Source organism: Esox lucius, chromosome 4, assembly GCF_011004845.1.
Source record: "Esox lucius isolate fEsoLuc1 chromosome 4, fEsoLuc1.pri, whole genome shotgun sequence".
Classification (NCBI taxonomy): Eukaryota; Metazoa; Chordata; class Actinopteri; order Esociformes; family Esocidae; genus Esox; species Esox lucius.
In genome coordinates, this window is record NC_047572.1 from 27,424,804 (window position 1) to 27,483,829 (window position 59,026).

Below are 59,026 nucleotides of genomic sequence, written 5' to 3' on the forward strand. Positions count from 1 at the left end.
GTCGGGCGTTGCAGAATTTTAATCTGACAATGCTAACAGTTAGTACAACTAAAGCCAGGAGGTTTATTCAAACAGAATTACAGGCTCTCACAAAGAGTCACATATTGTTGTGGACTAGACCTACAGTACAAACATACCACCACTGTATTTGGGCTACATTCTTCACCGCCATGTTTGTTTAAATAACGAATAATGCATTTATAGAATTCTTCTCCTACCCCTTTTAAAGCCTGCAGATACTGCCAAATATTCTTTCTGGTGAAATTTTGTACATTGGTACTATAGTAGAAGAATTAAACATTTATACAGGATCATTAATTACAATTATACCACAGTAATGCTATACATTTTCTTGCAGATTGGCTAAAAGTGAATTATAGAATGTTTATTTATGCGTACATTTTATGTATTGTTAAGTTCCTAGGCTAAAATGTTTCTCCGTTGAGTTTAACCCTGCCTCTCTCCCTCCCAGTCCCAGTTTCAGCTCTCAGTTTCTGCCCCGGAGCATGAAAGCAAGCGCATGTGTTGCAGACACATTATGGAAGTGGAACAGTGGAAGAACAGCTTTAGTTACTTCACCAGATTCATCATCTCATACCAGGACCACATTGCCTGGGGTCCATTATGTCCTGGTCTGGGGTCGAGGACAGGAGTGAGACGTCAGACCCAACGCCAGCATAGCAAGCGTAGCAATTTTTCGCAAGAGAAATTAATCAGGGCTCTCCTGCTGAGAAGTAGCAGTGTTGCCAAGGTCTATTGTCATGTCCTGGGTGTGTAACCTTCAGGCAACCATTGGGTAGGGCAATATGTGGCTATATGTACAACCTACAGTATATACTGTGTATGTAAACGAACAGCATTACAGTGTGGGTCAGATATACGTTGCCAAAGCATTAAGTATACATCACATTACACCAGGCGGCAGTAAACCTGGTGGTTAGAGTAGAGCGTAGCCCAGAGGTTGCTGGTTCAAATCCCTTACCTGACAAGGCGTCAAAGTCTTGAGTGAGGCACTTAACTCTAATTGCCGCGTAAGTCGCTCTGGATGGGAGCGATTTGATACGAGGAAGCCTCACACGAGAGACAAGGTCAAGAGAAGGTCCACCTGCGGGTTCCGTCCCGTTGAATGAAACAACCCCCTGTTTGTGTAAGCATGATCAGCTGTGAAGTGTCTGCTCCCCTGAATCCGCGCCGAGTCCACCTGGCACGGACCCGCCCGACGACAGAACACTCCATAAGCATATTAATGTCCTGACAGTGTAAAGAGTGTGTCATTAAGCCTCATCAAGGCTCCATTATCACCACATATACTCCCCTTGTCGGGGCATTGCTGGGGGGCTTTGATCGCCCCTCCCTCCCACCGTTAGACTGGGCCAGGCAGTGGAAGTCGGTGCCAATTTGGCTGTGTGCAAATCTCCAGCCCCGGTGCGTTCTGGGAGTAGATGGGCTGGGTGACAGGTCGTGTCAGCTGTGTCTTTTACCTGTCGTCGAGGCGGTTTTGTGAAGTTTACGCACAACCCACCCCATGTACACACACATGTACATACCTAGACCTTCTCTCACACACACACACACACACACTCTGTCTCACATAGACACTAGACAAACATACACATACTTTCTCCTGGGGTAAATACCCCCACAGTCTCTTGAGTACCGTCCCTCCCCTAGGACTCGGAACTCTGGGAAATGCCAAGGAGGTCCGGAGTCCCAGAACTATTCATCTCTATCTCCACACCTTGAGGTCTGGCAACAAGAGCTCATTACACTCGCTATCCTTCAATCATCAACAGGGGCCTGAATCTGGCTATTCCAGGACTGCGACCGTGCCACGGCCCTGAGTCCAGCACAGGCCTGCTGTATGTCTTTACAAGCTGTATATCTTTACATGGCCAACGACATGCAATACTGAGCACCCAGTGATTGCAGTGTGACTGAGTGGGTGACTGTCGAGCTGTCTGACGGTGCCGTGAGCTCGCTGTGCTGACAAGAGCGCGGATAACCAAATAACTGACATGGTTGGATAAGCCAAGTGAGAAGGCTGCATTTCTTTATGTCAGCCTGAAACCAAAGCTTCTTTTCATTTCCGTTACCGTAGCTTGAAAACCGCATTCAACCTGAAAAATCAATTTGCCACTGAATCTGTATGTTTGATTTTTCTGTCTAATTACTTGAATGCAGGAGCGTCTTGCTCTCCAATCATTAGGGCATGTTTTTATCTATCATCTAATATCACAGCTTATCACAACAATGTGGGTTGTGGAATAATATGATTACACCAGTACTGCAGATTATTATTATTATTATTACTAGTTGTTGCACCCATTTGTTGCACCAAATATGGATAAAGCTTTCAGGTAGTGGTGTTTCCTTTTCTATGCTCACACACCTCCGATGCTTCCAATGAGCTAATCAGCATTCAGGGTTCAAACCACCCTGTATACAACTATACAATAAGGACTCTCTGGGTTCAGGTTTTAATGCCACAGCTAAGTCTTGTGTCCACATGCTCTGCATTTCATCATATCTAAGAATAGCCACTAGTCCTAGCCATGGAAGATCAGGATATGTCTGAGAACAGCACTGAGCCAAGCTATATTGGCCATCAAACCTTTGAACATTTACCCTGTGTTACATTTACCACCAGCGTTAACAGAAAAGGAATGACAACACTTAGACATGTTTCACTCCAGATTTCCTCCCTCCTAGCAGTTCTTTGTGGCCTCCACACGGCTCCTCTGGCTGGCTTGATTGGGCTGAGGTTGGCCAGTGTGAAAAACTCTCTTGCAGCTCTTCAGAATAGGGAGGTGTCAAATAAACCCATGTGTTTTGTTTTCCATCAGCGCCACCGTTTCAGCTGTTCCAATAGGAAACACCAATCTGCAGTCTGTATGCATGTGTCTAGGGTCACTTTGGCCGCTTACATCTCATCGTACGAGTAAATAACAGAAACAAACGGAGCCGATCCTAGATCAGCACTCCTACTCTGGGAACCTTTGTGAATACACTCCTAGGGAGGGAATAGGTGTTCTGGACCCCACCTCTCTATCTCCTGCTAAGGGATCCTTACACCACGAGATCAGACAGCTTTATTGAGAACATCTCTGCCTGACAATAGAGTCATGTGGTCAAGGAATGGGCCTGTATAGGTGAAGGAGATGCCAGATTTACGATGCTTTCATTGCACCCACGTCTTGATGTCATAAAATGTTATATGTTTTCCAGGGTGAATATTTTTTAAGCACATCTTTACCAGACCACGGAGATATAACTCACTCCAGGTCGTAACTTACTGGGGCAGCATTTCAAAGCATTAATCTGAACCTGTGAAATTCAATGGCAACTCCATTATGGCATGTTTTCAGTATTTGGTTTTGGTTTGGGGGTCTTAGGGGGTTGCCGACATACACTTAGGTCCATATATTACGAGTCACAGATGTATTCTTCCACCACATTACACAATTTCATTTATATGTTCACAACAACAATTGAATAATTTTACCATACGTTTTGATGAATTTGTACAGAAGTACTTAAAGAGAAAGGAATAGAAGGAATCTCAAGTTCTATGTCATGACTGAAAGACAGTGGTAAATAGCAAGGCTAAATATTGTGTCTATACTTGAAATTTGGTTGTAATTCCAAGGTTTTTCTGGGTTTTGAAGACAAATTGTGAAATACACTAAAGTTTGAATGATTTTTAAAGGCCAGACCAACGGTTGCTTATCGATGACGCACGGTGCTTCTGGAAAATTGATGCAGATTGAGGATATTGTTAGTGATAAAAAATTATGATCTGTCTGTTCTCGTCTGTTTTTTGTGACATCACTAAAAGAGACATTATTCTCAGAAAAGGTAAGTTGCTATATTTAAATGGCCATTTCTTTATTCATCAAATAACAATTAATTGGATTCTTTACAGTGAGTATTAGCATTGTTTGTAATGTTTTGTTGAGTTAGTTGCAGCGTGCCAACTGGTGTGAAAGGCCAAAAAGTGTTGAGGGCCAAAAAGTGGCCAACATATTCAGTCAGTTTCAGGACACTGAAGCAACATGAACGATGCTAATTATTAAACAAGCATGCAATTTAAACGAACAAAACTGACTCTTTCATTTGTCACGTGTCATGTCTTAAAATCAGATTTTGCCATCGTTGTGTATGACATTACATACTTGCAAGGTTGCGAACAAGCTTAGTGCCTTATAAAATTCAACTTCACAAATGAACTGTTAATATTTAACAATTCATCTTTTGCAGGCTTGCTGGAGGTGGCCACCAGAGTGTCTAATTAACCCCTACACCCTTGATCATATTCATTCCCTTAGCTTTGGGACACTTGTGCAAATGGCACAAGGGAGGTGGACTTGTGTGATTTGGTGCGCCACGGCTCCCTCTAGTGGTGTTAGATTAGCAAGGAAGCACTGACACTGAGGGCCTATTCTGGGTCTACTGAGGTCTTCAGACCATGTCTTGCGTGATGTGCGTTGGAGTGGAATCAATGGAGGGGTCCTACTTCATGTATAAACAGAATAGAAAAAAACTAAAATGCCACATTGGCACTGCAAATATTCTACCATCACCAGCAACAACACTTGTTCGAAAAGAGCGTTGTCGGTGAGTTTAAACACTTTACGAGTTAACGTTATTTAAATTCTGTTAAAATGTAGTGTAATGTTGCTATGGGCCTAAATTCAACCCGTTTGTTTAGCAGACTTGCCTGTCCTGGCTCTGTATAATGTTATAAATATTAACCTCATAATTTAACCAATATTCTATAACAGCCATCCATTATGAGGAAAAGGGGCCGTTTAGATGTGTCATACAGTTTAAATACAACATTTCAGTGGTATTATGTTTTCACCTTATTTAGTTTTTTTTTTTTTTTTTGTCTCCCTAAGCATAGCTTTCCCACCTTCCTTCAAAGATTGCGCAACACAAAAACCTGTCATTAGCCAACATTTTTTCGGTTTCTTCCTCTTTCAAATAGCTCAATTAGTGGTGGGAGCTCTGATCCCTCAGCCCTTGGTTCTTAGCCGCTAAAGCTCCTTCCTTAATGAGCCGAGGGATGACTATATAGCAGCCTCCTTGCATGGCGGGATAGCACAGGGTGAGACAGGTATCAAAGCTGCAGGATCCCTCAGTGGAATGGATGGATCTTTACCGCAGGGCAAGTCCAGAGCTGGCCACCTTGCCACCCACAGAGTCGCCTGGCTCCACAGGTCGAAGGCCCACCACACCTATCCCGCAACAGAATGACTGAATTCCGCGGGGGGGGGATGTTCGGAGGAGAGGTTAACCTTTCAGATGGATGTGGGTGTCCCCCCCCCCCTCCTTTGGCTGGAGGGTGTGTAGCCTGTTAGGGCAGGACAGAAGAGCTGCGGGGTGGGGATGCCTGCGATGAAGGCCCTGGGTATGGGGATTAGGACAGGCACTTTGACAGGATGGGACTGTCTGTCAGTCTGTCTGTGTGGCTGGTTGATTTCAGGGGAGACAAAGAGGAGATGGAGCAGGGCTGGTTAACAGGGTGTTGTGGCACCTGAATTAGGGGATTTGACTTGAAAGATCAGTATGGGTGATCTTGCTGCATTGGGTTTTTTTCTTTCTCCCTTAGCTGTTTGTTTTAGTGGAGTAACGTTACTTATTGTGTGTGTGTGTGTGTGTGTGTGTTTGTGTGTGTGTAGGGGGTGGGTAGCTTTGTTATGTTAGAATTATTCTTGAAAAATATATTTGATTTGTTGCCGACAATAAAGATTCTGAAATGTGTGTGTTAAGTGAACTTACTTGCCTTTCAATAAAATGCATTAAGAATGGATCATTGGTTTGACAGTAAAATAACCCATTAAAAATACCCAGTACAGGATACCTAAATGAAGGTTTCAATCTATTCCAAGCATTTGCGTTCTTCCTATGAACACAAACACATCTTTTTTTCTAAAGTCCTAATCACTTGAAGGAGAACACCTTTTTATCCGTGACACTAACCCTGTGAACACAGAAAATACCAGCCCTTTCCCACCCTGGCTTAGAGTATCCATAGGACAGTCAACTAGAGAGCTGACAGATTTTCTTGGACTTTACATTGGATTATGTAGCGTCTCCTCACACACCAAACAGTCTTTTTACATTTTAGTTATTTAGCGGACGCTTTTATCCAAAGCGACTTACTGTAAGTGTACACATACATTTTTCATAAAGGCAACTGGCAACCGATTTGTTGAAATAATTCAGTCAGATATATGGTTCTGGATTTAATGTGGCCCTCTAGTGGGTGCTTCGGGAGTCAAATATTTAAATTCATTAAAAGATTTCTTTTACACAGATGTGACAGAAAGGTCAAACATTTTAGAAAAAAAGCGTAATGTATAAAGTGCTTTGATTACGACGAGAACCTGTTTGTAAGTTATTTCCATAAAACAGTAAAATATTCATACCCTCCCAATTATCAATGACAGAGGCTAATATTCTTAGCAGGGCCAGATTTTCTCCTTACTCCTTACTGCCCAGATGTGTGCCGGGGAATGACATAATCAACAATAAGGACAGTGGGTCGAGTGTGACGTGAACAAACACGCGCTGCACAACTGTCAGACGAGGACACGCTACGCCCATCCACAAACACATACGCATATAGACTGTACAGTTCCTAGATAGCGGTGCTTCACGACTGGATCGTTTGAAATCATTTGGGAGACTCTGCTTTGGGGAAGAATGGATCTGTGCTTTCGCACGATTGGACGGAGGCAGAATCACCCTTCGTGCCAGGGGGAACTAATGCAATTAGTGGTGTTTACTCACACCATGTGTCCTCCCCGTCTGTGCGATGGTACTGGCTGCATCCAACGGCATCCTCCCTTTTAAGGTAGTGTTTGTTTTCAGAATCTGCAGCCCCCCTTCCCTCTCCTCCAATACCACTAATTAAAGAAAACCAATAGGGGAGGGAGGGGGCACTGAAAAAGAGATGTTTGGAGACCAGATTGAACTCTGCCAGCAAATCAAAAGTCAAAAGACATTTGAGGGGCCTGGCAAAATATACATTATTTATCACGGGAGAGAGGACAGGCCAACATAGTGAGTTTGTTTAAAAGATTAGTGGTCGGTCTGCTTATTAGCTTTAGCACCCATCTGGGGGTTTCGTCCTATTCAGGGGTCTCATTAGCTATGCTCTCCGCGCAGCCGCGCTAATTTAGTTTAACCTCAAATATGATCAATTTAACAATGGAAGTTTCTTTAATATGAGAGGCTTTCACTCTAACTAATCTAACCAGGATATATAGAGTTGTGTTTGGGGAAGCACGGTTGTTCTAACAAACAGATATATATATATTTTTTCATTTCTGGGGTCGGGGAGGGGGTGTCTGTGCCTCAAGACCAGGACGACATTTCATATCTTTGTGTCTTGGGCCCTGGATGATATTAACCAAATCTACCAATGCTAACGTTTGCTCTCTTTGGGATTCTAAAGGTATAAGCAAACATGACCAGAAGATGTTTCAGCTCATTCAAGAAGACCCGCTTTCTCTGGAAAGATGTAGCTCAGCTGGATGTTTGGCGAGTTTTTGGTTTCACTGTGTGTGGTAAGAATACTCTCCATGTCCTGCCAGAATTTCACATTCATGTATAAATCCTTGTTTTAGGGTTAAATGTGTGTGTATGTTTAAACATTGTTCCAGTTGATCATCCCTTTCTGGCTTTGCCTGAAACAAACTGTCTTCATAGCCATTTTATATTAATGCTCTGTTGTCTTCTTAAAAACAAATCAAAGCTAAGTGGGTGGCAATAATACAGGCAGAGTGAGGAAGTGGCATGATGAAAACCTAACCACAGAGGCAGACGGCGCACAGGCCCACCTTAAGCTCAATTGAACAACATATCGATGGTGTAACAGTTCTGTTTTGTCTTGTTTGTGTTACTGGAAAATGTGGGAGGCAGTAAGGCCACAAACCCTTGTTGTGTGTCATTTCTTAAATTTATAGAGACCACTGTAATATTTATTTTTTTACCATGTCTACAAACCAAATGTATTGCAACTTTATTTTGGGACGGGCACAAATCCGTTGTGCGCATTAGCAAAAGGCCAAAGAACCTCACATTTGAATCACATTGAATGACAAGGACACAACCGCAACCGAGTATTTCATCAGTGAAGGGAACCAGGAATCCACGACTCATAATCTGCTTAATGTTATGCAACAGAATTCAAATAATAAATGCAACCTTTAAATGTGCTCAAGTTAACCATAATGATCTTTACAGTCCCAGTAAACAACCCAATTCACAGTAAAGATCCTATATAATCTTAGGAAATTACTAAATTCCTGCTCTGCATTTAAATGGGCATGCATGCTACTGAAAAAAAGTTAGCAGTTGGGTAAGAAATCGTTTTTCACAATATATGGTATAGTTTGGGCGATACTTTAATATTATTTCATGCTTCATATGTCACAGCTCTCTATTCTACCTCCACCTTAGACATGGAGAGCCGCCACTGGAACATACACTCACTATAAAAGGCACAGCATTGAACTGGAATACATATAGGATATGTGAGAATTGTGAAACAGTTTAGCATACTATTGTCATAATAATGTATAGGGGGGGCAGGGGGGGGTTCCAGCAGCTAATGCATCCACGGTTTGGGGATCTGAAGGAAGACAGTATTCCCCTGGCTTGAGATGTTCTTCCCCAGGATTACAGGGTAAACACTGAAGGCTGTGAAAGCTATCTCAACCCACCCAATCTACCAACCACATGAAATGATGCTGTTGAGTGAACAGTTGAGAAGAGGGGTTTATCGGCCTTCAGGCCATCATCATAGACTCCCTATCTCATCTTACAGCCTTTCAAGTCAATATTACACAAATAAGAAGATAGAATTGTTGGCTCGGATAATGTTTAAGATTGGGTTTTGGGATAATGCTCTTTTTTCTAGTTTTCAGTGGTCTGAGAACAATAGGCCTGGTCTTAGAAATGTTCAAAGAGCTCTAAGCAACTTTATCTCCATGCAGATTTACATGTGTTTGTTTATAAGGCCCAAGGAAAGTTTAAAAAATATATATATATATATATAATGAAATATTAATAAAAACACATTTTTGGCTTTGGTGGCTAGCTAACTAGCAACAATTCTGCATATCCATCTAGCAAAAAAAAATATTGTGTCACCACCTAAGCAAGTAGAAAATGTCAAGTAATGTATTAACTTACTTCAAGCAGCAAGCGACAACATTTTCCCTTGGTTGTGTGATCAAGAATAACATTACAGATATTTTGGACAGATTTTGTATGACAATAGCATTGAATGTATTTGGCCATCAGAACATTGTGTGAAACATTCACTTACTTTTTGTTTTTGTTTAAACATGACATGTTTCCTGTGTGAAATATTTTCATGTTTGCATCATGCCTCAAACTTGGGGAAAATGAATGAATGTCCTTTCAACTAGTTTATACGACCGGGAAATCCTGGTAAGATTTTTCTTTCCCCCATGCTTACCTTTGACACCTGAGAATGGTGAATGTATTCTTTCCAAGCTCAGAGAACATGAACAGTCATAGTCATTTGTCCAAGCATGGACAAGGCGTTACCCTGATCACTCCAACATGACATGAATGTGACATAAGTCACCTCAGTGAAGTTGTTTGTTGATGTGCTTTAGGACATGACCACGCCTCCAAGAGACAAAGATGTATGAGAAGGAGGGTGCAACTCGATTTTACAATAATATATACAGTGGATGTAAAATGTCTACACGCCCCTGTTAAATCTTTTTATTTTTTCCCCCTCGAAGATTTCAGTTTGTTTTTCAATTGAATTGTTCACATTATAGGTCACATTAAAAGTTCTGACATGATTTATCTTTGTCTCATTCTTTTACATCACAAAAACCTGGCATTTTAACATGGGTGTGTAGACTTTTTATAGCCACTGTACATAGACTTTTGCACTAAGGACATTTGATAACCGGTGCAGCTTTTGTAGGTATAGGGAATATGAAAGTATGTAGCACAATACATTTAGTATTGACAGGATACTTTTGAAAGTTCCAGCAGAGTAAAATGTTTGTCAGAAAAGCACAACAATAATTTGAAATAGGTATTTTCAATGTATTTTCAACCAGAAAGAGACATATTTTCAACATCCTTTGCTCAGTGGAAGCTAATAAAATAAAATTGGAACTTCCCATTCAAATAGGCCATCCCATTCAAATCGGCCATTCTACAGCATAGCCTGTAGATTTCCCAAATTAAGTGTTCTTCAATGGTAATTTTGCCCTACAATTTATTTTTGGACTTTAGGTTCAATGCAGAGTTTGGTGTATAACTAGCTACAAGCAACATGCACATGCAGTTACAAGCTAGCCTGAGTCAGCTGCAGGCTGACAAACAATATCCACCATTTTAGTAAAGAGGAAACCGGAGCAGAAATGTGAAGCCTACTGAAGGATTTTTATGAGAGCCTGAGAAGATCTAGCTTGTTTCATCGAATAACTCTGGAATGTGAAGCTAATTGAAGCTAGCTAGGTTAATACTGCTCTGTGGACTGTTTCATCAAAAGAATATTCCAGCTTTATTAAGGTATGTTTAGGGTAAAGGTAAGGGTAAGGGTTAAGGTTAGGATTTAGGGCATAACAATATAAATTGATAGAACTGTGTTTCCATTCAAGTGAATGGTGCCCAAATGGGTGAACGGGCAGAAGGGTCAGGATGTCCCAATCCCACTTAGCATCTACTGAACATTATCTCAAAATGACCATTCAAAATGAGGTCCATTGTATTTTATTAAATAATCCATAGTTTTGTCATAACTAACCTTCTAATTTATTAAAATGCCCCAAAATAACTTGTAAAACCACTTTTTTTTCCCGCTACACATATTCAGTGCGTAAAAAAAAACCTTTCCAGGTGACATTAGCCAAAAGCCGCCCCGTGTTGAGGTGTGTCGTCATTGACTACATCCCACGCTGGTGTGTCAGTAAGGCCTCAGAGACCAGACAGGAGTGGCAAGGACACACACTAGTAATCTCACAATTACTACTTCACTGTTGTTGACAGACACAACAACAGCTTAGTCTGTCACACTGAAAAGTGACGTGTGTGTGGAGAAAGACTGTCTCTTTGTGAACCATTTGTGAACCAAGTGTGGGTTGCTGTAATCCTGTTTAAGGCCTTAGTTGTCTATCCCTTTGAGGACTCATAATAAAAAAGATGACAGTCTGAAATAGGTGTTTTAGGATATGAGATACTGTACGTGCATAACAGGCTAAAGCTATATTCAGATATTTAAAAAACATGCATTCAGGTGGAAAGCAGAAATAAGAGACGACAGGAAATAAACCCATTCAATGTTCATGGCTTCAAAATCATCCAACTGCTTGACCTCTCGTTACACGAAAGGGCTTGGGTCCATAACATTAGGCACGGGCTATGGGGTTCCTCCACTGACACAGTCCGCCACTGAAGCTAAAGCCGTATAATGGTGTCAGAGCAAGGCTGGGGATGTCACAGGCTGTGCCTGGCATTACCCATAATGGCCAGGATTTGCTGATAAAACAGGGGCCTGCACTGCTTGTCTTTAGTGATTTAAGCAGCGCATTCTTCCGTAACGGACGTGGCTTTGTATCTATCCCACTATCTCCCTCTTTGCTTTCTCTTTCTTTGAGAGACTCACGTTTCCTCCTGTATGACAATTACGTTTTAGAGCTCAGTAAGTATGCTCAGCACTGTGTTCATGAAAACATGGCACATTTGAGGATTTTTTGCTATGTGGATTTAAGCGTAAAGGTAAGCAAGCAAGTTTAACATCGATAAAATGGGATCTTTGTTGGATTTGATGAACAATATATTTCTTTATGTACCCATGACAGACTTTTTGTTGATTACATAGAGTGGCTTTCGAAAGTGTTTGCCACATTTTATTGTGTTACAAAGTAAAATATTACTGGATTTCTACGCAAGATTTTTGCCACTGATTCACAAAAAAACAATTACTTAATGGGATAAAGAAAATCTAAAATAAATAAATAAATAATTACATTAAAAAAAAATACAAAACAGAAAATTATTGATTGCATAAGTATTCACCCCTTTATTTGGTAGAGGCACCTTTGGCAGCAATTACAGCTATGTGTCTATCTGGATATGTCTCTACAAGTTTTGCACATTTGATTTTGCAAATTTCTCAAGCACCAACAGGTTGAATGGGGACTTTTAGTGAACAGTGATTTTCAACTCTTTCTGCATATTTCTCAATCTGATTGAGGTTTGGGCGTTTTACTGGGCCACTCCATTAAATTGACCTTTTATCTTAAAGCCACTCCAGTGTGGCTTTGGCTGTATGTTTGGGTCACTGTCCTGCTGGAAGATTAATCTTCTCCTAAATCCTGGGTCTCTTGCAGTCTGCAGCAGGTTTTCTTCCAGAAAGTCTAGGTACATTGCAGAATCCATTTTGCCCTCTATCTTCACAAATGTTTCAGACCCTTACGCAAAGAAGCATCCCCATAGCATGATGCTGCCACCACTATGTTAGGTATATTGTGTGGTTAGGCTTGCGCCAAACGTAGCATTTAGCATTAAGGCTACAGCTCTATTTTGGTCTCATCAGACAATAGAATATTCTTCAACTTGGTCTCAGAATCTCCCAAAAGCATTTTGGCAAACTCTAGTTGAGATATGATGTGAGTTTTTTTCCCCATCTTCCAAATGGCCACTTTTGTGAAACACCTGGGCTATTGTTGCAGTACTTGCAGTGTGTCATAGCAAACGGCGTGAATAGTTACATAATCAATTATATTTTTATATTTACAGATGCTTTATATTTGTAATAAAATGACTGTTGATCAGTGGCAAAGGGCCTGCTTAAATCCATTTTAGTTTCATGTTGTAACACAATAAAATGCGGATAAGTCCTAGTGGGACGAATACTTTTGAGAGCCATGTGAATGACGGTGGCTTCACCCCTGTACAGTGCTCTTGGAATGTATTGAAACCCCTTTACTTCCTCCATATTCTGTTGTTATGCACTTCATTTATATAAAAAAAAAATTATATTGAAAGTCTTACACAACTGTAATCTGGTACTTTGCAGAAGTGCCTTTGGCAGCAATCATTGCTTCTAATGGTCTTTGGAATGCCCCTATCAACCTTTTATTTAGGTAGGTTCTCCCATTCTTCTGAGCAGACCCTCTCAACTTCTGAAAGATTGGATGGGGAGCGTCTGTGAACCACCATCTTCATCTTCTGTGTCTTCCCACGGATGTTCAACTGGGCTTAGGCTGGACCACTCAAGGACATTTACTGACTTGTCCCGAAGCCTCTCCAGTGTTATGTGCTTCAGGTATTGCTGAAAGATCGGAATGGTTGTGCACTCTGGATCAGGTTTTCTTAAAGAACCTCTTGGCTCCGTACATCTTAGTCCTGAGTCTCCCATTTCCTAACACTGAGAAGACTCCCTATAGCATGATGCCCACATCACCAAGCTTCACTGGAGGGATGGAATTAGCCAGATGATGAGTGTCACAATTTTTTGCCAGGCGTATCGCATGGCATTCAGGACTAATATTTTGATTTTGGTCTAATCAGCCCAGATCCTCTATTTCCTCATGCTTTCAGAATCCAACAGGCGATAGATCATATGCTTTTTTTCAGGAGTAGCTTCCATCCAGCCACTCTTGCATTAAGGCCTGATTGATGTAAGGCTGCAGAGATGGTGGTTCTTCTAGCAGGTTCTCCCATCTCTGCAGGGAAATTCTGAAGCTCTGTTAGAATGGCCATTGGGTTTTTGGTCACCTTCTTGCGTGGTTACTTCGTTCAGCTCAAGGAAGAATTAAAAGCTTTGTTAAGGACATTAGTTATTTATAGGCACAAAACAGTCATGCCTCCAAGGTTAACATAGGAAGACTCTTGGTTGTTCCAAACTTCCTCTCATTTCAATGCCTTAGCATCTTTTCCAAGATCGATGCCTCTATTCTATCTCTGAGGTTTACAGAGAGGTCCTTGGGCTTCATGGCTTGGATTTTCCTCCGACATGCACTGTGAACTGTGGGACCTTAAGTAGACCAGCATATGCCTTTCTAAATCATTTTCAATCAACTGAACTTGCCACAGGTGGACTCCTATCCAGTTCTTGAGAAGGTTGATCAAAGGACACAATTTTTTTAGTGTGATTGCAAAGGAACATGAGATATTTAAGTTGAAAAGAAATTTAATTTTTTTTTTTTTACTTTGTCATTATGGGTGTTATGTGTGTGGAGATTGTCTGCATTTTTTTTCTTCTCAATGGTAAAGTCCATATCACCACAAAATGTGGAGAAATTAAAGGGCTATATATACTTTCTAAAGACACTGTATGAACAACCGTGGGAAATAGGACAACACATTAATCACCAGAAAGGTCTCCAATGTGTTAACCACAACTAGCTTCCATCTCTTCCACATGGTAATACACTATGGGGTGTTCTTGAATTCAAGGCTACCGTGCCAGATTTACAATAACCAGGGTCTTAACACTCATCATTTACCCATTCATTAAAAAGACACAGTGTCTATGGAATGCGGCATCAAATTGCCCATGTCTCGTCTTTAAAACAGCAGGAAGTCTTAGGGGCAGAATGGCACACTGAGCGAATCCAGTGAGTTTTCACACACAAAATTGTTCAAATAGTCTGTTGACTAAATTCACATGCACAGACTAAACCAAGAAGGCAATAAAAATGGAGCTTCGTTTTCTATTCACATTTCTACCTTAAATCAGAGTGTATTTTTCTCACTCCAGCAAGGTTTTGAATTCTAGAACATGGTTTGTTTGTGGACCATCTGTCTGTGTCATATATACAAGAATATAATAATTAAGGAGGAAATCTCTTGATCCCAATCTAAATATTGTGGAAGACAAGGCAGCCCTTTGACATTTTTTCCAACGAGCCTCTGTTTGTTCCTGAGTATTTACCCACGGTGGCATTTCTGTTTGTCAATTTTCTTTATGAGTCTCTCATGTCTGTCGGAATGATGCATTAACGACAACTTGGCCACAGGGTAGAGGGGTGATATTTGTTGGGAAAACAGAAAGCATCATTCCATTCATTTAAATCTTATAGTATTTTTTTTTTTTTTACTGCGGTTCAAATGTTGCTTCCGTATTATCAGCTCTCTCTATTCTAATGACATTTAAGGACATGAAGACAGTGTAGATTGGTTCACTCTACATTTTACTACAATTCAATATTTTGATGAAGTAATGAAGAAAGTCGATTTTTGGCCTGATCTGTTTTGAAATAAAGTACCAAGCTGCATTCTCACACTGAAGCGAAACAGGCTAATTTCATAAGTCACAGTAAGATAAAAACCGAGAACAGATTTAAGGGCATCACCGGCTGAGAGACGTGATGCAGAGAGGTGATCAAATATGGAAAACAAGAAATGAGCCCAGTCTCCTACACATGTTCTGAGGTGGTGACGTATGTAATTCAAACACCAGTTCCTAACACTGTGACAATCCAAAGTTCAAACACCTCTTTCAAAAAAAAGAAATCATACTTCTAGACATTTTTTCCCCCCGCAGATGAGACAGGCATAGACACTTGTCCCTGAAGCAAGCCTTATAAATCTGGAAGGGTGGATTTGTCCAACATTTATAGATGAGAGTGCCAAGTCACATAACCACCTGTTAAAACTGGTCTCCTCCTTTCTTCTCACGCCTTTTGATGTCCCCCCCCCCCTCTGTCTTTCTTCTTCCCTCTCTCTTCCTCCCTCTGTCTCTCACTCCCACTCCCTCGTCCTCTGTCCTCTCCCCCTCTCTCTCTACCATTCCCCCTCTTCTTCCCTCTCTTGGTTCTCTCTATGTTGGAGGGGCAGAGGAAAAAAAAAAAAATCAAAGCTTTGGATCTCTGATTGATTACACAAAGAACACAGAGCCAAACGCGGAGAGGGAAGGCACTGGTTCATTTTCCATTTTAAATAAAGATGGAAAAGCGGGGAAACTGCCAAGGGTATTCATTTGATCTGAATGGAACTTCAATAAAGCAAATTCTGAGACAGCTATTTCAGTTCATCATTGGGAGGCATTCCCTAGTCGACCTTTTGTCTTAGACCCTGACAGGCTGCAACTGTTATTTCAGCCAGCCAGAGCACTCTATATTAAATCAATATATAAAATTACCAAACTTGAAACTATACCCTGGCCACATGAAGCGTGTTTTCCTCAGCCCCGTGTTACACGGACCCATTTGTCTCCCAATGGCAAAACATTCTCCCTGGTTCTTCGGACTACTCTTTGATGCATTTGCATGTACTATAGTTTGTTTTACATAGAATCCCCTCTGGGATGTGACTTTTGTATCCAAACAAAAGAACATAACATTACACACCAGCAAGCTCTATTCAGGTCTTACACAAGGGGAAATATTGAGGCTCTTGAAGTGCATTACAATTGGAATCTTTAATGTTTAAACAGGCACGTCGAAATGAAAATAACAAAAAAGGTTCCTTCAGACTACCTTTTTCTTCTCGGCCTGAGACTTCATTGCCGCACACAGAATTGCTGCAGAAAATGTGCTGAAAAATGTTTTGACTATGCCGCTGGACAAGCCTGACCTTTCCATTCATCAACAAAACAAAAATAACTTAGACAGAGGACCACATCGTTGTGCTGTTTTTCTTAATACAGTTTATATCTTTAGCCTTTGCCTTAAACTATTATTTTTATTTGATTTTGGCTCCTCTCACTTAAAAAAACAAAAAAAGAAAGTATCTGGAACGAGTCAAACTGCAATAAAACATTTCATTCAAATGACTACCAACGTTAGCCACTGCTAGCAACAAAGTCAATAGAAGCATTCAGGGCAGGAACATGCTTACAGAACAAAAGATCCAAATCACCTGAAATCAACTGTCCTCTCAGTAATAGTTGAAATGTGTAAAAAAAAAAAATAATCACAATTATTCATGTCCCTATCAGTGAAAATTATGAATATATCAACACTGTGTGTCACACACTGTGTAATGCATCCCTTCTATGGGATTCATTCTGAGCTTGAAGATGGCGTCTTTACAGAGGCTTTTGGCGTGGCGTGTCTGCCATCTAGTGGTAAATGCATGGAGTGCAAAGTGACACGCAAATCAAATGTGGATATGAAAATCTGATCCATGTTGTAATCAATAAAAAATCTGATCCATTTTGCCAAAATACCACCTGGACCTTAACAATAGGCTTGGTTGACTATTCAAATAATACATTGATCCATCTAAGTCCCGTATTCCAAATCGCCTGAGGAAACAAACAGGGAACAATGTATTGTAAAATAAATAGGGTCCTTACCTGATGATGTAGTGAGCAAACTTTGGTTGTCATGCTGCCTTTTGAAGAGCTTTATAATGACATATTGTAATATAACATTTCAAGTGGGTTGGTAAAAAGTGCATTTGGTATTTACAGTGGATACAAAAAGTCTACACAGCCCTGTTAAAATGCCAGGTTTTTGTGATGTAATTTGCAAAGAGTAGGCAAATATTGCCATGTCAAGATGTGCCATACTAATAGACTCCCACCCAAAAAGACTGAGTGCTGTAATAAAATCAACAGGTTCTTTATCAAAGTATTAGTTTAAGGGTGTGCATACTTATGCAACCAGGTTATTGTGAGTTTTTTAATTTTTCCCCCTTGAAGATTTCAGTTTGTTTTTCAATTGAATTGTTCACATTATAGGTCACATTAAAAGTGGAAACAGTTCTGACATGATTTATCTTTGTCTCATTCTTTTACATCACAAGAACCTGGCAATTTAACAGGGGTGTGTAGACTTTTTATATCCACTGTATTTGTCATTACATCCATGTTTGAAAGCTAGTCATTCACATTTACATAGGAAATAATGAATATGAAGTAATAAAGATGACTTCTGTTAAGGTCTAACCAAAGTCAGTGGGCTATACAACATAATTTACATATAAATACTTTATACAAGTATTTGAGTGACCAGTGTAATTTACTCCCATTAGACTGACATCCAATTGGTTGACATCACCCTGAGTACAAAATGTACTCATGTGGGAGCAATGATTATAAAATTATGAATAAACAATTGACTCCTTGATATGCTAGATAGCATGGTGACATTGGGGGAAAAATAGCCAGCAATGGTATGTTATGTCCAAAGGTAGTACAGGTTTTTTGGAATAACAGAGACCACACTGCAGTGGAGGTACAGACAACACACACCACTTGCTGAAATGTGTCCAGCAACCATCAACATTAACAGCTCATACATTCCTGTGAGTACCAGGCTTTGCAGAGGCTTTTGTCTAGGGAATGTTTTGAATAGGGGGACGTGAATTGCCTTCACACACACTATGCGAGTAAAATCAAGGTGAGGCCATTAGAGATTAGCCGGTACCATGCAGTGAAAAAAAGACATTTGTGGGCTCTTCGTGGAGCGACCTACCTCCTCAACAGACAGACGTTTGCCGTGCTCCCATGCTCTTGCAGGCAACACACAGTCACCTGGGGTAATAGTAGCCCATGCATTATATGGCTTCCTCATATCAGTTTGTAAACTTATTTTATGTTGTATTTTTTTTTATAATTTCAGCCAGGGCCTTGATGCACAGGTGACAACGGCACAGGCTATCGCTAACCTGGCCCTCGGTATTCATATGGCTCCCACCAGTCAAGGGGAAATGAAACACATTAAACTCTGTTGTAGGTTTCACGAGTGGCTTTGAGACTCAATTCGCACTTATAACGACCTAATAAGAATTTATGGCTACTCTGTAATAACAATTGGTAATTCAGAAATAATTAATATTTCAATTACCCTATTGTAAATAAAAATTATGTACGTCAAAATTCTTAGTGTTGAGTAGACTTAAACTTTTGTGCCAGGACTGTTCACCATCTCAGCATACATCACACTTCTGCAGCTGGGTGGGTATTACTACTCGTTTCAGGCAGCCGGGCTAGGGAACAATGTCGTGAACGGGATTTACGACAGTCTAGGCCAGCTACAATCGATTTTCAGTAGATGCTATTTGTTATCCCTATTTTCTTTTTTCTTCAATTTAAGGGATGGGCATTATGTTAACACGGTTTTAACGCTTAGTTTTAGAAAGACACATTGCTAAAGCATTCTGGGGTTACGATTTTTTATGTATAGTTTAGAGACGATCGAAACAAAGACATTCGTTAGTATGAGCATAGGCAGAGTGCTTGTCCAATAGAAATACCCAATCGGAAGTGATGGAGTTCAAATAGGTTCGAGTCTGACGGTTGTGTCTGCGCATGTGCTGGTAATACAATCAAAGGCATTTCATCTATATAATGCATTTGACAAAAATAAAAACCCGTTCTTGATGTTTTTGAATGGTTGTATTACTTACTACTTCATCTACATTACACATGGAACCATCATTTATCTTAACACGCGCGACTGTAATACCCTGATGGAATGATTACGTCAAGTTCCCGGAAGTCTTGCAATGTTGTTCCTCTGGGCTTAAAATATCTGTGAGCGAAACGATCCTCAGTTTTTCAGGCAGATTTACGGCAAGACCAGAAAGCACATGTGTTTTCGTCGCGTGGAACTTGTGTCTGGCACCTAACTTCAGCAGCTAGGTTTATTTGTTGTACACAGGTATGTTAATGGAAATATATATATATATATATATATATATAGTACTTAATCCGTTGCGCAAGTCTAAAACACTGTTTTCAGCCAATTATTACATACGTATATGTTGTCAATAAGCTATTACATTTCGCTGAATACTTCTAGGGTATCCTACGTCGCCCTGGCAAGCTATTCTATCTTTAGCTAGCTAAAAGCTAAGTTGTTTAATTTTTATATTGTTTATTACTTGGTCTTGGCCATGTATTGGTAAAATAATTAGTGAATTAATTAATTGTTAGTTCTCATGGCTTTAGGGGATGTTCTTTAACGTTGCGTAAACTTTTTAAACATAGCCAGTTCACTCCAGGTACCGTACTTGGACGAGCATGGTGCTTACAAAGCTTGTTTTTTGGGTTCGAGTCCCTTGAGACACATGAACTGTATACATTCTAGTCGCTTTGGATGATTCTGCATTTTTTTTATGTTAACTAAGGTTATCCAAAGTTAAAGACATTCAGTTGTATGTCCCACCTAATTATCCTTCGTTCTCCAACCATTGCAGGTGATCTTGGAAAATGTCTTTCCGAGGAGGAGGTGGAAGAGGGGGCCGTGGTGGTGGATTCAATCGTGGTGGAGGTGGAAGAGGAGGTGGATACGGTGGTGGTGGCGGTGGAGGATACGGAGGTCGAGGTGGTGGAGGTGGTTTTCGAGGTGGTGGACGAGGAGGTCGAGGAGGCTTCCAAGACTATGGCCCTCCAGAATATGTTGTTGGTAAGATGAGTTCACCACGCAAAGGTGTGCCACATCACTTTCCAGTGATTCAGGGGGCATCTTGAATTGACACTTAACATTCAGCTATTTCCGTACTGTGGTCTAGCACAACAGTTCTTCTGTTTGTACTTGTCGTGTTGTTGTTCCAGGTCTGACCACAGTTTGTCTCCACAGCTCTAGGAGAGTTCATGCACCCCTGTGAGGACGAAATTGTGTGCAAGTGTGTAACCGAGGAGAACAAGGTTCCCTACTTCAATGCGCCCGTGTACTTGGAGAACAAGGAGCAGATCGGTAAAGTGGACGAAATCTTCGGTCAACTACGGGACTTTGTATCCTTTTTGTCTGTCGTTCCCTGACGTACTCTGGGATGTTTTTGGAAACAATTGGTCATGCTTTCTTTATTTCATTACATGGTGTTGAAAAGTCCCCAATCCCTAATACCTAGATTTTAATCTAATTAGATTCAACTTTATTGTCATTGAAGAGTACAAGTGAAGTACAACAAAATGTGTTAGCTGTTAGTATCTATCCTGAAGTGCAAATAGAAGAGGGCAGGAAATTTAGAAGTATTAAGTGTAGTGTTTGTTACAAGTGGAATGTATAGATGTGCAATGAAGGCAAATACTGTGCAAATGGCAATTCTAAATGAGCAATGAAGGCAATTAAGGGAAGTATAATGTATGTACCAGTGGGAAATGAGTAGTTGTGCAATGATTCAAATGGCAATGCTGACTGCAGTCGAGCAAATCGGAGGTGTAAGGTAGCATGTACAACTGAAATGTAGGGATAGTAGCAATGAGGTTCCTGAGGTAGACATGCATGTAACAGCTGAAAAATGCAAGTATAGTGGCAATTCTAAATGTGCAGTGCAGGCAAATTGAAGGTGCAAGGTGACTTATTATGGTTGTGAGGTCCAGAATTCTTCCCTTTGAAACATTTAAGGGAGACTAGACTTCTGGGATGTAAAATGGATTTTAAATGCAGAACATTTTCAGTGGTAGTGCTAGTTGAGGGAGTGCACAATTGTTGCTGCTAAAACAGCAAAGCACTCAGACAAATAATCTCAATATGAGATACTTAATCATTATAGATATTGGTTGATATCTAACTGATACTAAACTAACCCAGGGGTAATTTATCAACCATATGATGCCTGAAGGCCATGCGCTCAGACTTGCACTTTAAAACCTACGATAACTCCAGTAAAATAATGTGCAAAATGTGTGTGACATCGATTTGTAAACATTGCCTAGACATTAGTGATGTGCAGTTTGAGAATGATTAATTCGTTTTGAACTAATCTTTTTAGTGTCTCCGGACTCGTGAGTCCTTTTTTCTAGTGACTCGTTCAATTGTATCGTTCATTTGAACGTTTGACAGCGGATTTCTACAACATGATCACTTGCTTCATAACCCGGTCCTCCAGCTCAGTTCACCGATCAACATCTATGTACTTTCGCAGAGAAAAATAGATCAAGGAGGAACTTCATAAAGAAGTTCTTGCCTTATAACTGATAATTGAACACAGACTAAAATAAGTAATATAGTTAGTTGATTACTGATGTCATGAAAAAAAAGCAGATGAAAAGAAGCACGGAGCTGCTGCCTTGGCCTAACTAAAAAAGACTGAACGACTGACTCAGTTTTATCGGTCAATTGAACGGTTGTTTCGACTGAACGACTGGCCGCGGAGTTCTACCCACCCACGGAATACGCTGTTAGTTTTACTTTTGCAAAGAAAAATAAACCAAGACCGTAGCTTGGTCAGTTTTATCATTCAATTGAACAGTTCTTCAGTACATTTGGAACGAAATGACTCGAAAGATTCAAACATTTTACTGAAAGACTCACATTTTATTCAGAAGGTCTCCTTCAGTGCTTTGGTCGGGCATATTCATTCTGCCAAACAACCCTGTTATAAAAAAGATTCATGCAGGCTCCTGATGTTTTATTGTTTTTGTCTGTTTTGAAGACTTGTTTTGCTACCCAAACACTTTTTGTGGTGGTTATTAAATTACCTACCCCCAGAGCCTTTCACTCTCATAATTGGTGTGTGGCTAGTAGCATAGTGGTTATCATCTTCCAGTGTGGGCTAATATTTGTCGTATATGAGGTCTTTGCAGCTGAATGGAATGCGAGTGGCGGCGACGTGTGAATGCTTTATCTCCATCTGTCTGTGCATTGGCGTCCATCTTGTAATCTACAGTAAAGCCATTGTGTTCACAAATTGGATGTTTAAATTCTGAGGATCCTCCATCATTTAATCATACAAGGGTTAGTTCTCACCGGCTGCACCTCACAAAATGTGTGGCAGTTAGGATTAGAAATGCGATTATGTCTGCACGCTGTAGTTCTAATGGCATGTAATGGTTTCATATTTTGTGACAATGGTTTTTCCCCTTAACCTGAAAGTACAGTATTTCTCTGTTAAACTCTCTGATAATATGAAGGCATCCTCATTCAAGAAACTACAGAAGGTAAGCTATATTAGGCTGTTATGTTTAATAAAGGGGGATATCTTTTTGTCTGGCACCGATGATGCTTACAGAATTAACCACGGCGTTCCTGCTTCTAGCACTGTTCAGAATATAGAGAACAGAAGCAACTCTTCCGTCATTGTTTCTGAATAAAACATGGAGACCGTGGCCATGATTACATTGGTTGGAGGAGACTCACAATCCTTTAGGAATAGCCACACAGCTGATGAGTTCAGCCAAATTCTGTTTCTCTGTAATTGTGTCATTCAGCTTGCCGACCCCCGTGACAGACCCATGAATGACGCTTTCACTGTACATGGTCATGCCAATTGAACATTTCCTACTGCTTGTATTCTGTAACACATTTTTTGTCTGTAGTTTTATGTAGACCCAATGAAGCTCCTACCACTCCAGAGGTTCCTTCCAAGGCCCCCTGGTGAGAAGGGTCCCCCGAGAGGAGGAAGAGGAGGCAGAGGAGGAAGGGGGGGTCCCCGCGGAGGTAAGAGAGAAACATCTGCTTACATTTTCCTATTGTTCTGTCTGAAACCAACGTTTGGGGTAGCGGTTGATATGAAAACCAAATGAATTTGGCCTCCTCCCAGGCGGATTCCGTGGCGGCAGAGGTGGCGGCGACCGTGGCGGTTTTGGCAGGGGAGGTTTTGGTGGTGGACGAGGAGGTGGAGGATTCCGAGGAAGGGGCGGCGGCGGTGGACGAGGATTCCGAGGTGAGTTGAACCGCGGGGAAAGGAATCAAACTGAATGCGAATTGACATATTGCAAGCTGCTTCTGTTTGGTTTTTCTGGCGTGTTAATTGTGTGCCATTTTCTACGATTCAGGGGCAAGATGATGGCTACACCGCATCAGGGAATCCTCAGTTTCACTACCGTCGGAAACAGATTGGTGCAATGTGATGCCTGAGCTTGGCTCATTTGGACTTGGAGAAAGGCATTGCATCTTTTTTTATACTGCTCAGCTGTCAATTCGTTTTTTATTTTTAAAAAGTGTACACAAATCTCAGAATGATGTGTGAATTGCTGGCTTTTATTTGAATTCCCTTTAATTCCACACTTCTCACCGGGAACAATGTCGAAATAGCCCTGTTTATGCAACTCTTCAGCGTTGTTCACACTGGATTGTTTTTGCGTCTGTGTTGATGTCCTGTTTTTATGCTGTTGGAATGATTTGGAGCTCAGTTAGATGTTGATAAACATGGTCAGTGTTGATAAATGAGTTCATTTGTCTTATGTTTTCATTACAACTCACTGAAAAATTTGATGAACCTTGTGGGTCCAACATGAGTGCAGTTAGACAGAGACTCTTTAGTAAAGAGAAACCTTGGATTACACAGTGCTGTTTAGGTATATCCAGCATTTATTTGAGCTTTATTTGTAATTGTGCATTCCTGCTTATGCACAGGGTTGTGGAGGGGGAGTGTGGAAAGGACTGTACCAATACTGTTGCATAAGCTTCCTTTGGCCAACTGCTCATGCAGCAGAAATGTTATTTTCACACGGTTTATACAATGATGTGTAACGGTTCCACTACGTTTCCAAATGTAAGAAAATATTTATTAAAGCAGCTGTAGCTCAACAACAGCCTCACCAAGATCCAGTTTGGTGTTCAAACTGGGATTCACAGAAAGGTTCTCCTGGGTGTGAGGTGAAGTTCAGTGGATGTGTTTCTCTACTGGACACTTCAGCATACTTTTTTTTTTTTTGTTAAGAAAAGCGAAGATGTGCGTTGAACAGTAAATCACCTTTGAAAGGCCCTTTGCGTTCCGGAATCAAAACATCACATGCTTCAAATTCAGGTTAAAGTATGCCATCAAGGATGTCTGTTTTGTCTCAACTGTTCAGTTACTACTCCAAAAGCAAATAATCCAACAATCCAATGACTTGACAAAATGTCATTGATGAAGGCTGTGTGAATGTTATACAATTGACATTTCTGAGCTGTTTTATGTGGATGAAATAATTGGAACATTTCACTGTTTTACACTTGTCAGTGTATTATTATGGTGTTTTGGTCCATTGAATTGATGGCCCATACCCAGCCATACAATGTTTTCTGGATGGCTAGTGTGAATAATTTTGAGAGAGATTTCTCCAATCTGTAGTTCTGTAACAGCTGTGTGGCCAAAACTGAGATACTCCACACAGTTTGAGGAGAGGTAATATTGCACAGTTGATTAAATTCAAAGCCTCACTCCAGGGGCAAATGCCCGTTTCGGTTTGTAAGCAAGGCTTTTCAAAAGGGGGGTGTGTGTGTATATGTATGTGTGTATATATATATAATGCTCTGGTGATAGTCTTGGTACATGTATTTTAGGATCTATTGAACCTTGAAGTTATAACAAGGCTGGATTTTCTCGTTAATTTCAACACGCCAGCACCAGCTCTCAGATCGTTTGCCTCGGTTATCAGCTCAGATACACAACTTTTACTTCTGCGTGGCTCGGGATTTTATAGCTTGATTAAAATGTGATTAAATAAGTACTGTGCAAAATTGCATATACTTTTTAGTCAAAATGACTAATATTGGAGTAATTGAACACTTAGTTACAGAGCTATTAAGATTTGAAGAGCCGAATGTTTAGCCTATGATCCATCAAAACTAACTTAATCGCAGTTCCTTCAATTATGAAAAGACCACTCAGAAACATAATTATATATTACAATCTGTATGTTTTGCTACTTGTATTTAGTCCACACTGTTATGGATTAGCTGCATGGTCCATCTGCGATTGGCTGAGGGATCGAATTTCATAGGTTTCCACAAATGTGCCGGATATTTTAACATGAAACGTAGCACGTAGCAGGCGGGGTTTACCAAAAAAACCTGCGTCCTGCACATCAGTCCTGATTGGTCGAGACGTGTTCTAGAGTACTTTCTGCTAGTTCACACAGCCACGTTTTGTCTTGCTGAAGAAAGAACATGGATACAGCTGGAAAAGTAAGTTCCAAGTACCTATTCAAAATGATGCACGTTGCTCGTGATACAATTATGCAATGTTACCATTATGTCGTTCAAACTACTTTAAACCGTGTATTCTTGCAAAGGCTGATCAAACTGCCGTAGATGAACAAACGATAGGCTGCAGAGAAACTGTTCTATTTTCACTGACTCAACAAACCTATCGATAGCAGTCGTGGAACCTGAATTAATCTAGCTAAGTTGGCCTGTATTTAACTACCTAAAACAATCGCCGTGGAAGATCCTGCTGCTACATAAATCCCTTTGCTACACTGCTTCTAACCAACGCTCCTTGGTCCAGAGCTCTTTTGTATGAACCAGCCTAGAGTAAATTCGCTTCGAAACTGGCTGGCTAGTCCAGATCTGTTGCCCAATCATTGGCAAAAGAGCTGATCCGTTGAGATGTTGGTTAAAGATTAAACCGAGGGCGGAGAAGCCGAAAGTCCGTCCAACTGTTAAGATTGATGGCCCACATTGTATGGTAGTTGCACATTACACATGCATTCACTGGGCAGCCTCACTCAACAGTTATTACAAGCGATCGTTATCATACTTCGTGTTTGTGAAATTGGCTGCAAGAACTCTTGTCTGACTTCCAGGTGATCAAGTGCAAGGCAGCTGTTGCCTGGGAGGCTGGGAAGGGTCTGTCTATAGAAGAGGTGGAGGTGGGTCCACCGAAGGCCCATGAAGTGCGCATAAAGGTAAACCACTCTTCCTTGTACCTCAAGTGTCTTACACACAAGCGCCCCTGCGTTGCACTTGCATGGCAACTCCAGCTGTCTGTATGGCTGAACATTTGTGTTTTGGTCTGAACAGTATATCGCTGAGTACACTTGTTTCCAAAACACAACTTAATACTGTTTGAGGCACACTTTGTCAGGGATGGACTTTTCAACAGCTGGAGGAACTGTCAAGTGTTCCCCTGACCTTTGCCCCCTAGATTCACAGTGCTGACAACCTCCATAAGCATTTAGCAGTGGTCTCTCTGATCCTGCCTCTGAAATTTTAGAAGACTGATTTCTAAACCATGACTAATCTTGTCTACTCCACCTCTACCCTAACTGAACGAGACCATTCTTCTACGGGGTGATTGCATGAATTAACTCTTACTAGAATTTGTGCACATGGTGCATAAACGCATGGTAAATGAGACAATTTGTATATAGTTGCGCATGTGACTCATGCGAGTGTATATAATACATTTTAGCAACGGCATATGTCCTGTCACTATGGCTCTTCAACCAAAGGATAATGAGTGAGGTGCACGAGTGGATGAAAGCACCAACAGAGCTCTGACCCTTTGACCAGACTTTAATGTGGGAAATACTGTGGAAATTGTCCTTGAGTCTTTCAGTGGCCTCTAACGTGAGAGTCAGGCTTCCATTATCAAAACCGGCTGGGCCCAGGGAGTCCTAACAAAGGCTGCATTGTGTGAATATTTGTGAGCAGTTGCTGTGCAAAATGTTACTGTGTATTTACATTAAAGGCTAAGGTGACCTTTTCCAGCCATATCTTTAGCTCCCTGTCTGGTGATATATTTTTTCTGGTATTGGAATCATTCATTGCTACGTTATATTTACACATTCAAAGTCTTGGTGTATTGGGACTGTTAGTTGTATAACACATACGGAATAGGAACTAGAACACTCAAGGCTGACAATTATATACTGTGGTTGCTGAATATTTAAGATGATGTACCAGATTTTATTTTTATTAGCCTAGCCATAGCCTAAAGTGTTTGCACACATGCTTTGAAATCTTAATGGGAGAAAGGAGTGCATTAAATGATGGCGATTTGTGTTTCAGTTCGTTGCATTAACTACGGGCGACATGCATTTCAGCTGTTTGCGACCGGAGTCTGTCATACAGATGCCTACACCCTGAGCGGCAGTGATCCAGAGGGACTGTTCCCTGTCATCCTGGGTCATGAGGGTGCCGGGACAGTCGAAAGTGTGGGAGAGGGCGTAGCCAACTTTAAGCCAGGTGAAGGACTAAATATAATCTTGTGCTCTCCATGAGTCTTTATATGCTCTTGATACGCACTAGCCCCATACTAACATTCCAGAATCAAAAAAATCAAACAACATTGTCAATTGAATAAGATGTTTAAATACTGGTCTGAAACACAACCCTGCACATCCATTGTGTCCTCAGGACTACTAAGTTTGAAAAACATTGTCCTCGTGACTCTGTCTTACTAAACGTCTCTTATCTTCCAAGGTGACCATGTCATCCCTTTGTATGTGCCACAGTGTGGGGAGTGCAAATTCTGCAAAAACCCTAAGACCAACCTCTGCCAGAAGATCAGGTAATTGGAACATAATCTCACCCAGTCATCAGTGCAGGCTGAGGCAATTATAGCTTGTAAGGTTGAGGTCATGGTCCTTCAAATCAAATGGGTATTTTTCACATGCTGTTTGACTGACAGCAAAAGGCTTACTTACAGGCACTTTTCCAAAAATTGTAAATGCAATTCATTACTGACTCCCATTTTCAAAGCCAGGCAGTAAAGGACTGAGCATATATGTACTGTTAGATTACTTCCCGAAAGAATATGACAATATGCCACTGCAGTCCTTGAAATTGAAGTGCTGTACGTGTGAAGAAGCATCCAGTGTAGCTAGCTATTAGGTTTGAATGTGACATAGTTGACTTAAACATACACTGTTGATGCCCGTTTCCTTTAATCGTCCGTTTCCTTTCATCGCCCATTTTACCAGGATAACCCAGGGTCGGGGTCTGATGCCGGACAACACCTCGCGGTTTACCTGTAAGGGCAAGCAGCTCTTTCACTTCATGGGGACCAGCACCTTCTCAGAGTACACGGTGGTGGCTGACATTTCACTGGCCAAGGTGGATAAACAGGCTCCCCTGGACAAAGTGTGCCTGCTGGGCTGTGGGATCTCCACAGGCTATGGAGCGGCCCTCAACACTGCGAAGGTAGGGGTGGGGGGTGTGTGTGGGGGGGGTTACTGTTTTACTGTCTTCTCTGTTAATGAAGGGTGCAGATTTCAGAAGGCAAAGAGGTCATGAAGACGTCATGTTGCTTTACCGACAAGGCCGTTCCATCCATTGTTTTTCTCCATGGTTACCTGCAGGTTGAGCCTGGCTCCACCTGTGCTGTGTTTGGCCTGGGTGCTGTCGGCCTTGCCGTCATCATGGGCTGCAAAGTTGCCGGGGCGACCAGGATCATTGGCGTGGATATTAATCCAGACAAGTTTGACAAGAGCAAGGAGTTTGGGGCCACAGAGTTTGTGAACCCGAAGGACCACGATAAACCTATCCAGGAGGTTCTGGTTGAGATGACTGATGGAGGGGTGGACTACTCCTTCGAATGCATTGGCAATGTGGGAATCATGGTGAGACTCTGTCTAACAGGATTTACCGGACAGGGGGAGATGGAAAGGCAGCTTGTTCAGAATAGTGTTCTTGTCATGTAGAATAGGACAACTGCTCTTATTGCAATTCTGTCTGCAATGTTCTGGATTTTTTCCCTCACTGAATACACCCCTAAATGACTTCCATGGCTGCTCTGGAGATGATGAGGCAGGGAATTGGGAAGGTAACATAATGGCACTTATGGCAAAACAAATTTAAGGAAGTTGTTCTTCTCTTTCCCACCAGAGTTGCCATATTTCACACATCAGAAATGTTATTTCACTTTTTTTAAGTAGATCTGTGTTTTGGTTAGCAGGTCTTCTGACATGACTCCATTGTTTCAGAGGGCTGCTCTGGAGGCGTGTCACAAAGGGTGGGGTGAGAGCATCATAATTGGGGTGGCGGGCGCAGGACAGGAGATCTCCACACGTCCGTTCCAGCTGGTTACTGGCCGTGTGTGGAGGGGCACAGCATTTGGAGGTAAATGTCGTGAGAAACCTTGCAGTTTGTAAATATATTTTTTCTTTTAAAAGTGATTAAAGATGAGCAGAAATTTAACTGGTTTAAAATATATACACACACACACAATGGCAATGCCTATATTCATCAGGATGTAATCTTGTTCCTTTTCCCAGGCTGGAAGAGTGTGGAGAGCGTCCCTAAACTAGTGGCCGACTACATGAATAAGAAGCTGAAGGTGGATGAGTTTGTGACCCATACTTTGCCATTTGACCAGATCAATGAGGGCTTTGACCTCATGCATGCCGGAAAGAGGTGACTCGATCAATTGTTCTGTTACATCAGTTGTTTTGGTACTAATTTAAAATTCAACACGGTTTTATTAAAGGCCTTTAAAGCAGTATACTTATCTCTGCTTTTCAATTCCTCTTCCAGTATCCGAACCGTCCTGAAGTTCTGAAACACCTGCCTGCTGTGTTTGGCCCGTCTTCCCTGGCTTCTATAAAATAATCACTTTTGTACTCTGTAGCATTTACAACCCAGGGCACTTATGTCACCCAACTTTCAGAATTCAGATTCCCTGTTTTTGGGCATGTCTGTTGTTCTTAGATGTTGCTGATACTTGATAGAGGTTACAAAGGCTTGGATAGGTATTTTCTTTCCCAGTCAGCTCACCATGTGGTATGTTCTCTTATGCCCGACTTCACAGTTGAACAATGGATGATTCATGCAATGTCTGAGCTGGGTGACTTGACTTGTACGTATTCTGCTTTCTCTTATCAATTAGCATTATACACCTGTTATGGAATTAAGTTGTAATGTATTTTTTGCAGTTTAATGTCAATGTCTCATTTGGGCAGTGGCGTTGGAAAGTATTCAGCCACCTTCAGTTCTCTACATTAAGTGTAAAAGAAAAATAAAGCTAGCAATCTACACACAACAACTCATACTGACTAAGTAAATTTTTTTTAGATTTGTAGACCTATTTCCAGAAAATAAACGTAAATTTCATGTACAAAGTATTCAGACCCTTTGCCTTGACACTCAAAGTCAAGTGTCCTTTTCGAGTCCCTATAAATTTTTCTCAAACACTACCGATAACAATAATTTCACTGCTAATGTCTCCCCCTCCGCCCTGAAATCTTGCCCGCAATTACTAATTCATATGTTCTTCAGGTGCTGACTTTGCTGATAGCTACTCCTTTTAGGAAGGTGTTTTATTCCCGGTATAAATTTGGTTTTATATTTGATATCATCTTCTTTGATATCCAGAGTTTGCTTGTTCATAGCGCTCCCTAAAAACATCCTACAAAGACAACGGCTATATATATAGAATGAGGTGAAGGTAGAGAGCACGGTACACCCTTTGGTTTGGCGGTTTCGATGCGTTTTCAAAAAATGTTTTACATTACTTTCAATGAAGGAAGATTACGTGGATGAGACTAAGGGACCGTCTTAAAAGTGCATTTGGCAGAAATCAATTGTAGACATTGTTTCATTTTGTAATTTGTTCATACCAAAAAATATATATGAAAAACAAATAGGCTATGCCTAAATCATTTTACAGATGATATTATCTAAGAGACATTAGCTCTAAATCAATTTTATACTGTAGTTACTGACCTTCCTTGTCCCAATTCCCAGCTTATAATTGCTGTTTTTCCTTCTACTTTAATTTCTCATTGTAAACTGCATTTTCCTAATAGCTGAAATCCCATATCAGCTAGAGATATACAGAAAAGTTTGCTGTGTTCCTTTACCTGTCCTTACAAAGGTAAACCTCATATTTCCCCATTATTTATCTTCATTTGTGTATTTTTATTTTTTTTACCTTGTTACAACTCTTAACATATAGATGTGTTTTACAGTAAGTTTCTATCCAGGTGACGTACCTCAAAAACAATTGTATATCCATTTATGTAATACCGGAGATCCACAAACAAGTGTGGTGTGTTCCTGTATCTATCCTCTCAAAGGTACACCTGTATTTTACAAGTCAATTCTCTATTTTATATTAAAATATGTATCAATACAACTCTTACCAAACATTAACTTCTTTAATAATTTCCTACCAAGAAGACATGTACCTCTGAAACCACATTTATTTTGGTCACTGAGCTTCCTTCTCCAGAGTACATTCTGTGGATTTGCCATTTTCAATGTTGTTAATATTAGCAGCTTTTGTCCTTTAACACTATTTGTAATAGCTCACTATCCATATGAACTACTTCTCTACAAACGTGGTGTGTTCCCCTGTTTCCTCCAAAAGGTAAACCCCTCCAAATTCATAATCTTGATTTATTTTAAAATGACATGCATGGTTACAACTCTATTACCTAATTGACATGAATTATTTTGAATAGCTTCCAGTCCAGATGACATGTACCTCTAAAACCACTTTCAATTTTGTTTACAGACCTTCTTTGTCGAGACCTTCTTTGGCCCTTAGATTTTCCCTTTAAAATGTTGGTCAATTTACAGATCTAACTCATATGGATAGTAAGCTATTAAAAAACGTATTGTATAGAACAGGGGAGTGTCTGCATGTTTTAGATTTTTCCTATAAATTTGTTCGCAATTCAGACCTAAGCAACCAGGTGAGGGTAGAAACTAACCAATTACTTACCTAATTAATCAAGTACAAGGTGAGAGCGAAAAATCTGCAGACGCTCGGACCTCCGTGGATCTAGTTTGTCACCTCTGGTATAGAGGGATCAATTCTCATATAATCACCGAAAATGTAAAAGGGCAAATCTAAAGGTCTGTGAACAAAAAGTGTTTTTAAATGTATATGACATCTCTATAGGAATCTTAAAAATGAAATGTATAAGATTTAACAACAAAAATATGTAGAAAATTATAGGTTTGTTTAATAACCATTTTGGGCTCTGCTAAAGGAAAAGTTTGATTTTCGATAAAATCATTGGGTGTACCCTGCTCTCTACCCTCATCCAATCATATATATTTCAGTGTCGTCTTTGTACGATTTTTTTGGAAGAGGTATTGAAGATCAAACTCCGAATATCAAACATGAAACAAAATTTACCCCTGTGTTTTATTTCTGGGTTTAAGGGTTAGATGTTTTAAGATTAATGCACTGATTTTAAATTTCTCTTGATTGGTGTCTGCTGAATGACTAGCATGTGAAAATGACTATGGTTTAATAAAGATAACAATTCTGTATATTACATATGACTGTTATATTACATATGAAATGTTAACATTAAATATCTGTGTTTTTTTGTTTAATACAGCCTTTATTGCATGTCTTTATTAAGGATGCCAATACCCACGAAGGGGAGTGTAGGAGTGACAGCTCACTTTTTGAGAACTGTGTGTTTTGCAGGATTTAGGACATCTCAACAGTTTGATCATGTGACCAGTTTGTATAGTGTTATGTCGCCGTTGCCAGCCGTTAGAAAAGGCTTACAACTGAACTGATTGGATGAACAGCATCTTTACCCACTGCAAGGCACAACACATTTTGTTTACTCCAGGCAGAGTGGCCCCGTTTACTGCTCAATTCGATGGGTGTATCCATTTTGTGTATCCATTTTTGGGTGGCCAAGTCAGTAAAGTATCATTGGTAATACATGCCAAAACAAAGTAGGCTTAAGAGTACTTTTTGATCAGTGTCTTGTGAGCAACATTAAAGAAACATTTCCGGGTCACAAAAATTCGGAAACTTTCAAAATAAGAGACCAACGTATTACTTCAAAACTGACATAAATTGAGTTTATTGTTTAAGAAAATGTACCTCGCAAAACATAAACAATTCATATATTATCATATTTGAGAGTAATTTCAATAAAAAGTGGGTATTAAAACATGTTCCAAGGGCAAAATTCAGACAATGCCATTGACGGCAATATGGAATACATATTGCCTCATAGCTCATAAACTATTGAATATTCCACTGAGAAAGCAATGTAGGAAATGTTCAGGAGAGTAAGACAAACCTGTCTAATCATGGGGAATGGTGTGCTACATCTAGCAACACAATATGTTCCACACCCTCTTTTTCCACAATGTAACTTAATGGATATGAATTACATATTGACTTATACAGAAAAAAACTGATGTATACACCGCAGTGAATGTATTGTAGGAAATGTTGAGGAGACTCTATAGGGTGATTATATGCAAAGAAATCAAGGGGCACCGTGTATTTGCAATTGTTGCTGGCATTTTACTCCACGCGTCCCATTGGCCACAATGTAACTCAGTGGATATGAAATACATATTGACTCATACAGAAAAACTGTTCTATACACCGCAGTGAATGTACAGTAGGAAATGTTATAGAATGATTATATGCAAAAACATTAAGGGCCACTGTGTATTTGCAATTGTTGCTGGCATTTTACTCTGCCTATACCATTTGTCACATTCCAAATTGCTGAATAGCCTTCAATTTAGATCCATTATTCCTTTTGTTAATGGAGGTGATGATCACTATTTGGTGATTACTTAACAATTCAGCCAATGACCTAATGTAGTTGTAAATTACTTATATAAACTGGTCATTTGCCTGCTGTATCACCTTTAGAGATGTAGGTTATTTTATCTGTAAAAATACAAAATTAATGTTTAATGTGTGAATCTGATACTGAAAAGAAAGGGAATGTTTGCATACTTTGTAAGAAATGTTGTTGTTCCAGTTTTTAGCTACATCAGAACAGTACCAAAGAACAGTACTAATTATATTCCAACTACCAAAGTACCAAGCTATTATGTAGTGTAATTACCAGTTGAACTAAATTATGCTAAATCTAGCGCACTGCTCAGCATTTGTCCAAGTTTCTTAGAAAATGTATAATGTTATTACATCAGCTTCATGACTGGGTTTCTTTGAACAGTTCAATGCATACAAAACATTCAGGTGACCTTTGTACGTTTTATCAGTGTTATACTTTTATACATTTGACTATAAAATAACTTGTGCTATAGTCATCCCAATCATCCTTTCAATTGCCAGGTAGCATCTCGTTCACAAATCTCTCATTTGATAGGCCTGTAAAATGGGAGGGTGTCCCCCATCAACCAGGGAAGTAGGACCAACCACATTTGGAGACAATCCTTGTTTGGTCTCTGCTTGGATCAGCTTACATTTGTACTGAATCACTGTTAAAAAATTCCCTCAGCTACTTTTGAAGAGGCTTTTTTTTATAATTTTTTTTATCAGGTTTGCAATTTCTTCCCAATTTGTTGGTGTTGGTGTTTGATTCATGTTGGTATGCATATGTTGTTAATTTCATTTGCCTGAGCAAAATTCTGATTGATTGAATTATTTGTATTGCCAAAATGTAGAGGCTGAAAATCTATATACGCAGCTTCTCCTTATTGGTTTATTTAGATTATTTACAATAAAACTCTTAAAAAGTATTCACAGCAACATTCCCAGAGAGGTTTAATAAAACAGTTGGCCTAGGGCTAAATGCCTGAGACTCTTTAAAGCACCTTGGACATCTCTATGTTAACACATTTATTGCTTATGGCTGTCCTGTATGTTGGTCCTGTAGGGCCAAAACCCATTCTCACATTACTGACTTATTCTGACCGGGGATACCATCCGAGTGCAGTTGAGTCAGTCTGTGTACCAACTTCTTCTAAGAAACAAAACACAGAAGTGTTTTGCCCCTCCAGGACCAACATGACAGGAATGTTGCACCAGTTTGGCTCTGGCCATGCAGCAAAAAATTGGCCACATTCTAAATACAATCCCCATCCTAAGCATCATAAACTCTAAGACTGCCCAGACGGAAGGAGATCAACTTGGGTAGAAAGGTGAGTAACTGGTTTGATTTACTGTATGTACTGCGTACCCTATCCTATTACCATTTAGTACATTATCTTTTATATTGCATGTTGTTTGATGTAAGTTCTAAATTGTAAAGCCCCATATTAGTTATTAGTATTTAGATTAAACCTAACAGCCCACATTCAGAATTGAATATGAAGGTTTTAGGATGTGCACATTTTCAAAACAATACATATAAAAAAAAGCTTAACTATTGGGACAAATCTCTAACTTTCCTTATTCCTTTGTCCTGGTCATTGGTAATTCTCATCTCCATGCCTTAGTGGATAACACTGTCCACATGCCAAATCAGGCTGATTCCACTGGTCGACCTTCCATGGCTTTTGGCTTCATGTCCACTCCTGGAGCAAGAGTTTCACATCTGAAGGCAGATGTTTGTGGGGAGGTGTTTCCCAAAGGCCTCGTCCCAGACATAGTATGTCTGATCATTCCTGGTAACAACCGTGAAGCCAGCCCATCCATCGCCCAGGCAGGTGAAGAGGAAACAACTCCTACTTGCTGCTAAGTTGAGATGGCCTCAGGTAAAACTTGAACTGCCATTTCTAGTTGTATAAACATGTTACTGTAAATGAAATGTGCAATTTCCCAGACGTTTCTGTAAATTACTAAAATCTGTCAATACCACATCAAATTATTTTCAAATATTTGTCCTTGATTTTCCACACCGTATTGATAGGAAAAAGTACCTAAATTAGCAAGAACTGCTGGCCCTGGAGTATGAAACCCAAGCATGGGATCTGGGTGTGACTTACAGAAGGGAGATGTCCAGGGCCTTCCGGCCCTACAAGCAGTGGCCGAAAATATTAATTTGAGCAATGATTTTGAGATGCCAACTATGGCTACACTGATCAAGGACACTTTGTTTGAGGAAATACAGGTCATTGGTACAACTAGACCTTGTTGTGCTGGGGTCCAAACTGTAAGCTATCTCATAGTTTAAGGTCTTTGCTTTAATGTCTAGTAATGCAAGTTCAATATTGTCCATTGTTACAAATATCCACTGTTTAACCTCAAATATTCAAATAATTTACAAGGTGCTGTCAATGGTCATCAGCAACACCCATACCCCCTTCAATGGTAAGTCAGCCTGACATGGACTCCTTAAAACAGTATGAGAAAAAACTGCAGGGCATACTTTACCCACTATAGAAGTATCTGGCATTTCAGTATTTGAGTTTACATGCAAAGGTTGATGAACTTGTTCTAGTACGTAATAGTTGGAAATTGGTAATGATGTGATTTTCTTGTCAAAATTATTTTTGCTTGTCTTTTATGGCTCACCTACATCTCTAAAGATGGTACAACAGGTAATGACCAGTTAATATAACTCATTGACAACTACATTACATCATTGGCTGAATTGTTAAGTAATAACCAAGTGGTGATTATCACCTCCATTAACAAAAGAAATAAAGGATCTGAATTAAACACTTAGTTAGCAATTAGGAATGTGGCCAATAGTATGGGTGTAGTAAAATGCCAGCAACAATTGCAAATACACAGTTGGCCTGATTTTTTACAAATAAAATCACTCTACAGAGTCTCCTGAACATTTCCTACAATCCATTCACAGCTGCGTATAGATCCGTTTTTTTCTGTATGAGTCAATATGTATTTCATATCTATTGAGTTACATTGCGGCCAATGGTATGGGCGGAGTAAAATGCCAGCAACAATTGCAAATACAAAGTGCCCCTTGATTTATTTGCATATAATTCGTCTGTCCACTCTCCTGAACATTTCCTACAATACATTTTTACAATATACACTAAGCAAAGTGGCAAAATAGATTTATTTAATATTATTAAAATCGCGTTTTACCGCGGACTTCTATCTTGAAGCCAAAATCCGAAAACCGGAAGTCTTATTGTTGCTACAGAATCTCTAATGTTGCCAGCCTGGCGCTAATAAATTTTTGTACTTGAGAAACTTAACTTTCGTTTCTGACATCTGTGAGCATGCGCATTGAGGCTATAGTTGGTTGTCACGTTGGAAAGCATAGTCCAATCAGCTTTTATTTTTCACACTACAGAATTGTGAGTCAGATTATCAGAAGATGGCGACCGCGGAGCCGGTGAGTGTTTCCATAAACGTTAGCTTCTGTAACGGCATGGGCAGTTTTTGGTTACAGGTATCCACAAATCTAACAAATATGATATGTTAGTTGGTGGTACAAATTTATGGCGCAACTGTTGCTGCATTTGCCTAACCAAAGCAAATGTGCTTTGGTTATTGGAATGTTCGATTCACTTCGATGGCTCCGAAAATGAACCATTAACACTAGCTACAGTGCCTAGCTGGGTCATCGATGATGAATGCTGGAGTTGTCCTTAGTTGGCGAATTCCAAGTGACAACTCGCATGACGTCCTAATGTTAATCACTGTAACTATCTAACTACACACGCATTGAAGTTCAAAATATCCATGCCCAGTGTAAACCGTTGACAGTTCGAGTACACCCAAAAGATATGCTCGCCACTGCCCCCTTAAATAAAAACAGTTAACTCGCTAGCCTTCGAGGTGCATTCCAGGTGGGTTTTTTATGTTGCGGTTTTGCTGTGTTTGGTCTTTATAAATACATGTCTTTCCGTCTCTCCAGGAATCAATTTCGAATGCATCTAATTCCGAAGAGGAAAAAAGTGAAACAACTGGGCAGGTAGTGGTAAATCCTGAAGACTACATCAAACATCCTCTACAGAATAGGTAAGCACATATAGCAGCCCATCCCTTCCAAACATCGATGAGTCAGAGTGGGAACTATCAAAACCGCAATCTGTAAAGGATTCTGTGTTCAGTATCTCCTGAGGTTCAAGCAAAGTTATTACAATCGCTGCGTTTAATCTCTAGAAAAGTTAATAAGCACTTGTGATACTGTCTCCAAAGCTTGAATGCTGTTAATGTTCAGTCTCCTAACACAAAAACAATTGGGATGAAGATCAATTAATCAAATGTTTTTGATAAAGCAATTTTTACATGTCACAAAATACTTCTGACATCCAGACTAACCAAGAAGAAACTCATTGGAATATTTATTATGTAATGTTTTTTAAAGATAATCTTTCAGTCTTGTCATGAATGAATTAGAAATATTACAGAAAGCACTAACACAAACTGTAACACATTTAATACACAATGGTTTCTGGTCTGGACTAGTACGCACAGATCAGCTGACCTGTAAACACAAGGTTGCTGTTTTAAGTACAGTTTAGGTTTCCTTTCAGCTTCACAACATGTAGGAAACATACTTAAGGCGTAGTCAACTGAAATCTATCATAAAGTGGTCAGGGAGGCAGCCCGAGTTTCTACTATACGACTAAGGTCTCTCTTCTGTGGAACGTTTTGTCACAACACATTGTTTCTGTACCTGTTTTGGAAGCATATTTCCCCCATTGGAAAATTGGAAGGTCACCGTTAGCATTGCCGAGCAGTCCACTAGAAAGTATTACATCTGATTGTTTGATGCCAACGTACTCCAAAAGAAATCCAAACATATATTCCATGTTGTCACTTGTTTACCATGCATACCTGTCTGTGTTTCGCACGCCTGTTTAGTTTAGCAACTGGGCCACATAGAACAGGTATTGACATGGGTCAAATGTCCATTCCTGAGCTTTGGGTGGCTTAGTCACTTATTAGCCATATTACTGCCAATTTGTCGTCAGATGGTTTACTGAGTCATATGTGTGATATCTGCCCTATGTAATCAATCCAATCGCTTTCAAACTTTCATAGTTAATTGAGCTATAATACTGATTTTACTTTGATACTGATACTTTATTTTGAGAGTAAATTTCCATCTGTAGGTGTTCTATTGTAATACTATCAACAAGCGTTCAACAAAATGTTTATAAGCAACTGCTTGCTGAGGTTAGGCTAGGTTTAGGGTAAAGTCAAGGTTATGGTTAGATTGTTAGTTAAAATGTTACTGATAGTCAGTAGATAATCAATACAGCGTCTACAGAGACACATTTGGGACTCAAAATAAAATGTTACAGATTTTACTTATAGGTTGTACATATAAACCACATGTTACAAAGAAGTATTTGTCATTCGCAAAAGGCCCGGAATGCGTCTTGAACAGTGTACAGGCTTAACTGACAACGTTGCCTGATGCATTGTCAGTTATTGCTACTGTTGTTTGAATGCAGATGGGCTCTGTGGTTCTTTAAGAATGACAAAACGAAAACCTGGCAAGCTAATCTCCGTCTTATCTCCAAGTTTGACACAGTGGAAGACTTCTGGGCGTAAGTATTTAATGGTGGCGACTTCACATTCTTACTGTTTCTTAACTACTTATGCTTTTTCACCTGTTCCCTCAGACTTTACAATCACATCCAACTGTCTACTTATGCTTTTTCACCTGTTCCCTCAGACTTTACAATCACATCCAACTGTCTACTTATGCTTTTTCACCTGTTCCCTCAGACTGTATAATCACATCCAACTGTCTACTTATGCTTTTTCACCTGTTCCCTCAGACTGTATAATCACATCCAACTGTCAAGTAACTTAATCTCCGGCTGTGACTACTCACTTTTTAAGGTATGTGTTATTTTCCCAGTCTGTTATTTCACACCAACATTACTCCTTTTAACAGTCAACATTTGTTTCATTTAGCATATATTCTTACCCAGAGCGACTTGTAGGAGCCAAATGGGCTTAAAATTTAACAAGAAATGAGAACTTCAATACAACTTAACAGCACATTTGTATATGCTCCAGCAGAAAAGAAAAAAAATTCTGTAGCGTTGTTTATTCTCTAGAATTCGTTTTCATTCTTAGTCGGCAAAGCGCCTTTTAGACCACTTCTCAAATTGGGGAAACCCAGACATTTCAAAATGCTGTAGCTCTATACAAGCCTGTCATCTATTCAAGTGCCTGATTAGCTGAATCAGGAGTGCTGGCTCTGCAATAGACACCAGCACGTATGGTTACACCCACAAATAATGATCTTGTATAATAATTTGAGTATTAAAACATATTTGGCATATTTGTTTATTTCTGTGATATCTTTAGACTGCTGTCCCTGACATCTACAATTAGATTTCTAGCATTGGGACGTCAGTCTGACGTTTTTTTATTATGAAATTATGACTATGGGTAAAAGAGCACTAATTTCACAATTTATTTACAAGGTAAATATGCCAAGAACACATTTCTATTTACAGCAACAACCTTTGTAGAGAACATACGTTTTTGAGAGTTTTCTTGGGTTGAATTAGCTATTATAATTTATAATTTTAGTAAATACCTTGTGCTGTGGCACGCTAGAGCTCAACATGTCCAATAAGGGTGAGTGAAGAGAAGTTCTACTATTTACTGACTCCTATTTGAGTCATTCAGTCAAAAGCACAAATCATTTGACTAATTTGATTCATTAATGGTCAGTGACACCAATGGCCCTCAGGCAGCAAACAGTAAGATGAACACTTTATGATTCTACATAGACATCTCATGTTCAGAATAGGGGCTATTGCTAACATGTTTGTGACTTGAAAACAGGTGGTTTAAATTAGGTAATTTGTAAAAGGCATGGCAAATAATGTTTCTTAATTAATTTCAAATTATAGTATGTCTAGTTGCAGCTTCAACATGACTAGATTAAAGTCTTTGCTTGACCCCTTCAGTTTGTGAACTGCAGAGGATTTATAAAAATTACATTTACTAAATGTCACAAATGTCTGTGCCAGTAGGTATGGGACTGAGGCAACTTTGATATGCAGTATATATTTTTTTATATTGTCTCGCATTTTGCCAAATTATATTTATCATGTTGGATTGAGCCGGAACTAGTTTTCTTTTTGTAGAACAATCTCGGATTTGAATGGAATGATATCAGTATCTTTGTGCGGTTTGCTCAATAAATAAGTATTTTTTGCCACTTAGTTCTGAAAATGTTCATTGCGTGAAGTAGTAGCTGCCTCTTGTTTCAGCCAACAGCAAGCTAGTGGCACAGTTACCCCTTCTGGAAAAGGGAATGAGAGGTTGAGAGTGGCTCATACCCAGCCACTTACAAAACTGACACAAGCAGGGAGTTTGATATCAGGACAATAATGACTCACATTGCCGTTTTGACCAAATCATGAACTTGGAGTAAATAAATACAATATTTTTTTGAAGGTTGCGCTGGTGCAACCAATTGTGAATGCAGCCCCAACATGCCATAGCCAAATGCAACCATTCGGTCACAGGCTGGAATACTGCAATGGAGTGGCTGGGGGTCTCTGAAGAGAAGTTTGAGAACCAGTGTTTCGGGCTCGTCTCTCTGAGCCTCTTTTCAGCCTGTGGCTTTAGCTTTCACTGCAAGGGTTATGATACCTTCTAAGAGGGCAATCTTCCTCAAATAGCCCTAAGTAGACCTCTTAGCCTCTCTTGGATCTTATGTCATGCTCAGCTGCACTTCCGCTTTTAGTTCTGTTCCAAATTTTGAACTTGATTTCCGTTTTAAATGTTGTTTATCTTTGAATAACAACCAAAGATACTGAAACTGAAAATATTTATTTTTAGGTACAGTAGTTTCTTTACATGAACAGTTAAATCAAAATCCCATCTGTCATGTAGGCTATCCAGTTCTGTCATGGCTTCTGCCCTCCAGATTTTAGTTTTATGCTTTCGGCAACCAGAGGTCACCTGAGTTTTTCCATTGGTTTTTCAAGTGAGATGTGGCTAAGAAAGCAGCGTAGTCAATTTTCTGAGATATGCTCTGTGCGGACCAACCACCCCTGACATATTCTGAACACAGTCTAGGGCTAAAAAAAGCTAATGTCCTCCACCTTTGCCCTTTTACCCCCCGAGTCTAACATGATTTTGTGTGGCAGGACGGTATTGAGCCCATGTGGGAGGACGAGAGGAACAAGCGTGGTGGCAGGTGGCTCATCACTCTGTCCAAACAGCAGCGTAGGGCCGACCTGGACCGCTTCTGGCTGGAGACGGTTAGTACACCTCCTCCTCAGGACTGATTACACACACACACACTGCAGACACTACACTGGCACGTGAGCTACCCTGATTTGTAAAATGTGTAATAATTGTATTTATTAATAATGCATTCTGTGATTTCTGCCACTGGTTGTAAAAGTGGCGCTTTTTCTTCCAAAACTGGTCCCTAAAAATAGGTGTACTATCAAAACCTCTTGCTTTCAAACTTGGAATGAAATGTTCAATTAAGGTATGATAGTAATTATTCACATATAACCAACTTATTACAAATAAACATATATGTTGTTCAGAAAGGTCTCAAAATCTTTAAGTGTAAAACAGAAGTTATATTTGTAGTTTAGTACACTGAAGATATACTCCTAATGTATTTGAAGGAGCTTTATTTAATGTGTACTAAAAATTCTATATCCAATCATGTATAATAACTGTACAAGTGAGTACATTTCTTTACACTAAGTATACCTATTTGTTATTAAAATAGTATTAATAGTATTTTAATACTTATTAGTGTATTAAAGTAAAACGTGGTTCCAAAGTAACACACTAAGTATACAGCTTTTTGTTTTACTTCAGGTGACCTGTACTCACTCTAAGACACACTTTTTTCTTTTCTTGAGGTTAATCTACAAATGCATTAGTTAGACATGCAAATCATGCATGAGATTTTATTATATTTAGCTGTCATTCATGTATTAAAACATCTGGCTGTCAATGTACGTTGCAGCTCTTGTGCCTTGTTGGAGAAGCCTTTGATGACCACAGTGACGATGTTTGCGGGGCAGTAGTCAACATTAGAACGAAAGGAGACAAACTGGCAATATGGACAACAGACTATGACAACAAGGAGGCCATCACACACATAGGGTGAGTCCATTCATCCAGAGCAACTTACAGTACGGAGTGCTTGCATTTTTGTACTACCTAATGTTTCTGAAATACTTGTGGTATTTGTAGGCTACAATTTGTTTTAACTTAAGATATTGCAGTAGCAGAAACAGGGTGACGTCTACACAGATTGCATCCAGGTGAAACACGTCCCGTGTAGCTTCACTAATATCAACCTTAGTTATTATGCCAAATTGTAACCAGAGTTAAACAATTGAGTTGACTGCTTCTCTGCAAATTATCATGCCATTAGGTTGTTGTCATTTGATAGCTACATGATTGCTAGAAAAGCCATATCCACAGCTCCATTAATTCTATTCATATCCTTATCCTATTCTGCTGCTTATTTGACTCTGAATTTTGTTTTTTCTGTAGGCGTGGCTGGAAGGAGAGACTAGGTGTGGCACCAAAGTTGCTGATTGGATACCAGTCGCACGCGGACACTGCCACTAAGAGTGGTTCTACCACCAAGAACAAGTTTGTCGTCTGAGGAACTTCCGTGAGCACGATAGGAGTTCCTTGTTTTGTCTTTGTTTGGCAGTTTTTCCCGCCCTCGCCAGTTACTGTTCCGCTTCCATGGCGTTGATTGAAATGCTTTTGCCAAGTTGAATCTGTAACCCAATTTAAACCAAAGCTTCAACACGGACAATTGGACCGCCTTCATTCAGTCAATTGCGATATGATATCAAGGCAAAATGGTCGCATTCATGTCTAACCAAATCCAACCTATACCTTCCTTTTGATGTAGGGTGGAATAACCGTGAGAATTGAAATAATGGAAACAAAGTTTACAGTTTCTGAAGCATGTGCTATTGTTTTTGTTTATTTTTCACCATAATTCGTTTTTTTTGTCATGGAGGACATTTTGTATGTTAAATTGCAGCATTGTCCTAGCTGTGCAATCGTTTTGCCTAATTTATTTTGTTTTACCAGGTCTAAAGTAGTTTTGTAGTTTCCTTCATTATTTTCTAATTGGTTTAGCCTAAATTGGTCTAAGTTGACCAGTAAGATCATTCACCTTCCGTGCAATCTATATTGTTCATTAAACTTTTCCTATTGCAGTTTTATGTAGTATGCGGATGTTTGTTTCTGTCACTATTGTATTTATGTAAATCTTTTTGTTTTTCCTTTCCTTTGCTGAGCACACTAAGATGCTATGATAGTGTATGTAAATCTGTACTTGTACTCTCTCAACGCCTATTAGGTGTTACTAATTGCCTTGCTTTGGCACACTGTCCTGCTCTTATGAACATGGTACAAAATATTACTGTAAATAAATATGTACAGTATGTTGTCTTAGCTCTGCAAGTGGAGCGATTCCTCTCATTTAAAATGATATTGATTCCTTTAGTCTTAAACCAGACGTTCAAAGAAGCCTACATCTTGGTGTCAAGCCCCACTAGACTACTTCACAATGCAATGGACATAATACTACCAAGGGTGACTTAGCATTATTTTTAATGTATGACATTCAACTGAACACCCACGTGGAACCTCTTCATTCTCACTGAATATATCACCGTATTCATTCTCAACAATAAACACAATTGTGTTTTTGTTTTTTTATCTAGCAATTATCACGTTTATGCTGGGAATGCTGTTTTGAAGAACCGTGGACCTCTCTGTCTGAATTATTTACACCTACTGTATAATGAATAACATTAGGCCTTTCCTTGCCATTTAACAACGTGTTGTTATTTGTGATATCTTACATGGAACATAACAGAAAAATAAGTATCTGGTTTGAAAACTTCTACATTCCATTTGAGTGTATAGGGCTGAATCTCTATTTGGCACTTCAGCAGAACATATTGTGGACATATCCTGGCCTTTGGGGAACATTTTGATTTCCTGCTTATTAAACCAGTTTTGAATATTTTACTTCTCCCTACTGGATGCAATGCATTCCAGTGGGAACTTAAACAACCCGGTTCATAATAACCTGGGGATAAAACATCCGTTTATAATCTCCAGTATAGCCTGCAACGACACACACTATTTCACTGTGGCAGCCTGAGTTGTAATTCTTACAGTGGTGTGTATAGAGCAGGTTTGTCACATTTTAATCAACATCACATAATTATAGTAAAGATATAAACAAATTATTTTTTGTGATCATAAAGCAAAAAGGAAGGCAATATGCTTTTGGTTGTTGAAAAAAACCTGTTCCCAGGTTAATACAAATGTAGACAGTAGCCATAACTCACAAGGTAAATGTTAACTATTGACCTATAGGGAGTGCAACTGAAAGAGAGTTAAATTGCCAGGAGTAGCAGAGAACGTAAGAAAATACTTTCCATGTTATGTTTAAATATAATAAAAAAGAAATACTAGGCAAGCCTAGGTCATCTGGCCTGTGTGTAGAGTCCGGTAGGGGACTTGAAAAGCAGTTATTTATGGGTCAGGTATACATAACTAGTAGACATGTTTTCGGTAATTACCTTGAGTTTATAACACAAAAACAGACAAGCAATTTAATGATATTTCAATGTCATATTCTAGCCAACAGTGATGAAATAGTTTCAAGCTTTTTCAGTCGGGAACAATCCAGTAAGTGTTGGCCTTCACCTTGTCCTTTAGCACACTGATAATTCCGGAACCTTTGCAAAGTTCCTATTTGCTCTGCCTTAAACACGATCACATCAGAACCTCTGGGAACCATTAAGCCCTGACTTGGTGTTAATTTCCGAAACATTATAATTTCAGCTACAATGAGATAGTCAAATGGCATTGCAATATCATTTAAATGGTTGGCTGTGTGTTATAGAGGCAACAAGGTTATTACATCAGCAAGCCAGAGGTTCTAACCTAGGAAGTTTCACACAGGAGTTTGTAGTACATACCAAATAAGCAAGAGGCCAGGGATTCCAATTAAATAAGTTGTGCACGTAAGTCCATGTCTCGAACTACTATGCTATTGAATAGTTACAGGGCAGAATTTCAGAATGATTAAAGAGATGAATGCAGAATACTCAGTAGAACTGGGCACTCTGATTTTATTCAACTAGCTAACGTTGCAACCTGAGGTCATGCATTTCTGTTAATAAATTCTGCAGTAAGTCTGAGCAGACTGGAAATTACATCTATTTCAAAGCTAGAATGAGTGGAATATCAAGATAGAAAACAATGTAAAAGAGGGATGTCGCCATGTTAGGTATATCATTTGAAAGAAAATCTCAAAATAATCGTGTTTGCAAGCTATGTTAGTTCTGAATTGCTTTAATGCTATTTGTGGATTCAGAGTAGAGTGACCAGACATCCTTGTTTTCCAGGGACAGTCCCTGTTGTTGGTGGCCTGTCCCCGGCTGGAGTGGTCCCCGGATATGTCCCCCTATTTTACTGTGCGTTAAAAACAGACAGCAAAGGGAAATAATATTTTGTACGTTTGCCCACTGACAAAGAAATGATCAGTCTATAATTTTAATGGTAGGTTTATTTGAACAATGAGAGACAGAATAACAACAAAGAAATCCAGAAAAACGCATGTCAAAATTGTTAGAAATTGAAATAAGTACTTGATCCCCTCTCAATTAGAAAGATTTCTGGCTCCCAGTTGTCTTTTATACAGGTAACAAGCTGAGATTAAAGGGAGTGCTCCTAATCTCAGCTTGTTACCTGTATAAAAGACACCTGTCCACAGAAGCAATCAATCAATCAGATTCCAAACTTTCCACCATGGCCAAGACCAAAGAGCTGTCCAAGAATGTCAGGGACAAGATTGTAGACCTACACAAGGCTGGGCTACAAGACCATCGCCAAGCAGCTTGGTGAGAAGGTGACAACAGTTGGTGCGATTATTCGCAAATTGAAGAAACAAAGAAGAACTGTCAATCTCCCTCATTCTGGGGCTCCATGCAAGATCTCACCTCGTGGAGTTACAATGATCAAGAGAACGGTGAGGAATCAGCCCAGAACTACACGGGAGGATCTTGTCAATGATCTCAAGGCAGCTGGGAACATAGTCACCAAGAAAACAATTGGTAACACTCTATGCCGTGAAGGACTGAAATCCTGCAGCGTCCCCCTGCTCAAGAAAGCACATGTACAGGCCGATCTGAAGTTTGCCAATGAACATCTGAATGATTCAGAGGAGAACTGGGTGAAATTGTTGTGGTCAGATGAGACCAAAATGGAGCTCTTTGGCATCAACTCAACTCGCCGTGTTTGGAGGAGGAGGAATGCTTCCTATGACCTCAAGAAGACCATCCCCATGTGAAACATGGAGGTGGAAACATTATGCTTTGGGGGTGTTTTTCTGCTAATGGGACAGGACAACTTCACCGCATCAAAGGGACGATGGACGGGCCATGTACCATCAAATCTTGGGTGAGAACCACCTTCAGCCAGGGCATTGAAAATGGGTCATGGATCGGTATTCCAGCATGACAATGAGACAGCATGACAAAAAACACATGGCCAAGGCAACATAGGAGTGGCTCAAGAAGAAGCACATTAAGGTCCTGGAGTGGCCTAGCCAGTCGTCAGACCTTAATCCCATAGAAAATCTGTGGAGGGAGCTGAAGGTTGGAGTTGCCAAACATCAGCCTCAAAACTTTAGATCTGCAAAGAGGAGTGGGACAAAATCCCTCCTGAGATGTGTGCAAACCTGGTGGCAAACTACAAGAAACGTCTGACATCTGTGATTGCCATCAAGGGTTTTGTCATCAAGTACTAAGTCATGTTTTGAAGAGGGGTCTAATACTTATTTCACTCATTAAAATGCAAAATAATGTAAAAAAGAATTGACATGCGTTTTCTGGATTGTTTTGTTGTTATTCTGTCTCTCACTGTACAAATAAACCTACCATGAACATTTTTGACTGATAATTTCTTTGTCTGTGGGCAAACGTACAAAATCAGCAGGGGATCAAATAATGTTTTCCCCCACTGTACGTGACAAGACTGTGCTGTAGAGCTTAATCGTTGATGTCTCAAACGCGTCTTGCTTGTTTTGGCCAACAGAGGGGGCTGCTCGCTATAGCAGCTTCATTAACTCTTCAACTAGCTATTGGCTCGCGCTAGAGAACATTTACCGTTGAGGTGGTTCTGGGTGGTCAGTGTAATGTAGTGCAGCCTGTGCAACACAGAATATTGTGACAAATGTACCGTTAATAATACAATCGTTTTCCGAATGTCAGGTAAACCAGTCCTACTGTTCAAATGACCCACCAATGACAGCCTGGGTTGCTGTGGAGAAGGTTGGATTGGTGCGATTTTGTCCTGTTATTAATTTAGCCAACGCTATGGGCCGGTTTCACAGACACAGATTAAGCCTAGTCTAGGACTGAAACAACAAGCTCAATGGAGTTTTCTACTGAACTAGATTTAGTCCTATAATAGGCTTAATCCGTGTCTGCGAAACCGGCCCTGTGTTAAACAAGAGAGGTTTAGCTAGCTTCACTAACGTTAGCTAGGCCATTGGAGTTGGTTGCAGCGGTTCAGAAGAAAACTGATCATGACATTCATTACAGTGATTACATGGAGATTGCAAATACAATATATATATATATATATATATATATATATATATATATATATATATATATATATATATATATATATATATATATGCGTTTAGCTCATCCAATGGAACTGCAACTATCTGTCAACTTTCTAGTCAAAGTTGTGGAGTTGTCGATGGGGGACAATGGAAGGAGAATTTGTTTTGCCCACCAAGTGGGTGTTCCCATATGCCGTGACGACACGTGAAAGCTATCAATACTAGCTAACTAGTGATGTTATCATGTCACAATTGATTACATATTTAGATGATCTGCTCTATAAGGTTTTAAATAGGTTATGCTAGCTAACGTTAGCTATGTATAATAAGTTAGCTACCTAGGTTAGCTAGCTACTGTCATGGTGGCTACGTTAAGAAACGTTCACATGGATGGGCTATTTTGAAAATATGATTATATTAAATTAATGCACAATTAATTACGATACTTTATTTGTAGATCGGAATTTTAGTGGTTTGGCATTATAATAAGTGAAAATATATTTAGACATTTTCATGGATAACATTTGCATAATGTTTTCTGTTGCAGCGATGAGAGGAAGACTTGATATGAATAAAAGTGGAGATGGAGGAGGAAAGGTAAAGATTAGAGCCTTGACAATTTATTATTCCAAACAATGTTTTTGAGATGAAATACAAAAAGTAGGCAAGCGATGGTATCTGTTAACTAAGGTATTTTATCTAATAGTGTGCAATTTATTATTAAAGATTTGAGAGGAATGAGAAGAGAGTGATAAGGAAAAATGAAGGGCGTAAAAGAGTGAAGAAAGGCGAGTGTAGAATAATTAAGTGGAAAGGTAAAGAGATGGAAAGGAAGACAAGTGATGAAAATAATAAATAATGGAGAGGAAAACGGTAAGAGAGTAAGAAGAGTGACACAAGCAATCCTGTAGAAAATACATTCTTCTGAGAAATACACAGATTTGGTTAGTAAAAGTATATTATGTTATCGCCTTTTTTCTTTATTATTTTGTAAAGTATTGTCTGTAGTGTTTCTGTATTATCATTGTTTTCTATGTATATCACAGTGTGCCTGTTAGACTAAAACATTAAACTGGAATTGTCCCCCTTTTGTATTTCATAGGTTCCCATTGGAAATGTTCATTACATTTCCGTCAAACTGGTTTTCATTTCCCCGGTTTTCATTTCAGAAATGTGGTCATCTTCTTTCAGATTGATGTATACTGCTGAAACGAGTGTCAACCGAGAACACTTTGACAATATGTCATATACACTCACCCAAAGGATTATTAGGAACACCTGTTCCATTTCTCATTAATGCAATCATCTAATCAACCAATCACATGGCAGATGCTTCAATGCATTTAGGAGTGTGGTCCTGGTCAAGACAATCTCCTGAACTCCAAACTGAATGTCAGAATAGGAAAGAAAGGTCATTTAAGCAATTCTGAGCGTGGCATGGTTGTTGGTGCCAGACGGGCCGGTCTGAGTATTTCACAATCTGCTCAGTTACTGGGATTTTCACGCACAACCATTTCTAGGGTTTACAAAGAATGGTGTGAAAAGGGAAAAACATCCAGTATGCGGCAGTCCGGTGGGCGAAAATGCCTTGTTGATGCTAGAGGTCAGAGGAGAATGGGCCGACTGATTCAAGCTGATAGAAGAGCAACTTTGACTGAAATAACCACTCGTTACAACCGAGGTATGCAGAATATTATTTGTGAAGCCACAACACGCACAACCTTGAGGCGGATGGGCTACAACAGCAGAAGACCCCACCGGGTACCACTCATCTCCACTACAAAAAGGAAAAAGAGGCTACAATTTGCACGAGCTCACCAAAATTGGACAGTTGAAGACTGGAAGAATGTTGCCTGGTCTGATGAGTCTCGATTTCTGTTGAGACATTCAGATGGTAGAGTCAGAATTTGGCATAAACAGAATGAGAACATGGATCCATCATGCCTTGTTACCACTGTGCAGGCTGGTGGTGATGGTGTAATGGTGTGGACGATGTTTTCTTGGCACACTTTAGGCCCCTTAGTACCAATTGGGCATCGTTTAAATGCCACGGCCTACCTGAGCATTGTTTCTGATCATGTCCATCCCTTTATGACCACCATGTACCCATCCTCTGATGGCTACTTCCAGCAGGATAATGCACCATGTCACAAAGCTTGAATCATTTCAAATTGGTTTCTTGAACATGACAATGAGTTCACTGTACTGAAATGGCCCCCACAGTCACCAGATCTCAACCCAATAGAGCATCTTTGGGATGTGGTGGAATGGGAGCTTCGTGCCCTGGATGTGCATCCCACATATCTCCATCAACTGCAAGATGCTATCCTATCAATATGGGCCAACATTTCTAAAGAATGCTTTCAGCACCTTGTTGAATCAATGCCACGTAGAATTAAGGCAGTTCTGAAGGCGAAAGGGGGTCAAACACAGTATTAGTATGGTGTTCCTAATAATCCTTTAGGTGAGTGTATGTTGTGCTCTAAAATAACACTTAATAACAATTTAAATGTGATGGCAAGAGGAAGTTGTTAGCTTCTCTTAAATTTGCGAACACTAACGGGTGAATATAATTACTAGGTGATTAGATGCGACAGAATAGAAAAGCTAATTGAAAATGTAGCTTAATTCTCTGCGATCACTTATAATTGTATTCACCCGTTAGAGTTCGCAAATTTAAGAGAAGCTAACAATTCTTCAGAGAATGACTGACTGGGCGGTAGAACAATCGCATTGCATTTTCATTAAGTTAGAAAAACTGCGTCAATTGCAAAGGATGGTGCCGTTTCTCACTTTTCACATTTTAATTATGTTAACCACAAAGCGGGGCATGACTTTGAAAATTAATTGCCAAATGTCTTTTCATTAATATTTTAATATTGACAGCAAATATGCATAGCAACACACGAAAATTCTAATGCGAATCACATGACAGCCTTTCAATTTGTATATTGACTGAACTAATGCAGGCAAAAGTGGGAAATGAAAATGCAATGTGGGATTGCGTTAACATTTGAATTAAGTTAACTATATGCTTCCAAAGCTAACCCTGTTAGCTCAGATGTGACTAGCTAACTTTGATAGCTGCTATAGACTGTGCTTTTTTGTATTTGAGGAGAACATCGTTTCCCTCCATGATCAGCTAGATTTTTTCCTGCCAGCTTTCCCAGTTAAAAACATGATCATCATATCGATAGCTGTATGTTTGTTAGGGGAGAACATTGTTTACATCCTTCCGCTGCCTTTTTAGCAATTATTTTTTCATAGCCAGCAGTCCTAGCTACCTCACAGAAAGGGGGAGTTTTATCCCTCTCTTGCTACAAACAAAATACTGTAGGCTGCCTTCCCTGCAACAACAGTTATACAACACAATTGTCCAGGCATCATAACATGTACCGATGATCACTGTGACCTATGCATTACGAATGATAATGTATACTTCCTATGTGTAAACAAATAATATACACCTGATGAATTAAGTCACGATAGTTAATTTTCAAGGTCTGATTGGTCATATACTATACAAGGTGATTGTAGCTCTGTATTTCAAAGCCCTGTATTTAGGACCATGTTAGTGGTGAATTTCCCACCACTGCTGACAGTTCAGCCCATGTAGCTGTATTTTTCTTTTAGCTTGTTTTACTCTATGTAGCTGCTGATGCTTAGCCAGTTAATCTTTGGCTAATCTTGTCCCTTGCTAGATTTGAAAACCGATCGCCAGTGTGATGGTCTGCATCTCTAAACACTACCCTATTTAACAATGTGTACCCAATCAGTCCTTGAGTCGGCCAGTCCCTGAGTCGGTCAGTTCCTCACCAAAAAAAAAAGTGGAATGTTCTTGACTGGCCAAGTCAATCACGCAACCTTAATCCAATTGAGCATGAGTTTAACTTGCTGAAGGTAAGACTGCTTGTTATGTAAGTGTACCCTAAAAGGTACACAAAACGTTTCATACTTTTCGCATTTATTTTACCTTACTGCTGATGACATAAAAAAAAATGATATAACAAATATGTAAATGTATTTAGAGTACATACATTTTTACTTTTGTATTGTTTTTTTTTTTTTAAACAGAACAAAGAACCAACATTATAATGTTTCAGCATAGATCCATTTTCCTCACTATTCAACAGCTTCTGGTGTTTGTGTCAGTCATCCACCAGGAGGCAGTATAAGCCCACCTCATGTGTAGAGTGAAAGACTGTTCTAAAAACTTATTTTGAATAAAAGAAATTGGGATTCCAATCAGTGACTGTCTCCATCCCCAAGTACACACAGGCAGAAAGAGATATCTGTAAATAGCAGCTGCAGTTATTTTTTTAATTCTTATTTTTTACAATCCCCCTTTTCAATTTTCCCCCAATGCATCAGCTGTCAAATTCTTGCTTCGGCAGCGTGTGTATTGTGTGTACAAAGAGGGACACAGATTGAGGCAGTGCACAGCTCCTAAAGCGATTGCTTTTGTTTTCTCTCTGTGTCGAAGCACAAACCCACATGCACTCGACACAGAAAAGTGCAACATCAGAGACTCCAAGCAATTGTAGTTAAGAGGTCAACTACTGATCTGGCCTGAATGGCCCTCTTGCTCCCATGAGGTCTCCTCGGCATGGCCTCTCAGATATTCAGTTCCCCTCAGGGCTGTATGAAGGACTTCTCCGGCAGCAAACCAGCAATAGCATATAGACACTGCAGTGGAATGCATCTGCGTTTTTTGCACGTTGTCCAAAGGTGTTGGACTTGATTTGTTGGATCTGTCCTGATGACATGGTTCTTGTGCAGCTGTGTTGGGTAGTGCGTGGTGCTTGCAATGCCACGCTTTGGGTTCTGATCCCACGGTGAGCCAGTGCTAAAATATTAGGTGTGTCAAACCAGGTGGTCAGGAGGGATCAGATAATGATATTGATCCTACCCAGTTGACTACATGATGGCCCAGTGGTGATGCCCGTGCACTAACAGACCCCATAATGTAGGAATATGTTTTCTGTCTGTGCGGTCCCAGTGTGCTTTTGCTGTTTTGGAAGACTGGAGTACGGTGGCCCGGAGGTTCACCAGACATAGTGTTATCTATGACAGAGCTGGCAGCTTCTTCCTTTCTCCGTCTCACATCATTGGACAAACAATTCTCTTCAACACATTCTTCTTGTAACTGAGAACTTTTGTGGCCGTTTAGGGGCTTTCATTTGAGGCAGTTCCATCAATTGCAAGGCTTGTGTTTATGCTAATCATGCGTGTGCACACTCACAGTCTCACACACACACACACACACACACACACACACACAAACAACATGTAAAGTGCAAGAATGCATATTAAAGTTTGACTTTCAAGAAAACAAATTACCCAAGCACCTTGTTTCAAGGAAATGCTGGAGAGATGGCACTTTCCCAAATGCTTACACAGTTCATACGGCATAAAATATCCTCAGCGGCCTGTCTTCGGACCAGGTCCGACCCCCTTTTCCTCCAGAACAGTGTTTCAGGCTACGAGGTGTTACAAACGTTCCACAGGGATGTTTGTCGGTGCTTATGCGGTGCCATCACACAGTGACAGGAGGTTGGACGCCAACAGAATATGCTGCAGAACAGTCCGTTCCATTTCAGCCCTCTATTGCACTGAGCTCTGGGTACTGCAGGCTACGCAAATAAACTGCGCCCCGTTTAGTTGGATCGGCCAATGTTTCTCCACTTCCCAATGGTCCCGGCGTTGGTGATCGCCTGCCCACTGGAGCCGCTGCTTCTTGTTTTTAGCTGATAGGAGTGGAACCCGGTGTGTTTACCTGCTGCGACAACCCATCCGTGACCAGGACTGGTAAGTTGGGGTATCTCAGATGTCGTTCAGCACATGTCGTTCAGTGCTGTTCTACTGCACTGTAATATGCTTGTTTTTGGCCCACCTGTTAGCTTGAACGATTCTTGCCGTGTTCCTCTGACCTCTCTCATCGACAAGCTGTCTCTGCCTACTGGGCTGCCGCTGACATCATGTTCTTTTGTTTTTTTTGTCACACCATTCTCTGCAAACCCTGGACACTATTGTGCGTTTAATAAAATCCCAGGAAGGCAGTCATTTCTGAGGAGCTGCAAGCCTGGCACAACGGTCATTCCATGCTCGGAGTTGATAAGGACACTTGTTTTCCTCAGTCTTAACATTAAATCGAACACCTGTTGAATGCCTCAAAGCATGTTTTCTTTGTTCAGTACATGACATGTATGTGAGGTCAGGTTTTGTGAATCAGTTGGTACGACTAATAAAGTGAACACTGTGTAGATGAAGCTGCTAGACCTATAATATAGGTCATTTTAATATATATATATATATATATATATATATATATATATATATATATATATATATATATATATAAAATACAGGATGTCTTCAGAAAGCTTTGGCTATCAACCTGACAGTGTATCTTTCATTCTTCCCCAGCCCTATACTCTACAGTTAAAATTTATGAAACAGGTTGCTAGGTAATAATATGTAACAGTAATTGTATAGCAATAGCAACAGTAGTAAAATAGAATGCGCAATTGGGCATAACTTACCTACTGCAAGATGCAGTCTGATGCCAAAGCACTGCAATCTGGTCCACTTGTTCAGGTGCAGCCTTCACCATGTTCGCGGCATTTTCTGTTGTAATACAGACTAGACGACTCTCATCTAGGCCCCAATCAGCTAAAGCTTCTCTCATCCCTGTTGCGACGGTCTCACTAGTATGATCCTCTGGGGAAAATGCAGTTTGCAAACAGCGACTTTTCAGGTGGAAGTCCTCATTTTTAGAGTGTACGGTCAGACTTATGCAGGCCTCTGTTGTCCGGGTGGACCACACGTCTGTTGTTGCTGTATAGTATTCCACTTGTGACAGCCCTGTTTCAACTTGTGTCTTGCATTTCTCGTACAGCTCTGGGATGGCAACTTCAGAAACATATTTGCGTGATGGCATTACATACCGCTTGTCAAGCGACCGGTAACCCTTGGTACCATGTTTTTGGCGACGTGAAATGTTACTGAATCTGTGATTTCTCTCTGCCATTTGGAACCTTTCTCGTATGGTGTAATACTGGCAAATGCATCCGAAATAGATGTTTGCTTTGGACGGCATTGAGATGCTTTGCACTCGTCATACGAAGATTTCTGATGCCGCCTTAAATTATCGAACAAATTGATCGCGTTGCGGCAACAATTGCAAGGCACTCTCGTAGTAACCGTTTTTGGTCAACATCCTGTCTGTAGCCGAAATATTTACATATAATTGACAATGCATTTATTTTTGCAACCAAATTCTCCATTTCGTTCTTTTTTGCCTGTTCCTCGCTCATCATTTCGTCACACGCGCATGTCAACCAACTTGGTTATTATTAATAATAATAATAATAAACTGTGTATCCAATAACCCATAAATCAGAGTAAACTACCTTATATCAGACAGATATAATGCTAGTTTTCCATTTGTAAAGAATATATATTGTAAACTGATATGTTCACCTTACAAAAATCGCACGTTCTGCGATGTGACTATTGGGGATGCGTACATCGCAATTGTTGCTGAAACGATATATTGTGCAGCCCTAATATACATATACATATAGCTCTGGAAAAAATTAAGAGACCACTGCACCTTTTTCTTTACTTTCCAAAAAAGTCGAAAAGGAAGGTTTTGAGTGAGGAACAGAAGGGTTAAAATTAAGAGACCACTGCAAATTGAACGCTTCTGTTCCTCACTCAAAACTTTTCGACTTTTTTGAAAAGGAAAGAAAAAGGTGGAGTGGTCTCTTAATTTTTTCCGGAGGTGTATAATGATGATGATTGCATTCATTTTTTACCTTTAGAACTTCCAAAACCGTAATTCTACGGTGGTAGGAAAAGATGTATGAACCAATAGGAAGCTTGGGGTGATTAGGTAGCCATGATGATATGAGGGCCTGATTGAAAATGTAGCCAGGACACCGGGATTAAACCCCTACTCTTACAATCAGTGCCATTGGCTCTCTAGGGACCACCCCCACCCAGCAATTACAGAGTCAAAACATGTCCCTTCAGAGCCTGTTAGTAACAGTAGCCAAGGTGTTGATGTTTGGATGCCAACCATCCTTGTGTGTTAGATGGATTCCCCAAAGCCTCTCCTGTCATCTGTCTTTAAAGCCCCATCTCAACAGGCAGGAGTTTTCTGACCCACTTTTTCCTAGGGTGGTGTTTGATGGTGCAGCATGTGTACTCTAGCGTTCACAAGTTTGGGGTCGCTTAGAAATGTCCTTGTTTTCGAATGAAAAGCAAATGATTTGTCCATTAAAATATCAGAAATACAGTGTAGACATTGTTAATGTTGTAATTGACTATTGTAGCTGGAAATTGTTTTCAATATAATATCTGCATTAGCTTACAGAGGCCCATTATTAGCAAACATCACTTCCATGTTCCAAGGTGACATTTGGTTTGCTAATCCAAGTAAATAAAAGGCTTATCGATCACTAGAAACCCTTTTGTGATCATGTTAGGAAAGCTGAGAACTGTTGTGCTGATTAAAGAAGCAATAAAACTGGTCCTCTTTAGTCTAGGTTAGCAACTTCAGCATCAGCATTTGTGGGTTTGATTACAAGCTCATAATGGCCAGAAACAAAGAAAATGGTCTGAAACTCCTCAGTCTATTCTTGTTCTGAGAATTGAAGGTTTTTCCGTGCGAGAAATTGCCAAGAAACTGGAGATCTCATAAAATCTTGTGCACCGGGGCCTCCCATACCTCTTTCTATTCTGATTAGAGCCAGTTTGCGCTGTTCTGTGAAGGGAGTAGATCTTCAGTTTCATGTCAATTTCTCGCATGAAATGGCCTTCATTTCTCAGAACAAATAGACTGATGAGTTTCAGAGGAAAGTTATTTGTTTCTGGCCTGTAATTGAACCCACAAAAGCTGATGCTGAAGATACTTAACTAGTCTAAAGGTTAGTGTTACTGCTTCTTTAATCACACAACAGTTTTCAGCTATGCTAACATAATCACAAAATAGTTTTCTGATGATCAATTAGCCTTTAATAGTTATTAACCTGGATTAGCAATCAGAATTGGAACAGAGGAGAGATGACTGCTGAAAATGGGCCTCTGCACGCCTATGTTGATATTCCATTGAAAATCTGCCGTTTCACTCTACAATAGTCAACATTAACATTACAACATAAATTAACAACATCTACAAAGACATTTCTAAGTGAGCCCAAATATTTGAACGACAGTGTACATCAGGCCATGCCCAGCATGAGGCGGTGGAAACGCTTCCTGTACGCATCACCCGCGACCCTGAGCTGGCGCGCTCTGGTGGTGTCTCCCTGGCAACACACCCAGCACATCTAGTAGTACATCAGTATTTGTGGTGGTAAGTACTAGCAGTCAGAGTATTATTAACATTGGGGGATAGCTTATTTCCCCACTGGCTCAAATATGTGGCTGAAGTGAACATAATCCCCAGGAATCTGGAAATTATGTGGTTTGTGGGGATAAAAGTAATATGATAATCGTTGCCACTTAGCAGACAATTTAATCCAGAGTGATTTACTGCCATATCTACGAGATGAGCAGTATGAAGCCAATGTCAATTTTAAGCAGTCAAACGTAGTGTCACATCTTTACATGTCGTCGAAACACTCAGGGTCGACATCCATCAGTGTGTTAGACGTTTTTAATGTTATCAAAACACTTCTAATCCAACTTGACAGCGTTTTGGAGGTTTGTGCTGTATTGATCTTTAAACGCTGTAATCCCGATTGGGACACTGGTCACTAAGATTAGTAGGGGGGAGATATGGTGACTGACCCATTTAGGCAGTAATTGGTTGAAAACCGTGTTAATTGCCCTTGACTGGTTGAAAGTAAATTAATTATTGATCGCATTCTCGACTCCTCTTCTGTACTTACATACCCTTACAAATCCTTTTATCTTCCCGCTGTGTAAGTACATTTCCTTATTCCCCCATCAGTATGCAGGGAGGAAAGCCCACGGACTGCTAACCACCTCATTAGCCCAAATTCTGTTTATTTTTCGTTGCTGTTTTGCTACACGCAGGCTTTGAAAAGTACACTAGCTGCTTCTTGGCTTGCTCTCTTTCTCTCTATCAGACATTCTTCTTTCTCTTTCTTTCCCTCTGTGTCTCTCCATCCACCCGTCTCTCTCTCCACCCTCCCCCTCGCCTCCTTCTGGCACAGAAACAAAAGGCAGGCAAACACCATTTTGGACACTCAA

At 40.0% G+C, this 59,026-nt stretch overlaps 3 protein-coding genes across 4 annotated transcripts; all 3 read left to right on the forward strand.

Annotated features, from left to right (window-relative positions):
- Positions 1–19,513: 19,513 nt before the first annotated feature.
- On the forward strand, positions 19,514–24,077 carry gar1 (GAR1 homolog, ribonucleoprotein). The gene is made up of 7 exons (XM_010899647.3): positions 19,514–19,622; positions 20,161–20,369; positions 20,544–20,698; positions 22,787–22,846; positions 23,225–23,345; positions 23,449–23,571; positions 23,684–24,077. The coding sequence occupies exons 2-7, from the start codon at positions 20,174–20,176 to the stop codon at positions 23,692–23,694; spliced, it is 666 nt and encodes a 221-aa protein (XP_010897949.1). The 5' UTR covers positions 19,514–19,622; positions 20,161–20,173; the 3' UTR covers positions 23,695–24,077.
- A 1,597-nt stretch (positions 24,078–25,674) lies between these two features.
- On the forward strand, positions 25,675–30,604 carry LOC105027506 (alcohol dehydrogenase class-3). Its single transcript, XM_010899635.3, has 9 exons — positions 25,675–25,799; positions 26,420–26,521; positions 27,662–27,803; positions 28,041–28,128; positions 28,541–28,760; positions 28,919–29,179; positions 29,543–29,678; positions 29,834–29,972; positions 30,093–30,604. Exons 1-9 carry the CDS (start codon positions 25,782–25,784, stop codon positions 30,115–30,117), a joined length of 1,131 nt encoding a protein of 376 aa, XP_010897937.2. The 5' UTR covers positions 25,675–25,781; the 3' UTR covers positions 30,118–30,604.
- A 6,834-nt stretch (positions 30,605–37,438) lies between these two features.
- eif4ea (eukaryotic translation initiation factor 4ea) lies at positions 37,439–44,868 on the forward strand. 2 transcript variants are annotated; one of them, XM_010899622.4, is made up of 7 exons: positions 37,439–37,552; positions 38,078–38,181; positions 39,627–39,722; positions 39,957–40,020; positions 42,297–42,410; positions 43,142–43,281; positions 43,678–44,868. In XM_010899622.4, the coding sequence occupies exons 1-7, from the start codon at positions 37,535–37,537 to the stop codon at positions 43,790–43,792; spliced, it is 651 nt and encodes a 216-aa protein (XP_010897924.1). In that variant the 5' UTR covers positions 37,439–37,534; the 3' UTR covers positions 43,793–44,868. The 2 variants fall into 2 exon arrangements, with proteins under 2 accessions (XP_010897924.1, XP_019901221.1); XM_020045662.2 differs by lacking the exon at positions 39,627–39,722.
- Positions 44,869–59,026: the final 14,158 nt, after the last annotated feature.

Bases quoted from the DNA above. Each gene is read 5' to 3' on its own strand.
- gar1 (XM_010899647.3), top strand. From the start codon at position 20,174: ATGTCTTTCCGAGGAGGAGGTGGAAGAGGGGGCCGTGGTGGTGGATTC. The intron at 22,847-23,224 runs GTAAGCTATATT...TTTTGTCTGTAG, and splicing joins CATTCAAGAAACTACAGAAG to TTTTATGTAGACCCAATGAA. The intron at 23,346-23,448 runs GTAAGAGAGAAA...GCCTCCTCCCAG, and splicing joins AAGGGGGGGTCCCCGCGGAG to GCGGATTCCGTGGCGGCAGA.
- LOC105027506 (XM_010899635.3), top strand. The intron at 26,522-27,661 runs GTAAACCACTCT...CATGCATTTCAG, and splicing joins CCCATGAAGTGCGCATAAAG to CTGTTTGCGACCGGAGTCTG. The intron at 28,129-28,540 runs GTAATTGGAACA...CCATTTTACCAG, and splicing joins AACCTCTGCCAGAAGATCAG to GATAACCCAGGGTCGGGGTC.
- eif4ea (XM_010899622.4), top strand. The intron at 38,182-39,626 runs GTAAGCACATAT...GTTTGAATGCAG, and splicing joins AAACATCCTCTACAGAATAG to ATGGGCTCTGTGGTTCTTTA. The intron at 43,282-43,677 runs GTGAGTCCATTC...TTTTTTCTGTAG, and splicing joins GAGGCCATCACACACATAGG to GCGTGGCTGGAAGGAGAGAC.